Source organism: Lytechinus pictus, chromosome 5 (assembly GCF_037042905.1).
Source record: "Lytechinus pictus isolate F3 Inbred chromosome 5, Lp3.0, whole genome shotgun sequence".
Lineage (NCBI taxonomy): Eukaryota > Metazoa > Echinodermata > Echinoidea > Temnopleuroida > Toxopneustidae > Lytechinus > Lytechinus pictus.
The window spans coordinates 14,946,289-15,018,377 of record NC_087249.1 but is presented as its reverse complement, the minus strand read 5'-3'; the positions used below and the strand labels follow the sequence as shown (position 1 = coordinate 15,018,377).

General features: G+C 35.9%; 2 protein-coding genes across 2 annotated transcripts in view; both read left to right on the top strand.

Moving 5' to 3' along the window:
* The window catches only part of LOC129261756 (5-hydroxytryptamine receptor 2A-like), a 10,382-nt gene extending 3,409 nt beyond the window's left edge, over window positions 1–6,973 (top strand). The window contains exons 2-3 of the mRNA XM_054899798.2: window positions 5,344–5,479; window positions 6,012–6,973. Coding sequence (XP_054755773.2) covers window positions 5,344–5,479; window positions 6,012–6,652 — 777 coding nt within the window. The 3' untranslated portion in view covers window positions 6,653–6,973. The remainder of the gene's footprint in view (window positions 1–5,343; window positions 5,480–6,011) is intronic.
* Window positions 6,974–38,107: 31,134 nt separating this feature from the next.
* Window positions 38,108–71,345, top strand: LOC129261757 (arrestin domain-containing protein 4-like). The gene is made up of 7 exons (XM_054899799.2): window positions 38,108–38,234; window positions 56,824–56,943; window positions 64,529–64,752; window positions 65,501–65,683; window positions 66,420–66,614; window positions 67,839–67,980; window positions 68,484–71,345. Exons 1-7 carry the CDS (start codon window positions 38,108–38,110, stop codon window positions 69,164–69,166), a joined length of 1,674 nt encoding a protein of 557 aa, XP_054755774.2. The 3' UTR covers window positions 69,167–71,345.
* The last annotated feature ends 744 nt before the right edge of the window (window positions 71,346–72,089 follow it).

The window sequence follows — 72,089 nt, the reverse complement described above, 5'->3', positions numbered from 1 at the left end:
TTTGAACGGTGACTTAAGACTTGTCAACTACACCCATGTCCACATTTCATGCACTTTATCCATAAACTTTCAAAGTTATGATGGTAATTCAACAATTACCCCAACATGGCCTAAGTTCATTGACCCTAAATGACCTCTGACCTTGGTCATGTGACCTGAAACTCAGGCAGGATGTTCACTAATACTTGATTAACCTTATGTCCAAGTTTCATGAACTAGATTCATACATTTTCAAAGATATGATAGTAATTCAACAAATACCCCCAACTTGACCAGAGTTCATTGACCCTAAATGACCTCTAACCTTAGTCATGTGACCTGAAGCTCAAGCAGGATGTTCACTGATACTTTATTAACCTTATGCCCAAGTTTCATGAACTAGGTCCATATACTTTCTAAGTTATGATGTCATTTCAAAAACTTAACCTTCGGTTAAGATTTATAAAATAATTCTCCCAACATGGTCTAAGTTCATTGACCCTAAATGACCTTTGACTTTGGTCATGTGACTTGAAACTCAGGCAGGATGTTCAGTAATACTTGATTAACTTTATGTTCAAGTTTCATGAACTAGGTCTATATACTTTCTAAGTTATCATGTCATTTCAAAAACTTAACCTTAGGTTAAGATTTGATGTTGACGCCGCCGCCGCCGTCGCCGTCGGAAAAGCGGCGCCTATAGACAAAAATACCAAAATGGACAAGAGTAAAACATGTCTAAGATAATAACAGATCATGTAGTCATGGCATTGACATTAAACATGATTAAGAAACTAACAAAAACACTGTCATAAACATATAAAGACAAAGATTACAAATCGACAAGGAATAAATCACCATCAATACAGTAAATAATTGTGAATAATCAAAGGAAGAGTACAAGAGTGCAGCGGTCAAGTGAAAGCAGTATAAATAGACCAACAGTTCTTGCAGCGTAGAATACGACGTGACCGGCTGCTGCTAACTAGAAACACTGATGCAGGGGACAGGCTAGGGGTGAGGAGGGGCCGGGGGAGGTGGGAGTAATATCCGGTGCATAGCTAGCAAAGCGATCTATGTCTGGACCTATGTCTGGGCCTATGTTTGGACCTATGTCTGGACAACTGATGGTGCTCCGAATCAGTCCAAGTAGCGACGAGGGGCTAGCTCGAGGATCATAGAGAGCAGCGGACATGTAGACCCAAGGTCGCGAAAGTCCGTAGGCGAGTTGTAGTGAGGCCATGAAACTCCTGTAGTAGGACCCATCTTGAGGGTGGTGTGATGACAATCTCGGGCAGGTTCACTGCTACACGAAGTGGAGACATCGCGAACATGCTGAACATCAGGGGGTCGACCCATGGGAGACGAGATGTTGGTACCCATAAGAACTGTACCCAGGCTGGGGATCACATCAGAGGCGTTATCCTTCACAGGCTGGTAAGAGGAGTCATCATGTTGTCGGTGTGGAGGACACTGGAATTCCTCATCATGGACGGTGGTCGCTATGGCATCAACCACAAAAGAGTTAGCATGGGCAACACTTTGCTGGCAAATATGGACATCTGGGGGTGTCCTGGGGGGATCAGGGCATTCTCAAGCTGAAGACAATGTGGTCGATCCTGACGTAGTTCAGGGATGGTAATGGGCTCAAAGCAGTCCATGGTGAACTTACGATCAGCACCTGGATCAGTGGCTCGAGTTGCGTTAACTGGAGATGACTGACTGCTAGACGCTGGTTCGAGCATATACAGGTGAAGTTGACGTGATGTCATGTCAACGGAGGTACTGCTAGTTTGGCTGATAGCGAGATCGGGTAGTCTATCATTCAAACGTGCAAACCGAACAGAAGGATTGTTAGTTTGGCTGGTAGCGAGATCGAGGTCGGCTAGTCTGTCATGTTCGGGCGTGTGATGAGAGCACAGCGTATCAACCGAGGCTGAGCGCAAGAGCCTATCAGCTCCTTCAATGCAAGCAGAAGATGGCACAAACTAGAAACCAGGAGCACTGCCAGGGATAACTGCCAAGTCTTTAGACGTTTCGTCTCTCTCTGACGAACCAACATAGCGAACATTGCTATCAACATCAGCACAGAAATCTATCTGATCTTTACTCGCACCGAGTGTGCAAGTGCCTGATGACATATCAAGTGAAGGGGGATCACATCCCAGTCCAACAGTGAGTTCATGACCTTGGAAACAATCACGCTCCGATGAACAATCATCATCGGAAGGAATACCCGGATTACACATCACATCCTTGTGAGACCCATGATCATCACGACGAGCCACATGCACTGCCGACAACTCAGCAGCGCAACCATCAAGTGTAACAGACTGTGTAACAAGGTTGGTCAAATCTAAATCTCCGGATGATATAGATCTAGACCCATCTAACTCAATGCTAAACCTCGAAGCATTGCTAGCGAGAATAGGCCTACTCAAATCATCTACATCTGTCACTCCAATGTTACAACCATAATGAAACACGTCATGACTACTTCTTCCATCTTCTCGCAAAGCAGTGTCATCAACTTCACGACTGGAGATACCACCTTCGTCCGCATGTACAAAGCTAAACTCCTTGGCATTGTCTTTACGTTTATTTTCATCACTTCCTTCATCAGATCTCAACTCATCATTGACATTGTCTTCATGTTTATTTTCATCACTTCCTACATCACATCTCAACTCATTTTCATTGACATTGTCTTAATGTTTATTTACATCACTTCCTTCATCACATCTCAACTCATTATCATTGTCTTCGTGTTTATTTTCATCACATCCTTCAACGAATTTCAACTCATTATCATTGACATTGTCTTCGTGTTTATTTTCATCACGTCTCAACTCACTGACATTATTTTTCTCACGTCCTGCACCATGTCTCAATTCATTGTCATCCAACTCATCTTCACATCAATCAAGACTTTGAGTTTGACTGACATGATATTGATAATTGTCATTGGCTAGTATTTGTCTGTAGAAACCAAAATGTATGCAAACAAGATCCCATATGTCTGCAAGTGAAGTGGACTTCATTACAATAAAACCTCTGGCGATAAACGGGCAAGAAGCTGAAATTTGCCCCAGCACGAGTTCCAAAACCACAACTTTCTGAGCGGCTGTCTTACCGCCAGCAACGTCAAAGGGATCGTCAACAAAACCCCGTAAGGTATTTGCCTTCGACTCCCTTTGCTATGAAACACCCTCAGATAAAAAAGGCGAAAAATCAGTATATGAACACAAATTCATCAATAAACTACGATTCCACTCTAGAAGGTCACACGGGCCTAATTACAACTGGCAGTCAAAAAATATTCATTCGACCCAACCCATTCTAATTTTTTTAATTTGATATTGCTGATTGACAAAAATGAATGAATATGATTGACAATCTAACACTGAACTTCTTTTTTTCCAAATTGGAAAGATATATCACCACTATGGAACTAAATTTTTACGGGCGGAAGAATTAGGGCCATTTGACTCTCTCAAGTGATGAATTTGATCCCGTCAGGTGTAGTCTTCATAAATGCTGATTTATTTTTACAATGAGCCGGTCGAGGTACCCTTTTCTGGTCAGATATGGAATGTCAGACATTTATCCTATCCACTGATAGTAAACATTCAACCCTCGAATTTCCTCCTTATTTTTAAGGAATTATTTTTAGGTACCACTTTAACACACGAGTCTATGGGGATTGAATTAGGCCTCTGATACCTGTGTTTGAGCATGGACCTATTACGAAGGTCCATGGTTTGAGGAGGCGCGATAGCTCAGTCGGTAGAGCGGGGGATTCGTATTCTGGTGACCCGGGTTCGATTCACACTTGCTGCGCTAGTGCCCTTTGGTAAGGCATTAATCCTCATTACCAGGTCCTTCGGAGAGGACCTTAAGCCGTCGGTCCTCTGGTTGCTTGCTTACAAGCATTCATGCTTTCTTAGCAATCAGGTAAAAAAATCCCCACCAATCAATCAATCAATCAATACCAGAAAGGATTCGGGAGTCTCGTACTTACTCAACCTGCGCAACTGTGCGGGCGCTTCCGCTGACTGCGTCATCGTATCGTACTATACGTGAGGCTATCAAAGCGTTACCTGTGTGTCGGTATTCGCTGATGGAGCGATGAATCAGCCGATTCAAATTGCAAAAATAACTACAGCTACGTATTTAACTGTCGATGCATGCGTGACCCATTTTTGGACTAAAAATTCCTATGTGGCGGGAAACGATCCTAGCGCTGACACCACGACAATCTCAAGGAAGAAATAACCACATCAGATTTGAGATGCAAAATGAACACCTTTATTCAACAAGGCCTAGGCTGAACATGCCGGCTAATATTTATACAATCATATGGTAGCTTCAAACAAGCCAAACACAAACATTGGCGATAGATATATAATTGCGAGCGCGAAGCGCGGGCTAATTTTTGGAAATGTAATGTATTTTGTCCTGAAAATTGAACATTTTGAACAATATTTGTGATCCTGAACAAGATGCGTATGATAAATCCTGCGAGCGCGAGCAGTTATTTTTATGGCCAAATCGAAAATTAACCTGTTATGAGGACTGTTTTCAGTTACCCATGAAGTCGATACATATTTCAAAAATCGAATAATGCGAAGCGCGAGTTGAAAATTTTGACATTCCGACGTAAAAACTGGACATCCTAAGCACTTTTTTGTAATCATGAACAAAATAGATATATAACTATACAATTGATGCGAGCGCGAACGAAAACAAAATTTAGAGTTTAGACCTAAGAACGTGACATTCTAAGCACTTTACTAATCATGAACAGGATAGGTATATAACTATACAATTGATGCGACCGCGAAGCGCGAGCAGACACAAAATTGAGATTTCTGACCTAAATAAAAATGGGTATCTTCCTACATTAATAATGTTAGCGCGAAGCGCGAGCAGTAACATTTTGATATTCTGATCTGAAACATTGTGATTCAAGCACGTTTTTAATAAAATAAAAAAACAAGCTGCGTATCTGAATAAAAAGGCGTGTGCGTGTTTGGATTTAAACCAGGAATCTGGACATTCTAAATAAATATTTTTGTTATGAAAATCAATAATGCGAGCGAGAAGTGCGAGCTGAAATATATTTGGTATTCGGATCTGAAAATGAAATTTAAGCACTATTTCAAGCACCGTGTAGGAAAATTCGGAAGTGGGGAGGGGGTCCCTACAAAACGCCGTTCATTTTCATTACATTTCTGTCATACCTACCAAATTTCCAGGGGGTTGCCTATGGAAAATAACACTAACACATGCAACACCCCCGCTTCACAGGGCCATGCATTCAGTTGAATAATGTATGCCTATAATTTTGTCATAATTATACAGGTGGTTGTTCAGACGTCGTCGTTGACCTTAGCCGCCGTATCCATTGATCGCTATAAGCTCATCGTCAGACCACTCAAGAACTTACATGAAAGATCAGCGCTTAGTGTCACCCTTTCGCTTGTTGCAGTATGGATTGGTAAGAGAATTTTATTACTATCCCTTTCTATACATCTTTATGTAAAACTATATTCTTTTATCCTACTCTTTCCCTCTCCTTTCACTAAATCTTGCTCCGAATAAAAGTTACGTCTTCGATTTGTTACTATATTCTTTTGCATCAAATATTGTTCTTTCATCAGAATGAATTATGTTGGTTTAAAGACCCTGACGGGAGCCAAAAATGAAAATGACAAATGGAAAGTTTTTACAGTTTAGGGTTTACATATTTGTTTTTCATAATAAAAGACCATAAATAGTGGGAGGGGCATTTGATATTTTGTCCCCTACCTTCCAAATAGTAGGGGACGCCCCCCCCCCCCCTCCCCTCCGCGATTACCGATCATGCACGTCATCAGCTTCTGCTTGGATCCCACTGTGACCATTGATCTATATATGATTTTTTTTTCGCAAACTAAATTTAAAAAAATCAAGCTATCTCGGGGAACTTTGTATTTAAGTGTGTTTCCTAACCGCCTCATAACCCTCATTATATCAATCTTCATTCACAGTTTCGTTCGTTCTCCACATCCCGATTGCAGTCTTCACGGTCCAGACTGCTAGTTACTGCAAGACAGTATTGCCATGGGTCCATGGAAAACTGGTCTTTGGTGTCTACAGCAACGTCGTCCTTTTCTACTTGCCCACGAGCATCGTTCTCTTCTGCAATCTGTGTATCTTAGCCAAGATCCGGCGAAAAATGCCCGGCTTAAGATTCCGTCTTCCCGCCTCGAAACCAATGGAAACATCCACCACCAGCAACGAGTGCGTTGACGAAAACTCATCGAAGGACGCAACCAATTATCCTTCCGCCACCCAATCGTCCCCTCAATCGAAAACGAGGCAAGTTAGCCGCAGAGGACGCAGTGCGCGCATCGTCATGACAGTGATGTTCGCGTACATCGCATTCAACCTCCCGTTTTACGGCTTCTACACCGTTGCTCTCATTCCCGGTGCCATGTCTTGGAATGTTTATTTAAATGGTCACTTGTATTTGGCTGTGCTATTGCTAATCAATAGCGCCGTCAATCCATTCATCTATGCCTTGATGGGTTCCAAATATCGAAAGCATTTTCGACAGGTTGTGCGATATCTTTGCTGCTCATTTAAGATCTGCACCCCTTCTCCAGTCTCTGAAGTTCATAACGACTAAAGAGGATCGATTGTGACAAGAAGCAGGGGTGACCAGGGTCCCGTAACACAAAGGTTAGCGAGTAATCGTACGCCTGATTTTTACGATTGATTGTACATTATAGTTAATGCAATCAATCGTAAAAAAAATGTTCTACGTTCATTGCTAAGCTTTATGTAACGGGCCCCAGGGGTTGGCATACATGACACGCCAGGGGCCCTGTTACAGAAAGAGGTGTTATCAACCGAAACTCCCACAATCAATCGTAACTTGATTGTCAGTCAATGAAACGCGCAGGGGCGGCGGAACCGGAAGGCAGTGGTCACTTGCCCCTCCCCCCCCAAAAAAAATATATATTATATATAAATGAAAAAAAATCCCCTTAGGAAAAAATTCCCCTTTTTCAAAATGGAAAGTGCCCTTTTTCAAAATGAAATGTGCTCTTTTTCAAAATGAAATACCCTTTTTATAATAAAACATAGTACATTTTAGGATATAATATCGCAAAATTTTTGGCTCGCGCTTCACGCGCGCATCAATTAACTAAGGTACTAATTCTGTCTTTGGTTACACAAATGCTCAGGATGTCCAGTTTTCAGGTTGGAATATCACACATTTTCAGCTCGCGCTCGCATCGGTGTGATATGTATCGTATTCATCAGTCACTAAATGCAGTCCTTATCAGGTTCCTTTTCTGGTCAGTATATTAAAAAAATCAGCTCGCGCTTACGCCAATTCTTTAGTTAGAAACACATCTTTTTCATGATAACAAAAACTGCTCGGAATGTTTAATTTTCATGTCTTATTACATGAATGTCCTAAAGTGTGAATTCGCGATTCGCGCTTGTAAAATCTCGCAAGGATGTGCCTTTTCAACAGTTATTAGCGCCATTATTGACCAAAAATTGGCTTTATTTTTTTCCCCGAGCGAGCGAGCTGAAGTTTTGAAACTCAACTCGCTTTTTGGTCAATAATGGCGCTAATTGTTGGAAGGGCATATCCTTGCGAGATTTTTCGAGGGCGAATCTCGATCTCTCACTATTGGACATTGATAATATCAAAAATATTATCAATCATAATCACTTCAAAAAGGCTTCGTTCAGCTTGATAAAAACTAACCACTCAGCTACTTCACGCAGATGATAATCTCATGGTGAAATTATCCATTTGCACCAAAATGCCAATTTTAACATATAAGTGCCCTTCTAATCCCCCCAACGGAAACACGTTCCGCCGCCCCTGAAAACGTGTGTATTCAGGACTAATTGTTTTTTATTTTTTGGGGGGATGCGTTTTAACGCAACTCTCAATGTCTGCTACCATGGCTACGGGGCTGCTGGTCCGTTTCAGCCGACGTATTCTACGCCTTTCCAGACGTTTCTACTCTAATCCAATTTCTTGTTATCAAGAATTGCATTTTATGAATAACACAACTTATCAAGAATTCATATTCTTTAAATGCAGATTCATGTGTGTTCTAACTGAAGCTAATTCTTGATGTAAAAAAATTATTCTAAAAAGAAAAGTTTTCCTAAGATACGTAGTATCTTAGGCGTAATTTCCCCATACATAATTTTTCAAGAAAAACCGAATATACATTATAAAGATATTAAATCATGTAAATAATGACTTATTCAAATACCATTTAAAAATCGGGAGTATCAAGAGTACAAAAATATATTCCTTGCTTTTCTCTACAAAAATGAATTGCAGTTCTATTCTTATACGAAGGATGTTTCTGCTAGATGCGTCATTCTTTAAAGACATCATTCAATAATACGACGTAAAGTCAGGGAGAAATAAGAAGTAAGAGGAGTGGAGTTTGCTCAAAATGGGTTCATCAGAAACCCCAAACTTGATTAAAATTTTCGAGAAATATTGTAGTTATATGAAATTTAATTCCATGTCAATTATTAAACCAAGACATTTGATTAAGGAAACCTCGTTATTTATTGGATAATAGTCTTAAACAGGGTTTTTTACAGGTACATTGTTTAAGCCAAGGAATTACTCAATAAAATTTACTTTCCTACAAATATGGAGATAGTTTACTCTAATCCGCACAAATGATTGCAATTAACCATATTTCAGGATCAGAATAAAAAAAATTAAAAACATATTTGAATCGGCAAAAAGTGAAAATTAGTGACAATTTGAAGTGCAAATGTTACCGATTTAAATTGAGCATATGATAAGAGGCCTAATATGCCATATTGTTGGGGCATCGCGTCCGTGGCCTGGTGGTTACGACTTTCGTCTTTCAGTCAGAGGGACATAAGTTCGAATCCCAGCCATGGCGTGTTTTCCTACAGCAAAAAACTAATCCACATTGGGCATTCCCAGGTGATGTGAATGGGTACCCGGTAAGATTTATTTATTGATGCTTTTTAGCGCCGACATGTCGGCTCAGCTACGACTGGGGCATGACACCACTTAATAAAGCGGGTTATGATGTATACCTCGTATTAAAGCGCAGTTGAGTATTATGCACATGATAACATCACTATATAAATGGTTATATTATTATTATTCATATTGTGAATTAAATGATGCAATTTACATTCAAAGAGAATGAAACCCTTGGATCAATTTGGCCTGTATAAAGAAAAATATGGAAAATAAGATCAATGAAAGCTTGAGAAAAAAATACATTCTGTAGATCAAACTCTTTGTCCATGATTTATTTATAGAACCCCTATAACCACATAACATGTCCGCTTATTAATAAAAATACCTGATCAATGGACAAACCTCTTCTTCTTCTTCTTCCTCCTCCTCCCCTTCTTCCTTTTTATTTTTCTTCTTTTGGAAACAGTGAAGGCCACTTGATAAAATGCAGGCGATAAATGTAAAAATATAAATGGGAGTTGTCCATGATTTATTATTTTAACCCCGATAAGGAGATAACATGTCCTCCCATTAAATAACAATACCTGATCGATGGATACACAAAGTAAGTCCCCCGTTAATTCAACATCCATAATTTCTGAACCAGCAGGAGTTTTAATTTAAATGAGGATGAAGGTAATTCTATAAGCTACCCTCTGAGTGAATGTTACAGACGTATTTTATGTTATTGTCCAGTGAGCACCGCCAGAAGGCAAAATTATCACTTTAATAATTACAAGCGTAATAACATGAGTTTGAGTCCATTTTATCGGAACTAATTCCACATTCTCATCATGAAAAATATTCAGAAGACTTACAAAGGGTACTTTTTAAAATAAAATACATCTTCTTTTGTTTAATTTCATGGTTGAATAAACACAAGTCAAAAATTGCTTTAATTTGATTTTTTTTACACATTTCTCTGGATAAAAATGATATAATATGATCACATTTATTTTCTGGGAAGAGTATCTTCAACAATATTCATAATTTCACGGTTGAATTAACATTTAATAAAAACAAATATGCGATTTTCTTATATTCTAGGCAATTATTCTATCATTTTGGAACTGAAATTATCCCATCAAACTTTTGTTATGTTCATGATAACATGCTCCGATTATTCTAAGGCGTTTGGTTAAACATTTACACTTGAATGAACATGTGGAATGTGAATAGCTCTTTTTTTTTACGTTATTGGTAATATAATATTATAATATTATTGGTAATAATGCAATTGCTTACTATGGATATATGTCACAAACCTTCTTGCACAGTTCATTTGATTTGATTTTTATGAAAATCCCGATGGCTAATGCTTCGGTGAGCACACAATATTCGAAAATTATGCAAATGCGAAGAAAGTTGAAGGGCTTGGCCCCATTCTGTGCCGTATCAAATGATTATTTTCGTGTGCGCGCCCTTTGGATAGTGTCACTCTGAAGCCATGACAGGCGAAGTTTCATTAAAAAAAACTTGGCAGAAGTAACAAAATCGTCCATGAAAAAAAATACTCATTTCAGTTTTGTTAAAATTTTGATTACCCCTCTCATAGACATTGTGTACACTATGGGTGCATATGTTATAAGTAACCCCTTATTCGATATGGTGGAACTTTTTTCTTCAAAAATGTATCTAGCAATGTCATTTGGCGGTAATGTTTATCAACATATGGGCGGAATCCTCTGCAAAAATGAAATTGATTTGTTTATATTTTTAGTGAACACACATGAAAGGGGGAAATGGCGTTTTCAAGTCACAGACTCATTTTGAGTGGTTATAAAATGAATAATGGGGGCAAATTCTGTTTCACATATGACTTAATTGCAGTTTATGTTTTATAATGAATCATTTTATCACCACTCATACTTTCCGAACTTTTTACACTTTCATGGTTGGCTGAGTACACTTTCAGGAATGAATACTCTAATGCATTCTTTTTCTTAACAATTTCCCAGGATCAGTTGAATTTATGGGGAAAAAATCAGTGGCGGATCCACAATTTGAATGAGGAGGGGGACAGACATGACAGAGATATTGTGGAAGGGGAACCACTAACATTTTGCAATGTTAACGTGTGTTTATGAAAGTTATAGAGGGTACCACCAAAAACCCCTATGATGATACGTCACAAAAAAGTGTGCTCATTCAACCATGGATTTTACGTTATCAAAATGTTGTGTGGAGTGGTTAAATGATGGATAGTAAAACAGCATTTATAAGCACTATAAAATTCACATAAAACAACCTTTGCCCAACTCTGTACTTACACACTCTAAAAACGACTCTTGGGACTTTCAAAAATTGTCATTTTTAATTTGATATTTCATTACTCATGCATGACTCAAAGGATCGGTCAACTTTTTCCCCAAATTTTTCCGTTAGAAAATTATAGCATTTTGATTTAGGAGGGACTTTATTTTTTGTTGAGTATATATATATATATATACAAACACACACACACCCACAAATATGTGTATATATATGATGTTGTACATGTATAATTTCTCACTTTTGTATACTTTCTCCCATACGTGTACTGTATCTAAGCAATAGCTTTGATCCTGCTGAGGCATGGCGGCTTGTCATTGTTCAAAACCCACCTTCACCCGACAAAGGAAATTATAATTGGCTTAGTGTCGAAAATCTGTTTATCTGACGGTCAGTCTATTCGGGGTCGACCTTGCAACTAACTTGTCTCTGTGGTCTAGTGGTTAAGGCACCGGCGTTCCAAACGGAGGGCCCGGGTTCGATTCCTGGTAGAGAAATTTTTCCGGCATCACCAATTTTCCAAAGGGCAGACAGCTCTGGGAACCTTGTTCTCTTCATCCAATTCTTTCACAAAATATTTAACTAAAAGAGTTGCCAAGGCTGCCGTACATGTACAATTTCTCACATTTATATGCATGTATATGTCTAATTGAGGAGTTGTCCATGATCTATTTTATGGAACCCCAATAAAAAGAAAACATGTCCTACCATTGAAATTGAAGAAAAAAAACACCTGGGACCCGTTGCATAAGACTTTTTCCATACAAAATTCTATCAACTTTTTTTTGGCAAGAGTTTTTTTATGAGTAATTTTCAATGGCATAATTTTGTTTGTCAGAGTTTTTGTTCATTTGCCAAAAGTTTTATGCAACGGGTCCCTGATTGTTGAAGAGAGTTGAAGAGTTGAAGAGTGGTCTTTTATTACAAACCGTGTGAACTGACAATTATTCAATATCAAATTGATTGATGCATCAATGAATTTAATTTTCATGTTCATAAGTTCATAAATTTAAGTTAAAAAAATAAAGAAAAATAATTAGGGAGTTCCACAGCCGTGACATAACACATGTTGGTCAAATTGCCAATTATTGGAGGATGCCCACATCAGTGATGTCAACATTCACTTGCTCATAACTTTCTATTCATTTACTCATTTTTTCTCAAATTTTCATTAACTTGTTTGCTTGTTTTTTCTGTTTTCACACAAGATAGCTTGTTCCTAGTGTTTTATTCTCCTTTAATATACTCCATTCATAGACAAATTGCATTCGATCTATGAGGTAATTCTTGAACCACTTCGAGGCCCTAGCAAGAATTATATATAAATATGATTTAGAATAATTTTGATGTAAAATAATTTCATGGTCTTTTCTCTCGAAAGGAATTTAAGAGGTTCAAATATGTGTTAGAATTGTATATTGCCTGGGCAACTTTTAGCAACAAAAGCTACAAAAGCATGAATAGAGAACTTTCGTCAAAAAAAAAATTGAACATGATATATTTTTGCGCGTATGAATGAATGTGAATTTGAATTTAAATTATTTTTTAAATCTAAAATTCAGGCATAACTCGACAATTCGATTTTGTTATTATGGACGTAAAACACTCGAGCATAATCGATTTGCTCATGAAGTAGCCCTTTTATTTTTTGAAATAAAAGAGGAAACTTATTCTCTGTATCAAATATGATTTGTATGTTATTTCGCCATTAATGACTTCTACGAATGCGTAAATTGAATGGCTTTCTGTAATCATGGTTATTAAGAACAGCACTATCATACGTTCATTAAGTTCATGAATACATCTATTTTTGTTATTCATTTCTCCCTTTTGTATATAATTTACGCCATCTATACCATTTTTCTTTAATTGTGTAATCATCATTGTTTGGAAGATATGCAATTATAATCATTCAATGTATGATGATATTCTCTTCTCTCGTGATAGTATTGTATTCTTGCTATATAATGTATATTATACATGTATACAAATATTCTTATATTTCATATTATTATTATTATCATTATCATTATTATTATTTCTCTCCCGATGTCCTTTAGTATATCACCTTAAAACTAATGTACATACACTGACAAATCAACGGTATTAATTGTAAATGAATGTGAAGTAAAATTAGATAAACGTGATGTGTATCTGTAATTGGTTTTCTTGACATTATCTCGCAGTTTATCGTAACTATGGTGAGAGCGACGTCAAAAATGCCAACACTTTTGAAAGTAGTAAACGGATTAAAAATCGGATATCATTTCTGGTGAATAAACATTGATAGCGCATCGCACTGTAAACTTTGTATTATACACTTTCACATGTCATGGAATGCATATCAAGAATAAACAAATGCATAAAATCACTGCATTTTGACGTTACACCTTGTTTCATGAAGATGTTAGAAAATACGCACGAAGCTACGAAGGAATAGAACAGCGCAAACTACGTTTATTTCTCAAACATCAAGAAGTAGAGCAAAAGAGAGAAAAATCATTTGTATTCACCCCCCCCCCCTTTTTGACAAGAATGTCATGTTAAACAGTATCCCTAAAGAGCGTTGCTCTTCAGATTTTGCACATTAAAGTATGACCCCTCCCCCCCAAAAAAAAATCTAAACTTGTGAAATGTCAATGTTCCTTTCTTTGTTGCAGTGTCTCACAGCAAACCGAAAATTTATTTCACATCATTCCAGATCCTACGCAATTACACCTTTTCTTGTGTGCATTACAGGTGTATAACTCCTAATTATTTTGTTGCTGTTTCAACGAGCGACAGCGCTTCAGAGATGATCTTGGGAAGCTGCCCCTATTCCCTTTCAACAATACCATGCACTGTAAAACAAAATTTGTAAATTAGTAGTTAACACCTAATGTACATTAGTAGAATTTATTATTTGTAACCAGGCCAATAATACACTGACTTCAATGGGGCTTATTATGTATTCATGAGGTCATATCTAAGGCCCCCATGGCCCAATTCCCACCAAATTTTGATGGTGGGTTTTTTTCATCATGCTAAAATATGGTGTCAAAACGCTGAAATGTACTTCGGTACTTTATGTAGTAAGTACATTTTCATGGACATTTTTTTTTAAATCTAATCTTTTCACGTATTTTAGACAACTTGTTATTTACATATATATGAATATTAATAGAATACTATTTCATTGCCATCGTAGATTCGCCATCTAATACAAGAAAAATTTGGGGGGGGGGGGGTATCACTCTAAATTACAGGGATTTAAAATAAGTCCAGATGGACTGTAGCTAGGGACCAATCGATTTCTGAATTTAGTTTTAATCCTAACGACTTAAATTTAAATCTCAAATGATTTAAATTTAAATCTTTCGAGATTTAAAAATGAATCTTAAGGATTCAAACTAAATCCGGAATTCGATTGGTCCCTAACTACAGTCCATGTGGACTTGTTTTAAATCCCTGTAATTTAGAGTGTTAAGGAACTATTTAACTGGTGCGTGAGATAGGAGTATTAAACCGTTTCAGGTGATGAATGAGATCTCATCAGCCACGGTTCTTTGGAAGACTATTTTTTATTTATATATAATTTATGTATAGTCGTAAAGACTGTTTCACCCTAAGGCTCATCAGCGACGGTTCTTCGGAAGACTAATTTTTTATTTATATATTATTTATGTATATATATATATATGGCGGATCCAGGGGGTACCCTTTTTTCTGCTTGTCAAATTTACCTCTAGGGAAAATGTGCCCCCCTCCCCCTCGGAAAATCTTGAATCCGCCTCTGGTAAAAGCATTATTTTAGAGTATTTGACGAAATGAATGGAATAATGCATTATTCAATACATACAATGTACGCATATAGGGCCTACGTATATATTCATTTTGTCGTTGTCTATTTTCCTTGGGGTGTTTGGGGGCTTGAGCTTTTTTTATGCCAACAAATCGAAGCTATCACTATTGTGTCGAGCGGTAGGATGCCACTGTGAGGATTATTTTTTTTTTCTTTTCTTTTTTCTACTAGGCCCAAATGGGTAGGATTATCTAGTCATGAAAGCAAAAAAGCCAGCGTTGCCCTGGCAACGTTTTCGTCAAGGGTTTACACTACACGAAAAATTTCATTCTTTGTTTTGATGTACGCGCTCGTACCACCGGGGAATAAAGTGATCTTAATAAGAGGGTTATTCACTTTTTATCTGACCATGAGCCGCATAATGATTTAGAAATCAAGAAGAGGGGGTGGGAGGGTATCAACATACATAAGAAATTAAAAGGAAAAAACAATCATGTTAATTTTCCACACGTTCACTGAAAGATGGTTTGGTTGAATTAAGTCCCCACCCCTCGTTTCCACACCCTTTGCCGACAGCATGTTCAGTTGTAACCTCTTGGATGATAAACATTGATCGTGCACAAAATTCCTACCAAAATACTTATACTATTTTCATATAATTTCTGATTGTATGTAGGATAAAAGATCATGCCTGAGTGCACTTTTGTCTTAATTCCCGCCCCCAAAACAAATACCTCCATCCCTCCCCCCCAAAAAAAAAAAAATTGAAGGCTTACCCAGATCTGCCTATAGGATATAATACGTTACCCGAGTACATCGTGTTTTGTAATAAGATGCTATTATTAGTATTAAGTTTAATATTTAACAGGGACTCTTTTTACAAACTTTAAATACCTTGGGGCAATTTGAAATAAACGAGAGTTGACAGCGTTGGGCCTACTGATCGTGGTGGAAAATTGGATTTAATTTAATCTTAATGCAAAGGTAAACGTGGCAAAGATAGACATGATAGGCACATCAGGAACTGCTTGCTTTAGGAAGTGCCTTGATAAAGACATAGTGATCGTTCTGATGAAAAAACAGTCGTGACGAAATGGATATGTCATGTAGATCAAGGAATAGAATAATAATTAACAAGGAAGACATATAAAATCACTATTTCCCTCGCAAATAAGCAATTCATTGATGAAATCATGAAGCGGAGTCAACAAATTCTTAACGTACTTGGATAGCTATAATAGCCCTTCTATCATGTCTCGTGATGTTTATAAAAATATTTTTATTAACCTCCGTTTCTTATTCTCTTTTTAACGAATGGTGCAATTTCCTCTATTCCCCTATTCGATACACAGTTTTGGAGTGGTTAATGGATGGCTACTTGATTTTCACTGAATTTCGAACAAGAATTAAACCAAAAAAAAAGATTTCCAAAGAAAAACTACTCACAAATCATGGAAAATTTCACAATTTAAAAATTATTAAAGCTTCTAATGACAAAAGTTGAAAGGAGGGGACCTTTATAACTACTGTTCCCGTCTAAAAAGATTTTGAGAGGCCTACATCCTACACAATGCTAAAACATTCAACGACAAAATATACTCACACATGAAATGACTTAATGGAATATTTACATTCCCAGCAAAATTAAAGCCTCCTACTTTTTTACCCTTCCACATGGTTCCTTTATTATTGAAAATCAATATAATACATATTTTTCCACAGTACATAATATAATTATCAACACAATACATGTCACAAAATTTAAACATATATAATATTCCATGAAATGTTCATAATATAAATTGTAAGAAATAAAAAAAAACTTTCTTAGTAAAAAAAAATCCATGCAACTTAGAGATTTTTACAGAGAATTCTATATCTGAGAGACTTCATGTAGTAAAGTAAAAACTGACCACCTTTATGAATGTCTTTTTCTTCAGATTTGTTGTATATTATATATATTTATATATATATATATATGTGTGTATGGGTGTGTTTGTGTGTGTGTGTGTGAGTGTAAGTCAGTATATATGTATGGTTATATATATACTTCTCCATATCGTAATGAGGTTTCATTTTGACAAAACATTTGCATTTGGCAGCAAAAATTTCTTTTCTGACGATTATCAAAATACAGTTGAGGGCCCACTATTGTTTACATAGAATCCGAATAGTTTATTCTGGTTTGAAATGTTCATGTATAGTTTTTACCATATTTCATTGTACATGCATTTGACATTTATCATATTTCTTCAGTCTGTTTATAATCAATATGTATTTTCCCAACTTAAAAAAAAGATGTGGGTTTGAGATTTTTCGCTTAAACAATGTTATAATCGTTGAAAAACTGTGGAATGATTCTAAAAAAAAAAAAAATTAACTTGAAAAGTTGATCAATGTATTTTTGTCGAGTTCTTAACCAACTTCTGGTTGCACGCTGCCCATTAAACTTTGGAAAATTTAATGTCGAATAACCAGCATTTACCCATCTGTTGGATAGGGATTTCTATTCCGCTTGTCCAGTTGCATTTCAGTTTTAAAGCGTAAAATTACAGCGAATATTATTTTCCAACAATTTGAGCATAACCCTACACTCTGAAAAAATGGAATGGTGAAAGGAGTAGAACACAATTTAAAAACGCTGTCACTGCTCAAAAGCTATCTATCCTTTTTCACCTTTTGTGTTTTTAGAGTTTCTGTTTCTAGCTTTCTAGTATATTACTGCAATGTGATGTTCTAGAGCATAAATTCTGATAAAAAATAGTTTTCATTAATTATTTGATTATGAATCATTATGATTGACACTGAACAACTATGATTATATTGCTTTGATTTCGAACAGAATTGAATAAAACCCTATCTCAATCCATTACCTTTAACCATGTATGATTGTGCTTTCTTCACAGTTTGTCAAACCCTCCTTAATCCAAACGATAGTCATGCAAATAAAAACTGAATATTTCTATTTTTGACATTTGTGTAGAATGAATTGACTACTGATGGATAGTTCCATAAACTGACCAACCATTAAAAAAGGTCTGCCCAACATAGCGATTATCGTAAAGTTGCCATAATGGTAATTACCATGGAAACCATGAGTTTGATTGACTGCCGTGTACTGTGTTACCATGGTAGTATGGGAGTTACCATAATAGCAAATTTATTATAATCGTAAGCCCTTTATGACACGGACCTTTTCAGGCCATTTCAGAAGATGTTGCAATTAACTCTAACAAGGCCTGGCGGTTTTCGTTGATCGTGCAGTTGGGGACGGGGGAGGCCTGGGCTGAGAGACCTGAGAACCCCCTCCCCCCTCGATATCGGTATTCGAGTATAGACGAAATTGCACAGTTGATGTTTCAAATTTTGTAAATTCATGAATTATGCAAATAAAAGTTAAAAATATTATATTTTACAATGTAAAGTATGTGGTCTTGATAAAAAAAAAATCAAAATCCGAATTACGTTATTGTTTTATATTTTTTTTTCTCACATTTTTCTATACTTTTTGTCCTTTCTGTTTATTATTGTTTTTAATTGAAATTGTCAACGACACTTTCCCGATCATAAACAACCCAACATTTTTTAATCAGTAGAAGGGGAAAAGTAAAGATGGACCTTGACACAGATATTGTGATGAATTTGTACATGAAGATTTTGTTTAGCAATTTGGGGTTGCACCTGTAAATCGTTACGTAACTTTGGAAACACGTGCCCAGGCGTGAAAAAAAATTGTGTCAAAAATTGTGTGGCACTGAACAAAAGTCACGAAACGTCGTAAACAAAGATAATAAAAAGAAAGTTAGAAATTGGCGGTTTTGATTGGTTGAAAACTTCAAAAAGATTGTTTTTCCCACTTGCGCCCTTCCTGAGTTTCGGTTAGAGAATGACCAACAGTAGAGCTTCTCTTTGGTACTATTTAATTTAATATCTCTATAAATGTTTGGGCATACATTTAGTAAAATTGTCCTCGGGGCGCGATCGGAAGGGGGGGGGGCATTTTTCGTTCATCACATGTGTATAACCGGCGTGCTCGATGTTTTCTACTACAAACATTTTGTATGGCTTTACATGTAGTGACAACTAACTCCTGGTTAGTTGTCACTATATGTAAGATCGTCGATATACATCTGGTACATTTACAACCAACAGACCAAGAAGGGGGTTGACACTAAATTGCTAGACGTACTACGGATGCTTTATACATCCCACCGGGTACCCCTTTTAGGCCGTGGGCCGAATGATCAAAAGTGCTTTAGTTTTTAACTTTTGCTTCAGTTGACCTTGAGGTATTTTTACATATTGAAAAAAGAGAAAAAAAATACATTGATTGGGAAATGGCTTGTGCCCGCAGTCAACTCGCTGCAGTTAGCAAAATATGTAATTTGGAACTCTTGTTTCATCATGCTGTCGAATTATTGTACGAGCCGCACAATTAGCCAAACGCACTGCAATAGCACAGTGGGGAATAGACCAAAAGTTTTGAGTCTCTGTATTTTGGTTGTTCCACCACTCACCAATACATATAAGCATATCGATCTTTGTGTTTAGAACTGTGTCTGTGTGTAGTCAAAGAGAAAGAGAGAGGAGAGAGAGAAATAAGAGATTACACAGTGAAAATAGAAAGAGACTAAGAAAGAGAGAAAGATACATGTACATGCATAATTTCGGTAGGCTAAGTTGAATGGTAGATTCAGTTTTCCTAATAACATAATGATATTGTCCTTTCATTAATGCATTTTCTGGTTCTGCCTTTTGATCTTTGTGTTTCTGTGTCTGTGTGTATAGTTGAAGAGGGTGAGAGACATTGCGGAAAGCAAAATAGAGACAGAGAAAAACGGAAATTTTTCCAGGATGAAAGGACAGGGTCATAATATCTCAGTATACCAAAGGATGGTGAGCCAATTTTAATAAATCATGATTATCGTGATGATCATAATAATAATAGTGATAACATTTACAACAAGTGTTATTATTGTGATGATACTAAAATCTAAACGACTCTTAGTTCATATTAGCAATTAATCTTAGCTTTAGCTCAAATCTTGACAAACTTCCCACTGTCAATATCATACATGACTTGTGTATGAATAAAGGAATCGGGATCTCCGGATAGATTTTTTTAAGAACAAGCAAATGATTTTGCAACATGATAAGATAAGAAATTACCTCTTTCTTTGGATACCTATATAGTATTACATCAAAGGCTCATCTTTTCACGCAAAAAGGGGAGACCCCTATTAAGAATGCAAAATCAAATTCAAACAAAACAGCGCGGACAATTGTAATGACTGGAGCCTGGTCCCATGGCTGACGGACACAAAACGCATTCATAAAGGACACAGCGGACTCGCAAAATTTCGGGGTGGCTCCATCCGTTTTCACCCGCTCCAGAAATGGACAAAATTATCGCAAATTTTGCGAAAACATAACGGAAAAGAATGGACGTGGGGAGTATGTAGCGCGGATGTTAAACGGATATTCATCTGAAAGCTAGCAGATTAAAACGGATGGAAGTAGATGACAGTTCCGAAGGGGTTAACCGAAGGGTTTAAATACTTTATTAACGAGATGCATACGCTTACATCCTTTCTATTCTAATATGTCACGAATAAATAATTATTATATACGGCCTGAAAGAGTATTTTCTCTCAAATAATTTGATACCATATTTAAGTGGTATGTGTTAACGCTTGGATGACCAGGATGTATTCTTTACAGTGATACAAATTTTGATTTGCGCCAAAGTAAGGCATGACTGAAATGAATAAATGCAGATGTCAATTGATGTCATACTCCTACAAAGGTTCAAAATCCATTAACACTTTGTGTGGTCTCTCATTGCCTATGTGTTATGTATAACTAGTCTTAAAGATATACATTTTGATATAACCATCAATAGTACAGAGACTGAAATAGCTTATAATTGTATTCATACAGAGAAACTAAGCAAGGTTCAGAGGAAAGTACTTGTTTTGCTACTTGGTAACATAATTAGTGTGGTATGAATTTATTCAGTGGGGAATTGTTGTTTTAGCATTCAAACTAGGCTGAATTACAAGACTACACAGCTCAGCATGTTGCATTATGTTGGCCAGATATGAGTAGTTTAGAACTTGTGGTGGCGTATACTTACAAGGGCGGATCCAGCTTCCGCCAATAGGGGGGGGGGGCGAAATTTGTTTTCACCCATATTTTTCCCGATCGGTCGCTCAAAGTTGCAATGTTTGTGAACCTGAACAAGATGCGCATGTATAGATAATTACTAAGAGCGCGAAGCACGAGCAGAAATTTTTAATATGGGTTCTGGCTTGATCGAAAAGGGACCTGTTAAGGACGATATGCAGTTAGCCATTAAGACGATACATATTTCAACTTTTAGATAATACGAGCGCTATGCGCGAGCTGATTTCTTTTTGACATTCCGACCTAAAAAATTGACATTCTAAGCACTTTTTGAAATAAACGGTATAGGTATAAAACTTAACAATAGATGCAAGCGCGAAGCGCGAGCGAAAAAAAAGAGATTTCAGACCTAAAAATGGGACACTCTATTCATGTTTTGTAAACAGTACGACAGTAGGCCTACACCAGACGGTGGACTGTACTGTTTCCAGAAGAAGAAGAAGAAATCATGAAAAAGGATGGGTAATTTTGTATTTTCCTACATTACAGGGGCCGTGGAGCGGGGGGGGGGGGGGAGCTGGGCGTACAAAAACATAAAAAATTACCATATGATTGTGATTTTTTGCATGGTCAGCCCCCCCCCCCCCTTTAAAACAGTACTGTTCCGCAGCCCCTGCATTAGTAATGCGGCGCAAACTGGATAATTTTAGCACGTTTTGAACAACGAACGTATAGGGCAGCAACACACGGCAGTGTTTAGTGTTCCTGTATTAAACACTAGCAGTGTTGCTATTAGGAAGGTCCACTTCGCATCGGTTACGAAAGGCAATTCATGGCGTAAATCGTGAGTGGAAACTAAATATTAGCATCCGCAGCTACCTTAAGTGGCCGTGTGACCTAAATATTAACCTTGCAACGTGGATTCAGATTCACTCGTTAGTTTCTGTGCAAATCATTTCTGACATGCCTCAGTATTTGTTAGTTTGTAGTCTACCACGCGTGGACGATTTATCCTTTTCCGAAGTTGTGCCACATAATTGATACGTTACAAAGGGTATGTAGTATGAAAAAGTGACAATTCATATACTATACTCAAAGCACACACACACACAACAATAATAATTAAAGCTGCACGTCAGTCAAGTTGATAAGCTCCCTCTATAGTTCAAAGGGAGACAGGCATGGATAAAACATTGAGACTATTGGAGAAAAATTGTAACATTAAACAATTGAGTATATGAATATAAAAAAGGCCCAAGTCCATAGGACATGTAAGAGGTCATTTCGAGAAAATTGAAAGAAAAATGATATTATTTTAAATTTGGGCTATCAAATGTATTTGGCCAAAAAGACCTTTATAAAACATCATATAACAAATTTAAGTGAACATTAATACTCACGTTACTTGTGGGCGGGGCCTTTTGTCTGGTGGACTTGGGTCGTTCTTAGAGTCATATAGACTTGGTTCATTCTTACATTCATATACATGGTAGACTTCTGTAGTAAGTGGTAGAAGTAATGAGAGAAGGCGCTATGATATAAATGCAGGAAAAGCCCATGTCCTCGACTTGGGCTTTTTTACCCTCTTACCCGATTTTCCCCCTTTAGTTTAGGCATTTCTCAGATGATTTCAGATTTATCATTTATACACAAGATTAGTAATTGTATAATGAACAGTTTCCCATATTCAACTCAATTTCGCAAAAATTGGACCTTGGCCGTTTCTATAATTCAGATACTCGATTAAAAATTCAGATATCACGTACAGTTTGCTTTAAAATGTATTTTCATTCAGTAACGCTGGTCAGGAAACAACAGGCGTGTAATAAACAACCCTCCAAAATAGTAATTCATTGACAATAGACTCATCAGTACAGATCAAATGAATGAATAAAATCACCTGTAAATTAACTAATAATGGAAATTTCGGGGAGTATCAGGTTTATTCGTCTTCAATAAATGAAAACATTATATATATATATATATATATATATATATATATATATATCAATTATGAAAACATGAGGGAAAGGCAAAATGAATGAGTAATATGCAATAAAAATATGTAATAAATATTAAGTGATGTCATATCATTTAATGTTGCATTACCTTTCCTTTCAAAACATAATACCTGTAGGGCCTAGTAATGTGAGAGAGAGAGGGAGAGAAAAGAGAAGGAGTGGGGGGAGGAGAGAGAGAGAGACTGAACAGACAGGGGGAGGGTTCATGTTCTTCAGCCTGTCCACTTACTACCTCAGTGTTAGCAAATAAATATAGCATTTTAAGAGGCATGGACGATGGACTGTGAAAGATTATGATTTATAGAACAGAGTAAGATTGAGCAACCATTATCTCATTTTAATGAGCATAATACGCTCTGCAGATTGATAATTTGAAGTTAGCCTTCTGTTCAGCCTAAAAAAATGAATAAACATCGAGCAAATATTAATGCAACGTATAAAGCATAGGGATTGATCGTGAGGCTGATTATTATTTCTACGACTTACCATGCACACCAATCATTTTTTTCTGTCTTTTGTCTTTTGTATGTTTGTTTCTTTTTTTTGTCCCTCGCTCTTGCTCTATCTCTCCTTGATGTTATGGTGTTGTTGTTTTTTGGTCTATTTCTCCTGTTTGTTGTTGTTAGTGAGTTCGTTTGTTGAGCTTTTATGTCTGATTATATAAGAAGGGGGCTCATGGGAAGGGAGAATGCATATTAATACATTCATTCCTTCAGTTTGCTTAGCTGTTACGTTATGTTCGTTATTTTCTAATTGCTTTAGCTGCATACAGTAGTCGTTGAAAATGTTATTTTTGTATGATTTTTTATTATTTCTCTGTCCTGATACAATTTATCTGCTATTTTTACAATTGTCTATAAAGTCATTTGATTTATGTATTCACAGCTGCAATTAATTTGTTATATCATTTTGTATGATATTTTCTATTTCATGTATGTATGAATTTCATTTGAAGTGAATGAATAATAAAGATTCCGACAAACAAAAAAATAAATGCAATCAATCGTAGAAATCAGCATCATCAATACAGTGCGTATCAAAAAAAAAGTTTACACTTTGAAAAAGCCCTGGGAATTAAAAAATATACAACATGTAGGTGTTTTTTCACATATAATCTTCGGTTTGGGTCTCATCTATCTAATGAAAGTAAAAGTTTTGACAGAATGTTACACTTGAGTGAGCACTGTCCATTAATGAAAAGCTCGCAGAAATCTGTTTGCGCAGAAATGCTCGTTTTCACGCTGTGTCAAGTGGAAAGTGCGAAATCAAACTTACCCTGTGAAACATTTCTCATACATTTCCCTTGCACTTTTAGTCAATTGAAATAAAACGGATACATTCAAGCATTTTGTAACAATTTTGCCACCCAAATTGAAATTTCAACACATAGTAAGCACAATCTTTACCCTTTTTGTGCCAGCTGGATCTGAGGACATAACTGAATCTGAACAAAAGTTTATATCAGACATCTCCAGCATTTTTTTACTAAGTTTCCATCATTTAAAGTGGGTTTACATTTCATTTTTCATTTAATACTTGTTTCTCCACACTTTTTCCAAGCTTGACAATGATTAACAAAATGAAAATCAAGCCTAAGCCATTTCATGTAAATCACAGCTCAGTGTAAAGCAAAATATCGTCACGATAGCCTTGGTGTATGGGGGATTGGGTTGGGGCGCAATGCACTCTTCGAAGTGTTTTGGGCAAGGAAACAAGTTTAAAAAAGGTAAAAGATATATTCAAATCAATTTTTACGAGCTAAATTTCATGTGTTCTTCATGATTAAGGTCTACTTTTATTCGCATAGCTATTTTAAAGTTCCGCGCAAATCATTTTTCACTAACTTTTCAAAAGTTAGTGGTGCTCACTCAAAAGGAAATATTTTTCCACAATTATATCGTCATTTGCTTGAATGGATCTGTACCAATGTTAAAATGTGGAAAAATCTTTAGGATATTACAAATGTATAATTTTACAGGATTTTTTCTAAGTGTAAACTTTTTTTTGATACGCACTGTATAAAGGAGCCAAGCACATCAGAGGCAAATTATAGATTTTCCTATCAATCACGTTTTAAGGTAAGGACCACCCCCAACCCCCTCCCCCAAAAATAAATAAATTAACAAATAAAAAAATAAATAAATAAATAGATAAATAAAAGTTTGTTTGAATAAAAAAAACATCAAGCAAGCATAACGTTGTAAATTTCGGAATATAAAATACGAAAGTTATTTCATTTTAAAGATTTGCTTAATTACACAAAGAGTTATGCATACCTTTTTTTAGTACATACACATGAGGGGAGCAGATGACACCTTCCCGCACTGTTCATTTGTATTTTATTTGATATATGAAATATTCTAATTTTCTCCTTACGTGAAACAGAGTATGATTCCTCCCTGGACATGTGAAAGTGTCATTGTTGGAACCTATTGCGATTTCATGAAGATCCTCCTTATTACCAAATCAGCAAAAAATGATATTTTCTATATGTTATAAAATTTGAAAAAAGTACGAAAAAGAAGTGAGTTTTCTCAATTACTTTCTAATTTACATTCTACTGTTAAGTAGATATGAATATATATATATATATATATATATATATATATAGATATATATATATATATATATATATATACAGTGCGTATCAAAGAAAATTTACACTTAGAAAAAACCTGTAAAATTATACATTTGTAATATCCTGAAAATGTTTCCACATTTTAACATAGGTACAGATCCATTTTTAAGCAAATGACGATATAACTGTTGAAAAATATTTCTGCTTGAGTGAGCACCACTTACTTTTGAAAAGTTAGTGAAAAATTATTTGCGCAGAACTTTGAAATAGTTATGCGAATAAAGTAGAGCTTGATCATGAAGAACACATGGAATTTAGCTAGTAAACTGATTTGAAGATAGCTTTTACCTTGTTAAACTTTTTTCCTTTCCCAAAACATTTCAAAGAGTGCCATTGCGCCCCACCCCACTCCCCCTCACACCGAGGCCATCGTGACGATATTTGCAATACACTGAGCTGTGATTTACATGTAATGGCTTAGGCTTGATTTTCATTTCGTTAATCATTGTTAAGCTTGGGAAAGTGTGGAGAAACAAGTATTAAAAGAAAAATGAAATGTAAACCCACTTTAAATGTTCAAAACTTAGTACAAAATGCTGGAGATGTCTGATATAAGCTTTTGTTTAGATTCAGTTATGTCCTCGAATCCAGCTGGCACAAAAAGGGTAAAGGTTGTGCTTACTAAGTGTTGAAATTTCAATTTGGGTGGCAAAATTGTTACAAAATGCTTGAATGTATCCGTTTTATTTCAATTGACTAAAAGTGCAAGGGAAATGTATGAGAAATTGTTCGCAGGGTAGGTTTGATTTCGCCTTTTCCCCTTGACACAGCGTGAAAACGAGCATTTCTGCGCAAACAGATTTCTGCGCAAACAGGTTTTTTGCGAGCTTTGCAAAAGTGGACAGTGCTCACTCAAGTGTAACATTCTGTCAAAACTCCACTTTCATTGGATAGATGAGACCCAAACCCAAGTATACATGTGAAAAAATTACCCACATGTTGTATATTCTGTGTATATATATGTACATGTATATACACATAATTACATATATATATATATATATGTATATATATATATATATATATAAATATAAATATATATATATATATATGTATATATATATTTATATATATATATATATATATATTTATATATATATATACATACATATATATATATATATGTGTATATATATATATATATATATATATATATATATATATATATATATATATATATATATGTTTGTGTGTGTGTGTGGTTTGTGAAATGAAAAGCGCATTTAAAATTGTCATAATCTTTTTATATTTCATCCAATTTGATGAAAGTTTCAGCATGATGCTTATTTGATTTGAATATTTTAACAACTGTCTGCTTGGGTGGAATTTACCTATAAAGCCTCTTTAACGGTAAAATCCTGGGGGGCATCGAACCTTTTTGTTTAAAAAAACAAACTTATAAATACGAGTGGCTATCATCGCACATCTTTTCTCGCTTCCTTCACATCAAAATCATTTTCTTCGTCATTTTGTAAGCTAAAAAGCGCTACGCGCGAATGGCATCATAACCAAAAAAAAATCTAATTAACAAACTAAAGAATGTTAGCCTCGATTTTAGACTAACTACTGAGAAAAATTTTATCCGTATTAACGCTGTATACTTTGTGTTAGGGAAATTAATCGTAAAGTCTAGTTTGCACACCATTTTAGATCAATCGATAAAAGGAGTACTAATCTATTCTTACTTGTTCGACCAGTCTGCTATTCGATGCATTATTTCAGTGCACTGATCAATCACCTAATCGTACGGACTTTGGGCCTATATTTATAAAATTCATATAAATGTCCTAATTTTAATATAACTCCAACCTATATTAAGGGTTTAAGACATGATCACGATTTAAGATTCATGTTCACGATTTCGTAGCATTATTGCGCTATGCAAAATATATCATCTGAAATTATTTGAAGAATGGTGGAACTAAAACAAAGTAAAAACAAATTATATTGTATCATGAATTATTTATTTTCCTATAAGAAAATTCTATGCAAGTTCTTTGAATGTATTCAAGCGTCAATCCGTTTCCATATGTAACATAACGAATAATATATATTAACAATAGCACATTGCTTTAATATTAATAGCATCAACTGTTTATGGAACTAATTCTCAGAAAATATAGTGGTGTCAATCTCAAATGGCCAAAATCATTTGTAGTTTGTAAAAATTTAACTTGTACCCTGTGGTAAATATGCCGATATTATATCAGTGTTCTATAAGAGGGTCATGTCTTCTCTTCCATGTACCCGACCCCCCCCCCTCCCTCCCTCGCTACCAATACCAATGTCTTCTCTTCCATGTACCCGACCTCCCTCCCTCGCTACCAATATTAATGTCTCCTAATCCATGTACCCGACCCCCCCCCTCCCTCCCTCGCTACCAATATTAATGTCTCCTCTTCCACGTACCCGACCCCCCCCCTCCCTCCCTCGCTACCAATATTAATGTCTCCTCTTCCATGTACCCGACCCCCCCCCCCCCCTCCCTCCCTCGCTACCAATATTAAAACTATTTTTGGGCATAAAGATGTTAGTATCAAGCAAGCGCACACAGGGGGGGGGGGTGGGGATAGGCTGGCAAAACAATATACAGGAAAATGCTATTTTGCTTGCAATTCCCCTCTTAAGGGTGGCCCCACATTTGATAAATTCACCTCTAAGGTAGATATGAACATATCCACGTTTAAAATGAAATAGGATTTACCATGACGCCACTGCGATTTTGAATTTAGTTTGCTTTTTTGTAATACCCAGGACTCTTGCAATTGACTGGAAGATCTATTTTGATCAATATCACTGTTTGCATTCTAATTTTTATGATCTTACAGGTTGGAGTTATCATAGCTAATTTTCAAAATCCCATCGCAAACCCGGAATGGGGGGGTGTTAATTGTATTAGAAGGGTGAGACCCGGCCGCGAAATTATTTTTCCCACCGAGTTCTGGACCGACATATGAATATTCATGACTTGCGTCTTCGGATTGAGAGTACGCATGCGCGTGGACTTGGCCTCGACCAGTGCCGATCGTAAGCATTCACGTTGCTCAGAATGAATTAGCATCGTCAAATTACCGGTACCCTTACATAGTTACATAGGCCTTATAGGCTTAGATCTATATATACATCCAATTCTTAAACACTTATCAAACTAGCTGCCATTAATGGCAAGACATGTGCTAGGGTAGGGCTAGCTTAGGCTAGCGTATTAACTTTACCTCAAATCTGGACTTGTCTAATGCCTAATACTAATAGGAATAGCCGACTAATGCCATGGTTAACTTCGAACTTGTTAATTCCGAACTTTACGTTTGATTAGGTTTGGACCAATATTAGCTTATTTACCATGGTTTAATATGTCTAGTCCGTATACAGAACCAGTCCTAGATCTAAAATAAATATCTTAGTTCTAGTCTAGTCTCTAGATCTAGACTCTGATCTACGCGCTATCAGCATTGAACCACTAGTGTACCAAAGGGGGGGGGGGGGGGGCAGACTGCCCCCTGACGAGTCACAACTGATCCAGGGGACGTGCCCCCCCCCCTTGAGAAGCCAAATTAATAATTTGTAATGTCAAAATGCAACGAAAAAAGACGTATGTCCCCTTTTTTGAACGTGAAGATCTTTTTTTTTCTTGTCAAATTTTTTTCAGCTACGAAATCCTTAATTTTGGGTGAAGACGGGGATCAAGATCACTGACGTTAGAATACGTTCCATGCACGCACTGGTGTACCTAGGATTTTCCAAAAGGGGGGCAAATATTTTAGAGGATATTTCGTCCGCGAAAAAATGTGACAAGCCCCCCCCCCCCCCCGCAAAAAAAAAGGGTCTTCACCCCAAATTATGGATTTCTTAGATGAAAAAAAAATCAGTTGAGACTCGTCAGAGGGGCAGTCTCCCCCCCCCCCTTGGTACACTAGTGGTTCCATGCTGATACAGCGTAGATCAGAGTCTAGATATAGAGACTAGACTAGAACTAAGATAAAAAAAATTTTAGATCTAGTACTGGTTTTGTATACGGACTAGACATATCAAACCATGGCAAATAAGCTAATATTTGTTTAAACCTAATTAAACGTGAAGTTCGGAATTAACCAGTTTGAAGTTAACCATGGTATTAGTCGGCTATTCAGTGTTGTAGTCAAGGCTCAAACCTCCAAGGCCAAGGCTTTAATACCCAAGGCCAAGGCTTCAATACCAAAGGCCAAGGCATGGAAACCCAAGGCCAAGGCCTGAAAACCTCCAGGCCAAGGCATTTCAAACTTACGATATACAGAACAATGAACTAACAATACTCGGGCGGCAGACATTACACATGGTAAAATGTATGTGAGCGAGGGGACTAAGCGAGAAAAAAAATTAACCTTCGTACATTCAAAACAAAAATAATTTCATGATAGAGACATATTAAAATAATGATATAGTTACCTGTGTACACATAATCCATAATTTTTCTATAGGCGATTTACATTGCAATAATTATTATTACCACGGTCATCTGATCCTGGCATTCTCAACGTATGTTTTTCTCCACTCCCTGGGACAGGGGCAGCAGAAAATTATTATGGGGGGGGGGGGGGGTCAACGCCAAAAAGGCACCCATTTATCAAAATTTGTTTTTTTTTGTGCAAACAGATACATGTATTTTCAAAATGAGATTATGAACTGCGTGAAGTAATTGTGTGTTTTATAGAAATTAAGTTGAGCAAAGGCTTTCTAAAGTGATTTTCAATTATAAGATAAATATTTTGCTTTAGGTTTTACTTCTCAGCGAGAAAGCATAGCGAGCAAGCGGTTTTGAAAAAAAAAATCAATGCTGATGTTGTAAAACTTGATTTATGGTCAATTATGGGGCTAATCATTGTTGAAATTTCCTTGCGCGATGTTGCCAGCGCGAATCACCAGCTCAAACTTCTTGACATGTCGTGTAATAAGACATGGAAATTAGTATTCTGAGCTGGTTTTGTAATCATGAAAAAGATGTGTTTCTAACTAAAAAATAAACTTTGCGCTCGCTAATTCTTTTTATATACTGACCAGTAAAGGAAGCTGTTAATTAAGCAGTTAATTACTGCATTTTAAATAAGATACATAACTCACCAATAAAAAATAATGCGAGCGCAAAGCGCGAGCTCAAAAATTTGTGATATTCCAACCTGAAAACTGGACATTCTAAGCATTTTTTTGTGAACGGGAAGAGAACGAGTACAATAATTGATGCGAGTGCAGGAAGCGAGCCAAATATTTGTGATATTTCAACCATATAAAGCAGCATTCTATACATTTTTCTAACCATTAGCAGTACTGTACTAAACAATAATTGATGCAAGCGCGATTCAAAATCTGTGATTTTCGAACCTAAAATGTATTATGTTTTATTATTAAAGAAGGTACATGTATTTCTTTTTTTGAAAGGGCATATTTCATTTGAAAAAAAAAATCCTACAGGGATTTTTTTTTGGGGGGGGGGGGGCAAGAGAGCACAAAGCGCAAGCTAAAATTTTCAAATGCTTAAACTGAAAATTAGTCATTTTTAGGACTCTTGTCAGTTTTCATATTTTTTTCTGCTTACAACCACTTTTATTAAACAGTCAATTAATCATTAATTATTAATACTTATTGATAATATTAATAATTATTAATTATTAAATTATTTTTTATTAATTATTATTTCTTGAAACCATATTGACACAAAAACAAAAAAGTTGTTTATTTCCTTGAAACTGTAGAGAAATGAGATTCAATGTTGAACGATATACGATTAAAAAGAAGTAAACATTTTTTCCCCTTTGTTTTGTCAATCTGACCCAAAACAAATATAAAGTTTAGAAGAGAGATAGAGAGAAGAAGAAGTCCCACCACCAAGAATAAACTTAGACAAGGGGGGAAGGGAAAGGAAAAGATGGAGTAAATGTGATATTATTTTTTAAACAATCTATTGCAAAATTAGATTTTCTTATAGAAAGAGGGGGACAAATTTTGTTCACTCGCTCGCTTCAATCGCTTTCTTCTTTTTTTTTGACAGAAATGTTTCTCTATATATGCCATGCTTGGCCCCTCAAAGTTTCTGGCTCATCATGCCATTGACATAACCCATTTGGATATGACAAAATTGGAGACTGTGTTCAAGTTTACCAAATCTTTTCAGAATATCATTAAGACTTAAAACATTCCTGTTGGCCAAAGAAAATAATACAAGGAAAATCCTAATGGAATAGAAATCAACCTTGTTATCGTTCTTTAGAGTTAGCTATGTTTAAAGTATGAAAATTGTTGTCAAAATTGCAGTCAGATGTAAAAATTATTCTTGTCATCAAAGCACTATTATCTTGATCATGACCATTATTATTTACTGTCATTATCATCATATGATTACAACACATTACCAATACATAATGCTATTTTTCATAACTGATGTATTCTTTGTTTGAATTTCTTGATATGGTGACAATTACAATTGATGACACTGCTAGTACACTTACTACTGCTGCTGCTACTATTACTGGTGATTGGTAGTATCGACCATTAGTGTTATTAAATATATATATAAAAAACAATTGAAACATTTATAATTACTTATTTAAAACAAATGAAAGTACAAAATACAAAATGCCTTGAAAAAGCCTTGAAAATGCCTTGAAAATGCCTTGAAAATGCCTTAAAATTTCAAGGCTCAAAATCCTCAAGGCCAAGGCTTTGAATAAGTAGCTAGGCATTAAGGCGCCTTAAGGCCAAGGCCGAGCATCAAGGCACTACAGCACTGATTAGTACTATATAGGCATTAATTAGACAGGTCCAGATTTGAGGTAAAGTTAATGCGCTAGCCTAAGCTAGCCCTACCCTAGCACATGTCTTGCCATTAATGGCAGCTAGTTTATTAAGTGTTTAAGAATTGGATATATATATATATATATCTAAGCCTATAAGACCTATGTAACTATGTAAGGGTACCGGTAATTTGACGATGCTAATTCATTCTGAGCAACGTGAATGCTTACGATCGGCACTGGTCGAGGCCAAGTCCACTGCGCATGCGTACTCTCAATCCGAAGACGCAAGTCATGAATATTCATATGTTGGTCCAGAACTCGGTGGGAAAAATAATTTCGCGACCCGGCCATGCTCGTACACGGACTTCAACTAAGCCCCGACCCCCCGCTCAGAGTACTCTAATTTTTGTTCATGTTTTTCCCCACCCTAAATAATTCCTTGAATATTATATTTTCATGACAGGACGATATGTAATTATCCCTTTTCACGTATCCAGGCTTGATAGTATATCCCTTTCCCCTGATTTTTGAAATTGTGATACCCTGTTCGTACTACATCGCCCGGCTAAATCGAAAACAGGATTGTAGAAGAAAACGATTATCCTTAATACGCCTCTTCGAAAAAAAATGAAGTCATCGGGTGCAAGACAGTATTCGACTATACTGTACATCAATGCTACATTTCCTGTCTGTACAATAAAGCCACCTGTTCGGCGTTCTGCATCACGCATGCCACACTTCAATTAAAGGGGAAGGTCACACTTGCGTCAAACTGGTTCTAAAGAAGAATGAAATGCTTGGAACATGTTGGCTTGTATGAAAACAGAAAAAGAATCATAGGATAAAATCAATGAAGGTTTGAGAAAAATTGAACAAACCATGAAATAGTTGTGACCGTTTTGCATGTCGAAATCAGTAATAATGTGGAGAACCTCATATTGGCAATGTGACCGGTGGCGTAATTAACCAAATATTTTGAGAGGCCTGGGGGCAGTTTCACAAAACTGTTCGTAAGTTAAGAGTGGCTTTATTAAGAGTAATCCTTTCTTGTGTTAAATCAATGTTGATTGGTGATCATTAAGCGCGTAATGAAGGTTCACCAGTCGTTTTTAAAGTCGCTCTTATCGATCAGCTTTATGAAACACCAACCAGGCATGTCGTTTTGCGGCAAATTTTTTAGAAAGTTGAGATAGAGCGAAGCGAGAGAGCAAAACTATTGACATTCTTAATACGACAATCTAATTTTGTGATAGTTATTGACATCTTTTTCAGAAAACAATATCATGTTTTATACTTCTTCTTCCCTTTTCTTCATTTTTCTTTATCGGGAAAATGTTTGGCGTCCAGCCCCCCCCCCCCCCCCTCCCCGTCCCTCATTTGTTATAGTGCGCCAGTGAATGTGATAATGATTTGTGTTGACACACGAGTACTATTGTCCCCTGTGTACACTGAAAATATACCCCAAATGTATGCATTGAAATGATACACCCAAAAATTACATTTTGGCTGATTCTAATAGTACAAACTCTTTGTCCATTATGTTTAATAAAGGTTTAATGATATTTCCTTCCACGAGAAAAAAACAACCCGCCTGATCATTGATTGGATAGACTTTATGAAGGTGACAACATAAATATAAAAAAAAAACATGTACAAAAAATAAAGAATTTGTGAGTTTGCCAACTGATGATGCCCAAACCATTTGTGATCACAACAATCAAATTCTGATAAGTCTCTTATTATTATTCTCAGATATTCATTTATTTTTGTCTTTGATTTTTCCGTATACACAAGCTCACAAACTTGATTCAGGGCTTGTATTGAATCAATAAGATTAACAGTATGAAAATTTGCCACAAATCCATCAAAAGAGCATCATTATTTCTAATGGTTTTTTTTTTTGCAACACCGGATGCGAGCAGCCTCTCCATCTGTCTTGTAATTTCATTAAGAGACATAAAGTAAGTTGACAGGATATATATCTTTACGTTCAATCTTCATGTACATCTCTCATCAGACATGAAAAGCTTCTGGGAAACAATAATCATTTGTAGTCATCATTGACAATTTCTGAATGTCAAAACATGAAATTCATGTTGTATAAAGAATTAAGGAGATGCGTGCAAGTGACATCACAAAGACCTTATTTATTTATTTATTTATTTATTTTGTTTTATTTATTTTATACTGCAGGGTAGGCCTGTTCAGTTCTTAAAACTGCTTTACAAAGGCGCCCTGCAGTTTAAAATACATGTCAAGATAACTATGAACAACAACAACAAACAACATCAAAAATACAAAATACAAAATATCTAACATCAGAAACAATTAACACCAAAATATAGAGTGGGAAGTGACAATTTAAACATACATAGCATTGTAAATCAATGGAATATCATTTCGCTCTTTATCAATTCGTATGAAAGGCTTTGCATAATTTTTTAAAAACTAACAAGGAGGTACAAACTTGTAAATTTGAAGGAAGTGCATTAAATAATTTGGGTCCGACATATGCGAAAGATTTTCTTTTATGTTCAATTCTAGCTTTGGGAAGCTGAAGGGGGCATCGTAAAGAATACCGTGTCCTGTATTTCACGGGCCGTTTACATACTAAAGGTTTTAAATAATTTGGAACTAAATCATTCATTATTTTATATACAAGAACACAATACTGATATTTTATACGCTGATCTACTGATTGCCACTTCAGTGACTGCAACAAAGAAATTTGTGATGTATTATAATCTTTTTTCAAAAGCATTCTGGCATATTTATTTTGAAGCTTTTGTATCTTATCTAAATGTATTTTTGCACTGCTTCCCCAAGATGTAATACAGTAATCAATGTAAGGTAAAATCATAGAAAAGTACAGCTTCTTCATAATATCAAAGGACAGTAAGTGCTTAATCCGCCTTACACAACCTATTGCCCGAGATATTTTACAAACGATATTAGTAATATGTTCGCACCAAGTCAAGCCCGGATCGAGCATGACACCTAAGTATTTAATCTTTTTTACATTTTCTAATTGTATGTTCCTGAATTTCACTGACAAATGAGCACCCCTCAACTTTTTCTTTTGACCAAATACCATGGCTTTTGTTTTTTGCGGGTGTAAATGCATATTATTTAAGTCTAGCCATTTACTTATTGAATCAAAATCATCTTGCAAATACTTTTGTACCTCCTTAATTGATTCACCGTGATTAAAAATGGCGGTATCATCAGCATAAAGAGACATTTTAGAATGTACATGCAATTTCAAATTACACATGTCATTAATAAAAATACAAAATATCAATGGACCCAGTATAGATCCTTGTGGGACACCTGATTTTATCTTCAAAAATTCACTGCGACAACTGTTAATCATTACAAATTGCCTTCTGTCTGTTAAATACGATTCCATCCAGTTGTATTCATTGCCAGTAATACCATAGTACTTAAGTTTTGCAAGTATAAAATTGTGAGGAATAACATCAAAAGCTTTGCGTAAGTCCAAGAAAATACCACCAGTAACATGTTTTCGGTCCATTTTATCATACAAAAAGTCTGTAATCTCAGTTAGACAAGTGGCAGTAGAATAAGACGGTCTGAAGCCAGACTGACAATTTGCAAGTAGATCATTCACATTTAAGTACTTATACAATTGATCATGTATTGCTCTCTCTAGTATTTTGGACAGGACTGGAAGCACAGAAATTGGTCTATAATTGTCAATATCAAATGATCCTCCCTTATGTACAGGAGTAATTCTTGCTGTTTTAAAATCTTCTGGAATAACACTAGTTTGTAAAGTTGCATTAAATAAATGGGTTAAAGGGCCATCTATACTCTCTGCTGCCAGCTTAAGAAACTTAGGGTGAATGCCATCTACTCCGACCGCTTTCGAACAATCAATATGTAATAGTTCTTTCAAAACATACTCCTTTTTGATTGCATAAAATTTAAATTCACAATCTGGAATAAACAGAGTTTGTAAATTGTTTAATAAATCTTTCGAGAAATTACCCGAAGCGGCTTGCAACCTTGAGCCGACTTCATTAAAGGCTTTGTTTAGAACGTGAGCTATTTCATTGTTAGGTATTTGATCATTATCAATTGTTAATTTAACATCATGACTCGTGGTTTTATTTTTCTTAGGTATAAGCTTCGATAAAATGTTCCAGTTCTTTTTTATGTCATTTTCGCAGTCCTATACTTGATATACGTTTTACCATTTTCATGAGGGTTTTTTTGTACCACGCAGAGTGTTGTTTACTTTACATTTTAAAAGGAGCGTAGCTCTCAAAGATAAAGCCACACTCTTCTTCAGTGCCCATGATGACCGTTTCTAAAAGAGTCGTGAAAAACACGTCTGTTCATGGACTATATTTCAGAAAAAGGATTTTGAATTATCTTTTCATGTCAAATCATGGGCACAGACTGACGAAGTGTGTGACTTTACCTTCCATTTTTGAGAGCTACGATCCTCTTAAAATCTACAATTTTATTTCTACGGCATTTTACGAAACCATTTAAGATTATTTTATTCCTTATATGCCAAAGCAGACTATTTCTAATAATATATATGTATATATATATATATATATATATATACATATATATTATTCGAAATAGTCTGCTTCGGCATATACCATTGTTCTCTTCATCCATTTCCTTACAATATTTAAATAAAAGAGTTGCCAAAGCTGTTGTACTTGTATAACTTCACACATTTGTATACTTTCTTCCATACGTGTACTGTATCAAAGCAATAGCTTTGATCCAGCTGAAGCATGGCGGCTTGACATTGTTCAAAACCCACCTTCACCCGACAAAGGACATTATAATTGGTATAGTGTCGAAAATCTGTCTATCTGACGGTCAATCGGATCGGGGTCGCCCTAACAACTAACCCTCTCTGTGGTCTAGTGGTTAAGGCACCGGCGTTCAAAGCTGGGGCCCGGGTTCGATTCCCGGCAGAGACATTTTTTCGGCATCACCAATTTTTCCAAAGGGTAGATAGCTCTGGGGAACCTTGATTTAAGCTACGCCTACCATTGTTCTCTTCATCCATTTCTTTACAATATTTCAATAAAAGAGTTGCCAAAGTTGTTGTACATGTATAACTTCACACATTTATATATATATATGTAAAAAGTGCAATAAATGATATTCTTAGGGTGCCCCTATTTATCTTTTGTGGTCACGGAACGATTTATGGTTCCGCGGCCCTCGATTGTGCTGTCTTTGAAAAAGCATGAACTATTATAAAACGCCTTTGGTTTAGACTAACACCTGCGGAGCTCGCACGATTTTTACAAATGCAACACACACGCGCGCACGCCCTCATCAGCGACTTCGCTTCAGCCCGCTACCAATATCCCCTGAGGGAACACAAACGGGTTCTCTCTATTCCTCCCTCTCTCTCTCTCATTCTCCCACTTCGACTCTTCCAACCATGACACCGACTTCCCACGACCACCACCACTCACTTCCACAATGAGCAGCAAACTGGAAGTGTTCGACATCGTCTTCGAGAACAATGACGTCGATATATTCAAGCCCGGCGATGTCATTCAGGGATTCGTACTCGTCGTTCTTTCGGCGGAGAAAAAGCACATCAGAGGTGAGTTCATTATCCCCCCTCCCCATCTCATTTTTCTCTCTCTTTGAAATAACCATCATTGGGGTATTGGCTGATTAACCCATTCTCTACGTGTGGTTACATGGATGCACTCTCTCCAACGGTAATATCTAGAGTAAATATAACCTCTCCGGCCGAACACACACCCGTCGATATAATTGGATGGTTCTTCCTAGACGTGATGGAATTATCAACTCCACCATCATCCATCTCCATCCGTGGAATGCATCACTTTTTGGATGTTAGGCGGAAGGCCTAGAAAACCCATCTCCGATTTAAAGGGAAAGGTTGGCTGTTAATCACTTACTATACTGATAGTAAGAGTAGAGTTTTCAATGAAATCATTTTCGTGGTTTTGGCACTGAAATTATTTTTGAAAGAATGTAAGAAGAAGAAAAAACACATCCCAATCTATGGCAAATAACAACAAAGTAATATGTATTAGTATTTTTAAGTAGAATAATATCATTCTAATGTCTTATATATTAAACTGACAAATATCATATCTATTTCTTTTTTTTTAAATCCCTGCCTTACGCCATAGACGGTTACGCCATAAAAGGTATAACACCTGTCGAAAGGTTCATTTTCTGGCACGTAATTTATGATTTTCGCAAACGATACTTGGTGGTAGTACATTGATATCGTTATTATTACGACTAAACTTTACATCATTGATTAGTTCATTTTATTGTCATCATTATTACAATTATCGTTTTTGGAAAACATTATCATTATTTTCGTTATTTTGTCATTATTAGCTATTAGTATTATAATCATTATAATTATCACTATTATTATTCTTGTTGTTATTAATGTTTTATCATAATGACATCCCCATCATCATGCCCATTACTAATAATAGAATCATCGATATTGCTATTGAAAACATTTATAAAATGACCGCCATTTTCATTTTATGACATCGTACCGATATATACCTCATGGCAATCAGTAGGTGAAAAAGACGTTAACCTGTCAACCATAGATCTTGAACACTGTACGTACCTATATCAAATTGAATCTCTTTATCGTCACTTTTATGCGCGCGGGAAGCTTTGAGGCTATTTTTATTATGGAGTCTACCTGTTATGTCCATTTTTAATTGATTTGACCAGCGTTATGAAAGCAATTAAAATTTCACGCATCAGTGCACGGAGGTCTCTTTCGACTCTGTTTATACGCCGCACTTGTCAAGTGATTGGTTGCCTTATTTGCAGAAGACAAGTTTTCAAATTGGAATTATACAAATAGTGCGAATTCAAGGTCTTTCAAAAATTCCTGTGTCAAGAGAAATCATTCGTTTTGATGTACAGATCAATTCTGTGAAATTTATTTGTTACCCATATAAAAATATATATCTTGACCGACCACGCTTGTGTATTCTTATCCATAATGCTATGCGTATGCGATATAAATGCGCGGGCAATACACAATTCGTATTTCATTTATCAATTTCTGCATCTTTAAAATCACAGGTCTTCTCGTTCAAAAATATAATTATGGTCTTTATCACTGTATAAGCAGTATGTTGAAATTGGGGGAAATATATATATATATATATATATATATATATATATATATATATATATATATATATATATATATATATATATATATATATATATATATCCTTAGATGTGTAGATGCCGATGATTGTGCAAAGTGCTCAACGCTATATAAAGCAGAGCATATATTCATACCTATTGAACGTCTGCTACCGGCGGTTTCACGCCCGGACTTGAGGCGATCTTCAGGCAGACTGACGTTATTGACTATTATGTGTGGTGCGGCGGGTCAATTTGATGTTTCGGTGGTTTCCGGTTTGGTCTCGTCCGGTGTCTGCACTTTGAAATCAGTTCCGACCTTTTGTTTAGTGAGTTTCTGTTTGTTATTATGAACACTTTTTCCTCCAGGCAAAGATTGCACAAGCCACTTTTTCTTTGGTTTAAGTTTGACTTTTTTTCGATGTCCCAAGTTAGCGTAGATTCAATGTTCAGACGTTCAATAGGTATGTATATATATGTATATATATATATGTATATATATATTTATATTTATATATAAATATACATTTAGACCTTTTCAAAGAAATGTTGATAAATTTATTTTCCTAAAACTATTAGGATAAAAAATGAATAGATTCTATTGTTTTAGATGTCAAGGAAAAAATATGACAATATTTCCTTTTATAAAAAGTCTATATCATCAATTAATTTAATCTGTGCATGTAATCGGAGTTTTATCGAGTGACCATCACAGCATGAGGTCTTGCAATAATTCCATGAATTTATATAAATACATAGTAGGACAAGGAATAGCATATCATTAAAAAGTTATATTTTACTATGAAACTCTAATTATCTCATTATTTCAAACACTTCAAAGGGAATTTAATATTTCCGTTCTTGCTTTCATTTCATTAGCCCCTAAATATCGCTCTATATCCGCAGAAAAAAATGACTATACATAAATATAATAGCTCTCTGGTTGTCTAATCTGGTGGGTGTTTCATAAAGCTATTCGTAAGATACAAATGACTGGTATACGCACGACTGGTAATCCTTTCTTGTGCTATGTCATATCCCTTGAATTGTGACCTAAGAACATGTTCCATTCGTGCGAAAAGTCGTGCGTAACTTTACAAACAGCTTAAGGAAACACCCACCAGGTATTTACCTATATACTGTATCAAGCACAGCATTACACCTACAGATATAACGACATAAAACATTAATGAATAATCTTAAACTTAGTAATAATAATAAAAATAACAATAATGATAATAATAATATTAATAATGATGATGATAGTAATAATAATATAGCGCTTCATACTTTGTGTTTCTAAGTGCTTTTCAAATAATTATTATACCTCCGATCACCAGCGTACCTACGGGGGGGGGCAGAGGGGCAGTCTTCCCCCCCCCCTGACGAGCCACCACCCATGCAAAGCCACCACCCATGCATGTATACCTGCCCCCCTGACGAACTTGAAAGACCTTTTTGCCCCCCCCCCCCTGACGAAAATCCTGGAAAATCCTAGGTACGCCAGTGCCTCCGATCATTAATTTTTGATCCATCACTATTCCATACATTAAGTGTTCCTTCTCCACTCCCTGGGGAGCAGTCAGATTAAATTAATGAATGTGTTTAAGCTGTTTTAAAGCAGGCATTCGACCTTTACCTCATATATGTCACGCATCATATTCCCTATATCCATTCGTCATGTAGTGGTATTCGTCTATCATTTTTCTTTCTAAGCAATCAGTCATAACAGTTACCACCCAGTCAAGTTCAATATTTATAGGAATATTTTAATTGCCTCCTTAATTAATTCCTTTTAGAATATGTTTCAAGTATATTCTTGGCATGAGACGACTTTTTATCTACAAGAGTAGGCGCGATGTCACGCTTTGTTCGAACAATCGACATCCTGGTTTGGAGCCCAGTCTGTGCGTTACGAGTGCCATTGAGAGGGGCTTTCCCTAATTGTCCCTAAGTCATCGGTCCCTTGGTTTATTACTAACTCTGCCTCTATGCTTTGTCACAGCAGTTATGTAAAATAATTATTTGTGAAATTGACGCAGTCATTTACCGTCCTAATAATATTTATTGTTATCATTTTGTTCAAGAGAGCGTTGGAAGAAACTTAAAATCAATTACAAGTATATTTTGGGTCCTAAAATCAATCAGAATTCATCATTAATTGCCGGTACCTCTCTGCAACATTGAGAACATTCTTTATTGTAGTGAAAATTGGCACGTGTAATTTGCAATTAATTGCAAATAGGCTTCTAGTAATAACAGCCCCAGGTCATTAATTTAATGGTTGTTATCGACACAAAGGCGGTGTATTAACGACACACACGTCACCCATTTGGTGTAGTCATTGTTGCTATCTAAGCTTCGCACGAAGTGAATTATTGTCTATCGTCTCGCACAAGCGATCGATAGCTTCGAATTGAATAATAATCAATGTGTATTGTTAGAAGATGCAGTAGACAGTAGTTGCTCTTAATGTGGTTTTAATTATTTAGCAAGATATTAATATCATGAAATATTGAATTGGGCCGATCAAGCATTTTCGTTTCACATTTTAATGAAACAGTCAATTGCAAGACGGTGTCGGTATAGACGTCCATGAGCAAATTACCACACACAATCAACATTCTGAAAACATTGTTATATGGTATTTTTGTATAATTATGGCATTTGTGATATATTTTACTTATTGTCGATTTCATATGACGAAATCTTTCTATTCTTAGGAAGTTATGATTATTACATGCTGCATGAGGACTGAAACCATGTTTGAAATTCTATGGAAATATCACATGCTTATATCTCTTGTGATATGTATTTCAAACGGTGATAGGGAGTGCATGACACAATCTCCGAATCCATTTGCATACCATAATAAATAATATTGTGTGTATCACTGTTTTATTAGTAATAATAATGATGATGATGTTAATAGTGAAAATGAAGATGATGATAATGAATAACAATAATGATAATACTTATAATTTTTATTTACCGAGGGTAATCATTTCAGCTATCTTCTGCTTCAGATGATTTTCAAGAGGGTTATGCATGGCATAATATTATTATCATACTCATACCGATATGTTGAGCGCCTGACAAGAAGGCAGAAGTTCTAATGTTTTAAAAGTCGTTTGAATGACTCGGCAGAGGATCGAACCCACGACGTCTTGTTCGAGAGGCAGGCGTCTGACCACTGAGCCACTATCGATCCGACTTCGATGAAACTTTCAGTGCAATATGACCCCTAATATACGTCATCTTTTTTTTTTAGTTGAACTTTATGGTGGCTACTTGGCCTCCGATAACTCAAAACGTAGGCCCACTTATTCATTTAAAACGGGTAAAACTTACATTTAGGCGTACTTGCTACTTTTAAACTCGCACAATAAATACTCATTTAAAACGGGTGAAATATACATTACTAAACTATTCTTAGACTCTCGTAAAATGAATTGATCGTAATTAACAATGTGTTGGCAATATGACTGTCCGACCGATAAAAATGATTAAAATCAACCAATGTATTTGGTAAGAAGCTACCGGTATTTTGGTTTATACTGACAATTTTTATCGGTCGGAGTCATATTGACCAATCATTGACCAAATTGGTTACTTTGACCAATCTGTTTTAAGAGGGTAGCTTGATATTCTTATCAGAGTCTGAACGTGAAGACTAATTTTTTTAAAATGTGATCAACTACGATGTATACGCATTTCTTATTTTAACAGATTTCCATACACGATGTGTAGTACACAACTTCACACGACGTTTCTCATTAGGGTTCTTACGTCCATGGTAGATGTAAACTTAATCCAATTTTCATATCAAGTCAAAGTTTTACCTCAATGTTCGATCTGACACCAATCTCTATTTTCTAATTACGAAGACTTTCTAAATTGACCGCATTTTCTTGTCACATTTCGAAATCATTTTAAGAGTTTACATTTACGAAAGTCGGGCTAAGGCAACATGGGCGGCGCTGCATGGGGATTTTCTTTTTCAGTAATGCAAGAATAGTTGAGCGTGACGTCATGTTTTTAGTGTAATACAAAAACAGTGGCATGTTCTTATAGCAGCACGTCCTCTTTTCTTCTATTATTTCCCTTTTCTCCCTCTTAAAAAAAACCCATTTCCTTTTATTATGCACTTGGAACATAGGAGGTGGTTGGTCTTATATTTTTCCCCTCCCCTTTAGAACTATTATTTAGCTATACTTAATAATCTGCATAATTTACATGAATGTAAATGTATATCTTTAAAGTCATTCCAAGCACACTATAACCGATGCGGTATTGCCATTATTCTAAAATTTATAATAATCGTAATGAATTAGGGTTTTTTCTCGTTATTGTTGTTGATTCAATTATTTAATCTTTGATAACCATTAGATATGTTCACTGTCATTGTCCTCTCTCCCAAGTCTAGTTTAATGATGGAATACGAAAACACCCTAGAGATCATGCGAAGGAACTGACCCTCCCAAACATAAATGAATAAATAATAATAGTGATAATAATAATAAAATGAATGAATGAATAAATAAATGAAAATATAATAATAATAATGCAATACGAGTAAATGAAATAAAATAAATGAAAAATAATGATGAATAAATAAATAAATAAATGAATAAATAAGAATCTAAATAATAATTTATTGATATAACCCCTCAAATCCACTCTGAAGAAGAAGAAGAAGAAGAATAAAGAGGAAGATGATTAAGATGAAGAAGTATTGCAATCAGTACACGAAAGAAGCAAGGCCACTTTAATAAGAAATAACAAGATGCACTTTCGTGACACCTTATTTGCGATACCATCTTATAAACCCGCTCCTTCCCTTGAAAGCCCAACAGCCTACTGCAGCCCATCCACGCATCCATTGCAAATAGCCCGAACAATTTTTTGAAGCCGTAACAAAATGTATCTCCGTGAAGGAGAGAGCAAAATCAATTGCTCAATACAATTCATCTCCGCAACGAGAAAAATTGATATCTATAAAGGTATATTGGATTGCATCTTCCGCACGTGACCTTTTAGTCTTTATCCACCGTAATAGGAATGGATATGTTCGGATTTACTGATGTAGACACAACCTCTATGCCGTATACATTTTACTCTCTGGGAATGTAGATATTTTTTTCTTTTTATTTCACGTGCTTACAATGAAAAAAATATCCTAATTTTTTGCGTTGGTTAAAAGAGACTACTACATTCACTTTGTTCAGTTGTTTTGTACATCATATGGATTGCTGTTCACTTACTGTTCTCTCTCTCGCATTTTGTTCACTTTTATTTCAAAATTTTCGATTGGAGTGTACTTGGGTAGTCGACCTCTGTTCCTTTACTTTTCATAACTTTTTTTATTTATATTTTGTTATGTTACCCACGATTTTATTTTCATCTTCTGAAGGGATATTTTTTTCTTTAAAACACACACACACTTTGGACATGAAGAAAAATATTTTACGTACGGGGAGGGGGAGGTAAGTAAAAGAGAATAGTAGAAGTTGAGAGGTAGCTGTCTGAAAAGCGAGATCACGAAGAATATTGTGACAATCTATTTAACAAATCAGGACAACTCTCGAAATTTGTAGGACACGTAACAAACGAGAATTCGCGATTTTTTTATCTAATGTACCATTCGGTGATTAAGATGTGATATAGAAATACTCTCACATATATCCTCATACTACCACCATCACCATCATCATCACCACCACCACCGCTACCATTATTACTACTACTGCTACTACTACTACTACTACTACTACTACTACTACTACTACTACTACTACTACTACTACTACTACTACTGCTACTGCTGCTGCTGCTATTGCTGCTGCTACTGCTGCTGCTGCTGCTGCTACTGCTGCTACTTCTACTTCTACTACACTGTAAAAATGAAGTGATAATTTAGCACTTACAGTGCTTGTATAGTGATTGCACTACGAGTGCTGATTTTCTAGTTCATATTTAAACTAGAAAATCAGCACTCGTAGTGCTAAATTAGCACTCCATTTTTTACACTATACTACTACTACTACTACTACTACTACTACTACTACTACTACTACTACTACTGCTACTGCTGCTGCTGCTGTTGCTGCTGCTACTGCTGCTGCTGCTGCTGTTACTTATATTACTACGAGTAGTACTACTACTACACTGTAAAAAATGAAGTGCTAATTTAGCACTCACAGTGCTTTTATAGTGACTGCACTATGAGTGCTGATTTTCTAGTTTAAATTTGAACTAGAAAATCAGCACTCGTAGTGCAGTCACTATACAAGCACCGTAAGTGCTTAATTAGCACTTCATTTTTTACAGTGTACTACTCCTCCGATTTGTATTTCTTCTACTACTACTACTACTACTAGTAGTAGTAGTAATACTACTACTTCTATTAGTACTATTAGTACTACTACTACTACTTCAACTTCTATTTCTATTTCTACTACTATACTATACTACTACTACTTCTAGTACTACTACTACTACTACTACTACTACTACTACTACTACTACTACTACTACTACTACTACTACTACAACTACCTCTACTGCTTCTACTACTAGTACTACTACAACAACAACAACTACTACTACTACTACTACTACTACTACTACTAATTACAACAATAATAAGAATAATACTGCTGCCGCTGCTGCTACTATATACATGTATACTAATCTGAACTCATAACCTCGAAAAATATAGATGTATGCCTAGTTTGGCATTCCTATTTAAATTAACCCACTGAAACGTCTTCGATTGGAATAAGAAAAGCAAATAGCCAATTAGCATGGATTCCCAATCAGATATTTACTTAGGTTTATGATAAGTATAAAATGGATTACTCAGTAGATAGCCCCGACTCGAAGGGGTATATTAAATTCAATGATCGCAGCACTGCATCAATATACGTGTCGCCATGTAATTCAATAAAGGAGTCACTTTTTTCGGACTTGCATGAAGTAGGGTGAGAGTAAATAGCCTTTGCCATTGCTGGGGGACTTCCTTAAGAAAGTAACTATCGAGGATTAAAAGAAGGAGGCGATGTTCTGAGATCTGATGACGGAAACAGATGCAAGCTAATTACCTAATGAATGAATTATTGAAATGTATAGGCCGGTATACAGAGACTAGTGCGTTGTTTGTGTATGATAACTTGTCATGCACAGTAAAAAAAAATTATACAACGCTGTTTACTATATGAACCATACAGTAATTGTTTAAACAGTTTAAACAAGTGTTTAAATCTTAAGCAACAAAGTTTGATTTTTAATATCTAATCTTCAATAAATTAAACATGATTGTTTAAACGGTTAAACAAATACTGTAAGGTTCATATAGTAAACAGCGTTGTATAAAATCTTAAACAGCGTTTTTACTGTGTGTGTAATTTATTTTCCCCGGCCTCCATATCATATCCACGGTTTTATCTCAGGTCGAGAGTTAAAGTTTAATATAAAAATTATAGATTTAGTATAATATCGAAATGGAAAATTTGATGTAAATGTTATTGCGTATTTGTAGTTCATACGCAGATAGATAGATAAATAGATAGATGGATATATATATAGATACATAGATAGATATAAGATATGTAGGTAGGTATTAGTTAGTTAGTTAGTTAGTTAGTTAATTAGTTAGTTAATTAGTTAGATAATTAGTTAGTTAGCTAGTTAATAGTTAGTTATTTAGTCAGTCAGTCAGTCATTCAGTCAGTTAGCTAGTTAGTTAGTTAGTTCGATGGATTGGTCAATCGATAGATCGATAGATAGACAGATAGATAGATAGATAGATAGAAAATTGCATCGACAGATAGATAGGTAAGTGGATACCTACGAAGGTGAATACATGTCATGCATGTAGAGTGAACGATCATAATAAATATATTGATTGATGTATTATAGTGCATGTACACATACACTGTTTATCCATATTGCTTTGTTTGGATTTCAACATATTTGATTACACAAATTATTACTTATAATGTAATTTTCAATTTGTCAATACGTTAATATAAACATGACTCATTAGTAAGGGTTTGTATATCTTTAGAATACCCCATCCGCATCGTGCGTACTCGTACGCACTCTTACATAAAAAATATAAATAAAACCGAGGCTTAGACATAGTACGATATGACAAGTTGACCGTTAAAGGATGTGAATTTAAATATCAAGGAATATATATATAGGGGTGTGTGTGTGCGTATGTGATGGTGTGAGTGTGTGTATACTATGAGCATTAATAGTTTATAAATACATGAATATTTCCCTAAATCATGCCGAAAATAATTAATTTACTTTCCATTTATTCCTCGGACCCGTCATCAGCAATAAGCCATGATGATTTCCATAGAAACATTTAATCTTTTTATGAGAGGGGCGAGGATCATGGCTCTGTCCTACCAATAAATAATCTATATATAAGGTCTACTCTTATGAGGATGATACTTTAAACACTGTCAAATATTTAAACAGTACCTCTGTCGTGTGGAAGGTATTAAGAGGTGTTTGAAATGGCTTACGGGTGCGCGGGCCTTATTTTGTCAGCTTTCTCTCGCTTATCCCTCACTTCCAAAATTGAGGAGACTCCGCATCACGACAAATGAAAAGGGATTTTTCTTTATACACTAGATCGAGGGTATAAAGCAAAGACAATTTATACCAGTTTCCTGTATTATCATTATCAGTTGCTGCAATGATTTATATCACTCTCCGATTGAAATAACAATTTCCTGAAATCTTTTGCAATGCTTTTATAGTCGGGGTTCTGGGGTTGGAGGCATAGGCAGGGGTGTTATCATTTATCAAGACGGAATGAAGAGCGAGAAAATGGAATAAGGAATAATGAAGCATGTAAAAATAGAGGTTTGGCTGGCCAAACTCTATAAAAACCCTTTACTCTAATGACACAAGAATTGACGTAAATTTTGGTAATCTCGCCCTACCCCCCCCCCCCACCCCACCCCCCCCCCCCCTCTTCCCACCTTCGCCATCGAAGTATCCTGGTGCCAGCCCTGATGTAGGGAATGAGTAGAAAAGGTAAAATGAGGACACACAAATAAATTCTCATTTTTTTCTAGATAGGAGTGTAGTGTGGACAAAACTGGATACCACACAACACTGAGTGTGTATGAGAGAGAGAGAGAGAAAAAAAAAAGACGAAAAGACAGATAGGCATATCAGAAATTGAAAAAAAATCTTTCATTAAATTATAAATTAAAAGAAGAAAAATAAAGGTCATCCGGTTATTCAGTTTGTATTCACGAAACACTGAGAAATATTTACCAGCGGGCATGACATAAGTGGTCCGGTCCAAGTATTCCAATGAAATATCTTTTTCCTTTCAAGTAGTTGTCAATTTAGATCTCCACTATCAGCCCCTACTGAGAAGCTACTTAGTCCAGGATGTGGCGTTTTGGTTTACAAACTCCCGGCAGGACCGCAGAGCATCATCGCGCCAGAAGGCCGTTGGTTTAGTACTAAGGCAAGCGTTAAAGTCTTTCTGTCTATATCCGTTGATGTACTTGAGTTCTTCTCCTAAAGTGACCTAAGAATTTTTGAGGCAACATATTCCGTTGGTTCACCTTAAACAATTCAGGTTGTTGATTTTCGAGTTTATACGTTTTGGAGTTTTAAGAGGATACTTGTCAGGATTTTGGACCCAAGGCACAGGTTTTGATTGTTCTCTGTTTTAAAGAACGCCGCCACACCACTGGTTCATTACCAGTCCTGTCTGTGTGTTATTCTGAAACTTTGCTGTGTTACTGATGGTTTATCTGATGATAAAGACAATACTGATGATATGTAACACCGATAAAATATTTTTTTAATCAAATTTATAATCAGTTTGGAGGTATTTGCGCGAGGTTAGCATCAAACACGGAGTAAACATTTACGCAAAGCAACTCTTTTAAATTCTTCCCTAACAACCATGCTAGTGTGTAAAGAAAAAAAATCATTAAACGATTTGCTTTACTATATCGGCAGAGTATGTACCGCCCTTTTACACGGAAAAAAATCGTAATTTGGATGATGATTCCAGCGAAAAATAAGGCTAATGGCGATTTTTTTTTAGCACGTCGTGTGAAACCAAACTAGAACATGATTAGCATCACGACCGCTAATCATAATCACGAATTCCAATTCTACTCCGAAGGTGAATTCCGGTAAAGTTTCACTCAAATTACAATACGAATTTTACGTGTGAAAGGTTTGACCTCCAAAACATCTTTTTGGGGGTGGAGCTTACGTGACTTTCAAGCGCTTTCATGCACTCATCGTAGTTTGTATTTGCGATACAGTGGTAATTCGAATTCAAATAACAGTTTTCGAGTGAGCGTGGGAAAGATCTGATGATTCTAAAGACGAATTTCTATCATCATTATTATGATGATTCAAGATTCACGTGTGAAAAGGCCCTTAGTATCAGCCGGTTAAAACAATATTAAAGTATTTCGAATTGATACTGAAATGAAAAGTGCACAATAAAAATTGAAATTCAGGTACAGAGTGAGCTGCAATGGTGAGTGAACTGTAGTACGCTAATATGAGATTATTTTGTTGTCACTATTTTCTATTTCAACGTGCACTGACCTGCAGAATTGCTGGAAGGATGGATGGATTATTAAGGATTAAATAGAACGTAAGAAAAGGGAACAACTCCTGGGGCCAAGCACGATATAAGCTAATCTTTGAGATAGCTCATTATACGCAATCGTCATCGAGAAGAAAGAGAAAGTGGGGGGGGGGCAGAGGGTGTGGAGGAGAAAGAAAATAAACAATAAACAGATGAAATAATGTACAAGAAGTGAAGCAGCTATATTGATGACTATCTAAAAAAATGTTTTGTATACATTTTAACTTCATTTTTAATTTGCTTTTTTTTGCAACGACCAGTCGTTTTTTTTTAAATAAACTAATAAACCGCTGAAAATCTAATCAAAATGTCATTCCAATGTTTGAATGCCCATGATACTTTTTTTTTGTTTTTTTTAGATAAGAAATTAGAAAGTGCATTTGTCTTTAAATGCGTTTCATGAAAGGATGTGGATGTTTTATCCGCCAAAGCACGTTTCTCCATCAGTTACCTTTGTAAAAGTAAGACACAATTATGCATCTATGATCAAATCATTATCAAGGGAAGTTGGCAGATCTGACAACTTGTAAGACGGTAATGATGATGAAACGCTCTGTCACCTCCTGTCAAAATCATCTTGTCATAAAACTTCCGAATTTACCATTTCAAAACCTTTATTTTGGAAAATTTGGAACGGAAAAAATATACCGATATTTTCGTCAGTTTTAAAGGGACAATTCATTGTATATAATGTACTGTACTTTTACTGGCATTAGTTTTATGGCAAATAAGCGATTGCCTCGCCACGCTTCAGAAGTGAATAAACATATTTTTTATGGTTACACTTCGTAATTCCGAAGGTTCGTAATTCCGAAGGTTCTTTATTCCGAAGGTTCGTAATTCCGAAACACGTAAATTGCCTATACCTCGATGTTCGTTAATCCGAAAACGTAAAAGGGTTCGTTAATCCGAACATTTGTGGCTTTATTCCGAAGGTTCGTTATTCCGAAGGTTCGATAATCCGAAAACGAAATAAGGTTTGTTGTTCCGAAGGTTCGTTAGTCCGAAAACGAAATAAGGTTCGTTAATCATTTCGTTTTCGGACTGACGAACCTTCGGAATTTCGAACCTCATTTCGTTTTCGGATTAACGAACCTTCGGAATTACGAACCTCACTTCGTTTTCGGACTAACGAACCTTCAGAATTACGAACCTTCGGAAATATGAACCTTCGGAATAACGAACCTTCGGAATATCCGAACCTTCGGAATAACGAAGCTTCGGAATTACGAATGTATGCGATTTTTTATATTCATAGCTTTTTCCAGTGTTGTTGTTGTCCTTTTTTTCTTTTATACAAATTTCGGGTAGGCAAATTATTATCCACACACCCCACAATTTTCTGGTCATCAAGGAAATTATAATTTTATTATAAAGAAAAAGAAAATCATGTAAGCAATGCATCTCATTATGGGTGGCATGGAGCGTTGTGCATGAGAGGAAGGTGAGAAGTTCATCTAGTCCCGCCGTGGAGAAATAATTACAAGACTCGACATTCTCATTTACGGGACTACATCATCATCAATCATCTCACATAGGTTCATGCACATACAAACTCTGATATAAATAGAAAAATGGGGACGTTTGCTTCTCCAGGTAGACACGCCACGGTAGATGATGCTTGCTTCAACGACGCTGACGTTTTTCAATTGACTATCAATGTATAATTAACATTCTACACTGCGAAAACGCCGGTGTCAATTTAACACCAACCTGGTATCTATATCGGTCCACACCGGAGAAGCGTTGAAACAACTCCAGCTAAGAATCAAACCGATATTGGTTAGCACTAATCGGTGTTCCTTAAATGCCACATTGGTATCTTAGCCTAACGACTAACCGGTTGTTTCAACACCTCTCTGGTGTGGACCGATATAGATACCAGGCTGGTTTTGAATTAACACCGGTGTTTTGCAATGTACATAATATTCGATACGTGCAGTCATGTACAATGTATTCATAACAATAACGCTACGGCCTTTGATCGGTCTGGAGTCGGTTTGCCTGCGGTGTGACTGTGTAGCATTAAGAATTTTGGTGTTCCTTAATCGACTATCAGTGACCATTCTAATGTACAGTAACACTAACGAAACCGGCTCCGAACCGACCGATGAAATGAATTTAGAAATACTGGAACAGCTTTGGTCGGTCTTGAGTAGGTTTCACCAGTGTGACCACAGCATACATGTAATGTCATATTAACACCAACAAAACCGACTGAACATACGTATAACAAATAAGTAAATAAACTCCTCAAAAAAAGTTTGGAAATCTGACTTTGATCGATAATCCCTCCTCGGTTTTAGTGAATACCAATGTGTGATTGATACCATTAAATAGATAATTTTTTTCAAAATGATACCCTACATGATATGATTATGGTTCACATGGAGGTGCAGTGCCTTGAAATGTGGGCATAGGTCAAAATTCAAAAGTTGCAAAATGACACAATATTGAAAGTCACTGTTCTTTTTTCCGTGGTGATGAGTGAGTTTCTCAGCGGTTTCTTTTTTTTTTTTCATGCATCTTAACATCAACATGGAATCAAACACACCTCTGCACAAGTAAACACATAACAAACGAACATGCATGGGTATTTCAAGCCACGGCTCAAACCATGTTATCTCACAAAACAATCACCACATAAACCACAACAAAACATCAAAAATGAAGAAGCAGGGGCTTGATTTGAATGGATTTTCAACTCTATTGACACAGAATAAAGAATCATGTTCTTTTTTTACCCTTCAATCATCCATGACTATTTCTGCTCGTTTTGCAGCTTTCAATTCAGACCTCATCCAACACTTTTGAATCCTACTCTTTTCATGATGGCATGATCATAACAAGCATGGTATCATTTTAAAGAGAATTAAATGATCTTTAGAACGATATCAAATATATATTGTGCAAAATTGGAAATTGGGAAAAATCAATGGCCAAACTCAGATTTCCAAACCTTTTTGAGGGGTTTAAATAAATAAATAAATATATATATATAAATATCTACATATATATGTATATATATATACATGTGTATATATACATATACATATATATATATATATATATATATATATATATATATATATATATATATATATATATATATATATACACATATGTGTGTGTGTGTGTGTGTGTAAATAAATAAATGAATGAATAGATACATCAATACATACAATATATAATAAAACAAAATAAAAAATGAATATATAAATAAATAAATGAACGAATGAATGAATGAAAAAATAAATAGATGAATAAATAGATAGATAAATAAATAACATAATGCTTGGAGCGTTGTGGCCCAGTGGAGTAGTCTACAGACTTTGAAACAGGGGGTCGTGGGTTCGAATCCCAGCCATGGCGTAATTTCCTTCGGCAAGAAATGTATCCACATTGTGCTGCACTCGACCCAGGTGAGATAAATGGGTACCTGGCAGAAATTTATTCCTTGAAATGCCACCACGCTGTAAAAGGCTGCGGGGCTAAAGCCAGGGTAATAATATCCAATTAAGCACATAGGGACGCATTTGGCAGTGATATACGCTATGCATGTAAGCATATTGGTATTATTATGCTTCATAGTCACAGTAACAAAACCAACTCCCAGCCAACTGCGGGAGGTTTATATAACGAACTGGAGTCGGGTTATTATGTTGTTGTTGCTGTTGTTTTTTGTTTGTTTGATTTTGCTTTAAAGGACAAGTCCACCCCATCAAAAAATTGATTTGATTAAAAGAGAAAAATCCAACGAGCATAACACTGAAAATTTCATCAAAATCGGATGTAAAATAAGAAAGTTATGACATTTTAAAGTTTCACTTAATTTCACAAAACAGTTATATGCACATCCTGGTTGTTATGCAAATAAGGCAACTGATGACGTCATCCACTCACTATTTCTTTTGTATTTTATTATATGAAATATGAAATATTCTAATTTTCTCCTCAATGTCAAGTGAAACAGTGATCAATTCCTCCCTGAACATGTGATATTAGCATTGCTTAATACTATGTGATTCAGTCAAGTCGGTCCCTATGGTCATATCTGTAAAAAATGAAATATTGTATAATTCAACAATAAAAAAACAAAAGAAATAGTGAGTGATGGACATCATCGACTGACTCATTTGCATGTCACTGAGTTGTGCATATCACCGTTTTGTGAAAAATAAGCAAAATTTTAAAATGCCATAACTTTCTTATTTTACATCCGATTTTGATGACATTTTCAGTGTTATGCTAGTTTGATTTTTCTCTTTTTATTCAAATCAACATTTTGCTGGGGTGGACTTGACCTTTAAGTGCGAATGTCTCTTTACAAAGGATTTGAGTGGAGATCATTATTCCCCCCCCCCCCGTATTGGTATAATCGTACCTTCTCCTTTCTTCTGCTTTTCTGACAAGGCTAGTACCGTAACGGTGCCAAAGGGAAAATGGAGAAAGCAGAGACGGCCCCTCCATTGATTTTTTTTCCGACTTGACAATAAATCAGAAGAGGAGAAAAATCGTTTTGATAAAAGATAAATCTGAAATCGAAACCATTTTAAAAGTTTTAAAACACTGCAAATGCATGTTTTGAGAATAGGAGAGTGATGAGATATTTCTGTAGGTTTTGTAATAATGTTTTATCAAGATTAAACAAAGATGTCGTCAGCGCCTTCGATTGAATTATTATATTTCGATATAAAGAATGAATATGTAAACCTGATAAAAAAACGTAGCCTACTAAAGCATGTTTGTATCCAAAATAATAATCCCAATGTTGAGGCTCGTAGAGTATATTCGATCAAATCCCGTATTTATTAAAATGAATGCAATTGCAAGGATTTGCTCTACAACCAAACCATAATTGAGGCTTTGTCAAATATGATTGTTCAATTTGTTGCCCGTGAATTGCCGATTGATTGATTTCTGTGGATGCGGTCGATTGACAAATTCATATATCCATGGTCGTCCAGTGAAATTGAATTTATTCCCACCACATCCGATGATCATGAGCTTATTGGTGTGGTATATACCAGCGAACGTGCAATGGTCCGGAAAAGCTATTTAATGATTTTATTATGTTTATCGTACACTTTCATGTTTTACCAACATTTTTTTTTTATTTTGAAAACATCAAGCGCGGACCTTTTTAGAAGGCATTAATTTCTATTTAAATTATTATGGAAAACAGGACATTCATATATTCAATCTGACATTTTAAACATATCATAATGCAATAAACATGACTAGATCATTCAACCTGTAAGATTAGATATAATATATAGTTTACCACGTTTTTTATTTTCACAAAGGCATTTTCTCAAGTTTATTGTTTTGTTATCTATCATATGTTTTTCTTCTTCTTTTCTCACTATTTTGTAATAATATGGAAGGAACTTCCTCGCAGCATTTTCAATATTTTTATTCAATGTATTATCGGTTCAATAGCTAACAGCTGGACTTGCCATCTCCAGATTACGGTAACCAATACGAATGACATAATTCTGAACAAAGATTTGGACTTTGGAAATAAACGTTGAATTGAATTGGTGCAACCAGTGGACAGAGGGGGGCGGCCCGCATGATTTTTCATGTAGAAGCAGTGGATGTAGAATGATGTAGAAGTAGAAAAAAGTGGGAGAGGAACAAAATGAAAGAAAGAATGATAATAATATGGAATACAGTGATCTGGGTCGTGAAATTATGTAATGTCCCTTTTATCAAATCGACTGAAAAAAAAGCTTCATTCGGTTGTGTGAATTTAACATCCAATCTATCAAAATATCTTGGCGACACACCTGTGTGCAGACGATGAAACAATAAAAGGAAACATATATTCTATAATGAAGAAATTATTGCGTTTGTAGGATTCTTTCCTTGTTCGAAGGTTTGACCTTGCCAAAATAGAATATATGCTATTAAGCCCAAAATGACATGAACATATAAAACTATATAACATTCAAGTGTTTTTACGATCCCACATTTACCATGATTTTTTTCTTCTTATTATTTTCGTTCTGGGTTCCGCTACATAAAGGTTTTCAATCTGTCCCTAAAACGCATTGGCCAATAAAAGACATTGTTGCACGCGCACTCTATTCAAATCACTGACCACGAACCAATCAGAATCGCGCATTCATAATCCCCGACCCATCGCGAATCTTTGCGTTATGGGGGTGCACTGACTAGCTTTGATTTACTCAATAGATGATTCGTTATGTAATGATGGGGGGTGGTTCGTTTTTTTAAGGTGATGAATAACGCTTAATCTAACAGAATAACATTAGTTTTGTCTAAAGTAGATCTATATTGGTGTCTTGCAAATTTTCATATTATTATTTTCTATAACCCCCTTCCCCTTTGTTTCCTTCACCAGGTATTCGAGTGAAATTCAAGGGAAAGACGAAGACGGAATGGAGAAACTTCCACGATGATGGAGAAGACTTCTTATGGAAAGAAGTATTGTTCAAACATACTGCCCTCGTCTTTGGTGAAGGTAATTTCTAAAACCTTATGGGGAGCATTTCATAAACCAAACAGTCAATGATACATACATGATTACTGGTATATTGAATTGAATTAAAAATTGAATTATTGTTGTGATCAGCTACTGTACATGCTTTAATCTGATTGGCTTAGAGCAAATAAGCCATTGAAAAATTACCTTTTTTCATGTAACGCCAAACTGCACGTCCCAGCCGAAACACAACGCTTATAGCCAACAACCCTTTCAACAAACGAAGTCTAAATGATTTTGTTTTCTACGCTTTATCTTAAATGTTTGCTAGATTGTGCTTCATCTTTGCTTTACTTTCTGTCACTTACTGAGACCACGTATGAATTATTTAATTCAAACTATTATCGACGTTATTCTAATATATAGCATTGACTATTTTTTATGTTTCATTTTGGGGTAGAACATTAATACATTTGTATTGAATGCCAGTTGCCCCCCCCCCCCCTTCACCATGCACACATTATTATAATTCTGCAATTAAAAGTGTTACCCCAAAATGCTTTGCTACATATATAAAATGAGGAATTAATTGATAGAGACAATTATGCTATTTAGTACATTATTTTTTCAGGAATATTGATTGTTATGGAAATCGAACACTTGTATTCCATGAAAAATATCTACTAAATTTCTTCATTAGTCTGGAGTGGATCCGAGGTGTAATTACTGTGATTAATACCACTTTCCGTTTTCAAATATCAAATTTTACTATACTTGAAGAAAAAAACTTGGGGAACGCACGCAAAATATATTTAAGCCAATTCTTGTCCCTCTAAAGTCTGCTGTTCGATATTCACATAATAGAACACTCGCCGTATTTCATAGAAACCGGGCCGAATTTTATTCTGTATTTTCTGTTCATACCCTTTAATTTAATCAAGCTAATTCTTCATCTCACTGACTGATCGTATTAACACGTGCACAGCCATCGCTCGTGAAGAAGTTAGCCTGATTGATTCAGCCCACTTTTCAAGATAATAACAGTATGAAATTATATCATAAGATGTATAACTCTCTATCATCCTTGGAATAAAGGAAATAAAATAGATTTGAACTTATTTATTATTTCGAAATTGTATGTTTTGAATGCAAACAGATAATATATCGACATTTTACCCTTCTTTCACTAATGCTGTCTGAAATGAGAGACCACATTACTTCAACACTTGCTGTATGGGACACTCATCGACAAGGTGGTTGTAACCTACGCTCAGACTTTATCAGATTTTATCTAGGTTTTCGCTGTTCAATATTTGCATCCAACATCAACATGACCAACGTTCTTTTTTCTCTCCATGAAATAACTTTGAATGAAAAGGGGATACTGCTTACCTCTATGTTAACTTATTTTATCCTACACAAATAAAAACAATATTGATGTGTTTAATCATAATAAACCTGGATGTAGACTAGCCCGATTAATAGTCTGGTTGATATATCAGCATGGCTGTTTACTCCATTCTTTACTCAGTTCTCAAGCCTCTCCAGGAATGAAATTGCAAATATATTAGACCGACTCCACCGTGGATCATAACGACTCATTATGTCATTTTTTTCTTGCATTTGATATTTCGATTTCTCAGAACTCCCAACTACGTACGGGAATACATTTCAAAATGATGTGTGCATTATACAGGAGAAGATGGAAATACAACGGAATATAATAGAGATAAAAATGCAATAGGTTCTAGGCGATGAAAGTGATTTTATAAGTTGCTTATCTGTCTACACTCTCGGATTTTGTACGACAGTTTGAAATGTTTGATGTACGAAGAGAACGCGATGATGGAGGGAAAGCAGTTACAAGCCACTGAAATCCTTGCATCCGATTGGCTGAAAGCAATTTAGCCAGTTGAAATTACTGACAAGATTCTTGCTGAAGCACTGTCATTAGTCATGTAATTTAACGTCTTAAGTAGATATGAAAATATATATGTCTTTTATTTCTTTTGAAAACCCCAACATTTTCAATAAATTTTTATCACTTTTTTCACGCTTGGCATGCTGGACTAAAGAGCGTAGATATAGACTGCAATGATATGCCTACACACTATACAAATGATAAAGTGCTAGAATGGTCATTTTCAGGAGCTCGTATGTTATGATCACTGAACTGCATTTGTTGATTTCCATCAATTTGGATGCTAAAGAGAGCATTCGTTGCATTGACCATAAGAGGTGCTGCGTTTAGCACTTAAAGTGCCAAAAATCAACAACTGAAGTTAAGTTACTTTTATTTAAAAGCTACTTTAATTGCTGAATTTTATATGCTTTCTATTGGAGTGTGCGTCTAAAGTAGATGTGAACGTACAAGTTCATGAATTGCACACATATATACAAATGCACACATATATATATATATATATATATATATATATATATACATAATTATATAAATGTGTGATATTATACATGTACAACAGCTTTGGCAACTCTTTTATTTAAATATTTTGTGAAAGAAATGGATGACGAGAACAATGGTAGGCGTAGCTTAAATCAAGGTTCCCCAGAGCTATCTGCCCTTTGGAAAAATTGGTAATGCCGAAGAAATTTCTTTGCCGGGAATCGAACCCGGGCCCCCATATATATATATATTGTTTTATGTAATTGGCATGCAAATAGCAGCTGCATTGCAAATGCTTTTTTACAATAATACAATACATAGTACTAAATTGAGCAATATTACAAACTAGGATATAATGCACTTCGGGAGATGCTCCACTTCAAGTGCTTAAAACAGCATGTGATGTACTATATTGGTGCGGCGTTTAGCACCCCAAGCTGAAAATAAACAACGGAAGTGAAGTTACTATATACAAGCTACTTAAAGTGTTATAATAGGACACTTTGTGTGTAGTCTAAAGAAGATGTGAACGCACTTGTATACTAGTAATATTTGTAAAAAATCATGTTCTTTCAAAAACAAAAATCATTATTTTTTCATATTGATTTATATCAATGACATATAAAGGGCATAACAAAATGCTTTTCTAATGATACACTTAAAAATAAGTGCTATGTTCATAACTTTTCGAGCTATTTTTAACACTGTTAGGATATATGCTTGTTGTTACTGCCCTACAGGTGCTGACTGCCTTCACTTCAGGTGCTGAAAACAGCATTTGATGTGTTATATAAAGCACTCAAAGTGCTGCGTTTGGCCCCTAAAGCTGAAAATCAACAACTGAAGTGAGGTTTTTATACAAGCTCCTATAGACGTGCTGAATTTAGCACTTTATGTCTTAGCATATATACATGTACGTCTGAAGTAGATGTGAACTCACTTGTATATGATTTCTAACAAAGCGTGTTTTTTTTTTCACTATGGACTTATACCATTAGTATGTAAATAGCATAGGCCTATAAAATGCTCTCGTGATGATTACACTTTTTGCAAAGCGATCAGAGACATCAAATCAACGCTTCGCCATTATGACGAGAGGAGGAGTTCGGAAAAAAATATATAAATCACTTGAAATCGATGGTGATTGAATGTATTTGAACAAGGGTGATTTGTACTTGATGTAGTGCTATTATATACTGATGATGTATGGTTCACAGCATGTGCTTTGGAATGATTTTAACTAAAAGGTGCTCGATCAAAAGTTATTTTGAAAATGTTGATGAAGTGCTATCAACTTTACAACATGGCACTTCAAAGAAGGCAATAGGGGACACCGGTCCATGTGGTTTCTCAAGAAGTTAAATAATAACGGGGAAAACGGAAAAAGGGATAAAGAACATGTAAGAGAGGAAAATATAAGGGCATGAAAAATGAATGAGAGATATCTAGTCATGTGATATTAAATTGTAATTCAAATTAATTGAGAAACAGTAGGTCTTCTTGCCCACCCACCCCTCCTTACAGTACCAGTCCGCCCCCAAAAAAGTTGATTTGAATAGAGATATAAAGAAAATAACACTTCAAATATGGGCGGGATGTAAATAAAGTCATCACACTATATTATAAGCCATCATTGTCATTATCTTTTATTTGGTGCAGACCCTTATGTTATCATATTATGATATTTAATTGTAATATTTCTTTTTTCGTATTATTGAAGAAAAAAAATAGTAACACAATCACCACCATCATCATTACCATCATTATCATCATCATCATCATCATCATCACCATCATCATCATCATCACCATCATCATCATCATCATCATCACCATCATCATCATCGTCATCATCACCATCATTATCATCACCATCATCATCACCATCATTATCATCATCATCATCACCATCACCATCATCATCATCATCATCATCATCATCACCATCATCGTCATCATCATCACCATCATTATCATCATCATCACCATCATCATCACCATCATTATCATCATCATCATCATCACCATCACCATCAACATCATCATCATCACCAAAATCATCATCATCATCATCATCTTTAATGAAAATTGGGTCTTATGATCACCATAACGAGCATCAGCACCATAATAACCATCAATATAAAACAAATAGCATCGATAAATATGAATCTAAAACCACGATGGCATCAACTATTTATCATATCACCCCTGTGTAGCATTGTTTTCTTCAAAACTGTTGATCATTAAAAATGCGTGTTTATTCATTTTCAATTACATCATTTGGTTAAATGATTGTTTGTCGTGTATATTATGCTTGATTCATTTTAGAAGTCACACGCCCACATGGCGCCCCCACCCCACCCCAACGGAACATCAGACATGAATCGATTTGCCCTCCGAAACACACGATGTCCGGCTAACCCGTTTGCTCTGAACACCCGAATAGCCATTTCCATCAATAAATGCATAATTGTTTTTCCCGCTTCATTGGGGTCCAAAAGTCACGAATAAATAGTCCCGAATAACAAAAAGAAAGGGTGGGCATTAGAACTGAGAAACGTCATCAGGCATTTTCCATTCCATTTGATTTAAAGGGGTTATTTAAAACTTCGTACTTTTTAACAAAAATATGAACGTATTCGGCATATCCACATGAGCAAGTGTTAATACAAAATATTTTAGTAATTGGAATAAGAAACATTCTTAATGTTAAACAAATAAAGGAAATTATTTTAATCATTAACTACATGCATAGACTGAAATTCCGTATGCGCTTACAGGAAAACATTTCAGGCATATCATTTTTATCTTTTTTTTTTATTCTTATTTCATAACCAATTCTCCTTGTGCTGTAGTTATCTCAACTGCTCCTTCACTGTCATAACTGAATTCATTATGAAAAATGTATTTTGAAAATATGATCGTAGAGTTTGATTCTACGATTGATCTCACACAAATGATAAACAAAATCCATCATGTAAACGATTCTTGTGATCAATTACTTACACGTTACTAAACACTTTACAATCGGAACCCTACCACTGATTCCTTTTCTTCCTATTTCCAGGAGTTTTCAAAGATTATTCAAAGGTTACAAAGGATATTTTATGGATTCCATTAATGGAGTAAACAAATGAAAATATATGAAAATTTAAAAAATATATAAACCCCTCAAAAAAAGTTTGGAAATCTGTGTTTGGCCATTAATTTCTCCCAACTCCTAATTTTACACAATGCATATTTACATCATTCAAAAGGTCATTAAATTTTCTTTAAAATGATACCATGCTTGTTATGATCATGCCATCACGAAAAGAGTAGAATTCAAAAGAGTTGGATGAGGTCTGAATTGGAAAGCTGCAAAACGAGCAAAAAGAAGTTTGAAAATCTGACTTTGGCCATTAATTTCTCCCAAGTTCCAGTTTTACACAATGCATATTTTACATCATTTAAAAGATCATTTAATTTTCTTTAAAATGATACCATGCTTGTTAAGATCATGCCATCACGAAAAGAGCAGGATTTAAAAGTGTTGGATTAGGTCTGAACTGAAAAAGCTGCAAAACGAGCGAAATAGTCATGAATGGTCAATACAGAACTTGATTAATTTGCCTGTGAAAATCCATTCAAATCAAGCCCAGCTGCTTCTGTAGTGAAGGTTCTGTGAGATAACATGGTTTGAGTCGTGGTTTGAAATACCCATTCATGTTTGTATGTTTGTTTGTTTGTTTGTTGTTATGTGCTTGTTGTGCAGAGGTATGTTTGATTCCATGTTAATGTTGATGTTAAGGTGCATGAGAATAATTAAAAGAAACCGCTGAGAAACTCACTCATCACCACGGAAAAAAAGAACAGTGGCATTCAATATTGTGTCATTTTGCAACTTTTGAATTTTGACCTTGCCCCACATTTCAGGGCACTGCACCTCCATGTGAATGATAATTACATCATGTAGGTTATCATTTTAAATAAAATTAAATAATCTGTTCATTGACATTAATTACACATTGATATTTATCGATCAAAGTCAAATGAAACCGCTGAGACTCTCACTCATCACCACGGAAAAAAGAACAGTGACTTTCAATATTGTGTCATTTTGCAAGTTTTGAATTTTGACCTTGCCCCACATTTCAGGGCACTGCACCTCCATGTGAATGATAATTACATCATGTAGGTTATCATTTTAAATAAAATTAAATAATCTGTTCATTGACATTAATTACACATTGATATTTATCGATCAAAGTCAAATGAAACCGCTGAGACTCTCACTCATCACCACGGAAAAAAGAACAGTGACTTTCAATATTGTGTCATTTTGCAAGTTTTGAATTTTGACCTTGCCCCACATTTCAAGGCACTGCACCTCCATGTGAACCATAATCATATCATGGATGGTATCATTCTAAAGAGAATTAAATGATCTATCGTTTGATATTAATTACACATTGATATTTTCTAAAACCGAGGAGGTATTATCGATCAAAGTCAGATTTCTAAACTTTTTTTGAGGAGTTTATATATTTTTAAAATCAAGAAGATGTACGGATAATATTCGCTAACTCGCTCGAATTTTCCCTAATATTTCAATACAGAAGGAAGGAAATGCATGGACATTCGTAGTAGCCATGGCCCTAAGAAGCCAAGGTGCTATGCGTGCTGAAGCCTAATATTTTCGTTGTGGTGCTGTGTGCAATATTCTCCATACGCAGCACCCTCTGTAATTCTGTAAGGTGTGCAAAAATGGAGAAATATAACCAAAATGACCTTCATATTGTGTATAGTCAAACTTTTTTTTCCATTTTTTTTGCTTGTTCAAATTTCTCGGGACCACAATGACCTTCATTTTGTAGTAGAGCCCCTTTTTTTCTTTCCAAACTTAAATCAGCACCCCTGGAAACAAAAATCGTTCCCATGGCCCTTTATATAGCCCATTCGACATATTTGACTATTACTACATGAATATTAAGGTTTTTTTTTCAGGATCACACCTGAATTGTAAAAGCACTGCGTTTGGGCTGAAAGATAATTTGTTTTTTCTTTCTTTTAAGATGACGGCGCTAGCATAGCACATTGAGGTTTTTATTTCAGTATAACACAATTTGAAGAGTGGAAACATTGATTTAGACTTCAGAGTTTGTTTGTGTTTATTTTAAGACAATACAACTTGATGAATAAAATCACTGAATAGGACCCTAATATTTTTTGTTTCTTCAGATGATACATGTGATCGGAGTCACATCCTTCCAGCCGGTGAACACAAGTTCCCGTTTCGCTACCGCCTACCTCTCGGCCTACCTCCAGAGCTCTACTGCAAGTTTGCCCAGGTCTCCTACATGGTCAAAGCTGTCATCGACCGCCCCCGGAAGTACGACCATTCGGCAAAGAGGGCTTTCAAGATCAAACCCTTGGTCGACCTCAATATCATCCCCGAAGTGCTGGTGAGTAGCCCAGGCGACCGTAAGCCTTAATAGTAGGAAGTTTTCGCAATAACTACGCAGACACTATCTATAACGCAGAGATTCGTTTGTCAAAAGCCCTTCAATAACAAAGAAATATCTGTCAAAAATATGGGAATCAAAACAGCAGTGTCGTCATGGATTCTGGACAAACGAATCTTCGACGAAACCTCTCAGCTGTCAATTGTGTTTTCACTTGCGTCTTCAAAGGTGCGTTGTAGAAAACGTCTGTGTAGTTGTTGCGTTTTTTTTTTTTTTTTGGGGGGGGGACTCTATCACCCCGACCCAACTAATCATCATCATGCGCGTAAAAATATATTACACGAAAGTAGTTTCATGAGTCAGGAAAAAACCCATACATTTCCACGCACTTTGTGATCTGTATCTTGCGTTTTTTAGTCTGAAATTTATATCAAAGGGTCGACAGAACACATCTTGCACCCTTGGTAGGTGGTTTTTTTTTATCGCGAAATATAAAAGGAAGATTTTAAATATTTTTAGGGGTAGCAATACCCTAAGCTAGGGCTATGCAATACATCGTAATATTCTTTTGTTTTGATATATATATTCCAGGGCCCCAAAATTGCGCATGAACGTGTCTTTTGGAAAAGAAAAGAAACAAACCGCCGTTTTAACACGCTTCTAATTTATTGAAACTTTACGTGTGATTGCTTCTCTTTCTGCAACAGACATGTCTTATTTATTTTGTACATATATTTTTTCTCGTAAGGTTCCGATAGGAGATCAGAAGACAGTTAATGAGGGCTGCCTGTGTTGTGAGACTGGTCCAATCACACTAGACGTCAATGTTAATAAACGAGGCTATGTGGTAGGAGAGTCTATGTGGGTCTCAGGGTGTCTTGATAACCAGAGCAACAACGACGTGTCTTACATCTCCTGTACCTTGACGCAGGTATGCCCGACATAGCGTTTTAGTTGTGTTTCTTTTATTATTATTATTGTTCTCACATGCATTTGTCGTTGGTACAAATAATATTAAGGCGGCACAAATTAAGTTACGACCTCGTGGGAAGGTGTTAACTTTCTCAAAACCTTTGTGCTTGTCGACAAAACGGTCGACCATAGAGGATTCGTCGAGATCATGTACCTCCTCAAATATCCTACAGGCCTGTAAATAGATGGAAGACTAATTTTGATGACCCCCAAGGTGTTACGACCCGACTATAATGCCTATAGCACAAATGTTTTCGGTAAAACGGTTTGCTCAGTGGCATAAATGCCATGTCGGGATTGCGCCTCGAGCTTTCTTGATTGTGTCTAACCAGGCGCTTTACCTAAAAACATGATACAGTTATGAGAGAAGTGGGCGAACAATCTAAATTCCTATCAATTCCACTTAGACTTTAACGCATTCTATGTTTATATTCATCATTTGCAATATTGTCGAGCGAGAGGCAAAATAAAAAATAAAAACCGCAATTTTAATAGTATTTCTTTCGTAATCTATTGGTACATGAAACCTCTGTAAGACTAAAGGCTCACAGAAAACCATTTGAATGAAAACGTGGTCTGGAGGGACTTATTGGTAGTGCCGTTACTATTCAAGGTGTAGGGGACCAGTTTCATAAAAAATTACAGCTATTGTAACATTGTCCTTTTGAAATGAAATCTTTATTCATACGATCCAGACACTGACCTTCTTCTCCAAGTCTGGCTGGCGGACGGACGACAAGAGAATCCGAGACGACATCGTCGAGATTGAACTGGAAGGATGTCCGTCGTACCAGAAAAAAGCGATCGAACCCACCGCTTTCAGAGTCCCTCCTGTCGTCCCCTGCGCCTTCGAGACCTGCCCGAATATCTTCCTCGAGTATTCGCTTCAGGTCAGTCATGCCCTTATTGCTACGCCTAGGGCCCTGTTGTAGATTAATGCTACAGTCACACTTACGATCAAACTTACTGATAGTACGTCATTAGAAATAACGTAATACCTTTGGTCGGTCTGGGCCTCGTCTTACAAAGAGTTACGATTGATCCGATCAACCTCAAGTAATATGGATATCCATCATTGTAATAATTTTTTATTTAGAAAAATTTGCACAATGTCCCTTGAAAACAAAAAGAGGCACACTGACTTTTTAAAGAAAACTATGAATTCATTAATATTCATTACATTTATCGAATATTTTGAACAAACGAGGTTTTTTATGTTGACGTTGCTGGCTTTCCATAGTTGTGGTTGATTGAATCAATTGTAACTCTTTGTAAGACGGGACCCTGGAGACGGTTTTACCGGTGCGACCGATCATTACCAACTGTATCCCGACAGACTATGCTAAAAACATGAACAAAGAGAAAATGAAAGAAAAGTCCGGGGGAAGGTATTAGGAAAGAGGGTGTGTGACCCCCAAATCTGAAACCATACCGTTAAGAACGAAAGTTGCGTATTGAATGAGGAGCTAAAAAACTCTCACGTTAGATGGCCCTCTGCAAATTGGGGTGCTTGGAAAATCGAATTAAACATTTAATGGGAGTCAGGAGAACTGACTGAAATGAGGGGCTTAGGAACGAGGAAAATGAGTTGATCTATGCAACAAGGTTGACAAATATATGCTTGGGAACAACTGGCAAGACATAACAAATTCGGTCTTCACACATACCCACATTGCCATTATCCGTGCGTGACCCAGCTCCCCCCCCCCCCTCCTCCAGAGCATAATAAGAAGAAAAGGACAGAGAGTGAAACGAAAATAGTGTCACCTAAACATAGCCGTCACCGTTAAGTCGTGTTGTCTCTTCCCTTTCAAAGTTATCATGAGCTTTCCCGTTCTTATCCTATCAAAATCGAGGAAAATTGTGTCAAACGATCAATATTAATTGAAAGCTTTCCCAATAATTTTGCAGACCGATAATTCAAATTCACTTCAAACTACTGTATTCAAATTATAGAAAGCTATCGTTCTCGTTGGCGCTGTATTTATTATCATAATACAGCTTGAAGGCATTTGATTGTCTACTCTAATTCAATGACATCCGAGCAAGAAGAGATTGGTTAGTAACACGATTTTTTTTTTCTATATTTTTTTTCACATCCATGTGACAAATAGATATCAGCAGTTGTAGGGTTCGAGACTCCGGCGTGTACTTTGAAGTTGCCTATATCCATCGGGACCATTGCTGCAATCAATACCTATCGAAGGCCATCAGTCAACATGGCCGTCACCCACCAGTCAGAAGTCAAACGAATGGGTACGTGCACACACAAAAAAAGAGGGTCGCATTTCTATCGTTCAATTAGCAACATTTTGTACTCATTTAGGGGTGTACCCTTGGGGGAAGGTGCACAAAGTAATGCACCTATTAAACAGGGGCCGCGGAACGGTTTTCACAGTGGGGGGCTGACCATGCCAAAAAATCACATTCATACGGTCAATTTTTACGTTTTTGTACACGGTTTTGGAAAAAGGTGGGGGCTGAAGCCCCCCGCTTCTGCGGCCCCTTTTAAAGAAGCTGCACAAGTGCAAGAGAAGAGAATGTGCAAATGAACTAGTTTAAGCTATTGATTAAAACTTAAGAACACATATGCATATTAGCAGCTAAGAATATTAGATAGAAATGTTTATAGATAGATTTGACAGGTACATTGAAAGATGATTAAGATGGACTGGTATATACAGATATCTGCAGATAGATTAATAGATAGGGGAAAGAACAAATCTATTGATTGACTTATCTTTTTTATCTATCGTCAGTGCCACCACCTCCATCCTACGATATTGCAGTATCCGGTTTTCGGGAGGTTGAACCTATTCAAAGCAGTTCTCCAGTTACAAGGACAAATCCTAGTAGACTATTTGAAGATTTACCTATAATATCCAACTATAGCGCATCAGACAATAACGTCCTCCCTGTACCCTGCAGTCCGCGGTCGCCGCCAGGAAAGGGAAAACACAGCACGTCACCAACTTCAGAGAAAAACAGGCAGCGTTCAACGTCGCCGACATCAAGGAACTTTTCTACGTTGTCAAGAAGCAATATACCGACCTCACACAGCTCAGCGTCACCGACGGCTCGAGTGAAGTATGATACTCTTCCTTCAGCTAATGACAGGCGAAGCGGTAAAACTGCCGCGGTAATGGCCAACCCGGTTACAACATCACCGGCTCGCATCATACTGCCCTTAGGTAGTCCACGGTCTTCGGCACCGCGGTTGAGGTATGATTCGACACCAACTTCGGAACGCGGCGAAAGTGCGTCGCTTCTGACGAATAGAATGACGTCTCCTGACGCAAGCACATATTACGATTCTTCATTAGGTTATGGACAAACGCCACTTGCTGATCCTTGGCGGACGCAGAACCAATATATTCGAGACGAACCTCAAGATCAAAATATGGGTCGGACTCGGGGAAGAATTGCCGAAGCATTCGTGTGATTTTTGTTTGTTTGTTTTTATGTAGATTTGTTTATATTTAGGTTTATTGTAAAATAAAAAGTCACTTGCCTCATAGTTTTGAGATTCAAGTTCCAACCAACTGCTCTAAGGTCCTTAGGCAAGGCATTTTCATGAGTTTTGAGTAACCACCTGGCAGCAGAGTGCATATCACTTTGATATACGTTAACACGAATGATAAGGACCTTGGTATACGAAACAAAATGTGGTAGGCATATTTATAGTTAAGAAATCTCAGGAAAATAATATTTCATTTTTGTATGCGTTTGATGATATCCTACCAATGTAGCAAAGCATAGGGCTACCATTGGAAGTGCAAGCTTAAATTGTTCCTACTACTTGTCATGTGTGTCTCAGTCTAATTTTGAATTTGAGATAGTCTTAGGGATAAAAAAAAACACCTGAAAAAATAAAATTTTAAATCTAATACTTCGAAATATATTCCGCAACCATGGCAACGTCTCAACAGGATACAAACATCACAGTCAACGTTGTTGTAAGTTCGAATACCAGCTCTCTCGTTACTGTCAGTGGTATACTTTCCTCAACAACTTGGCATATTTGGTGAAAATTACGTGGATTTTTAATAAAGCACATCATTATTGCTTGTTTATTCTCTTAATGTAGATTTCAACCTTTTAAGGTTTAGTTTCGGTGATCTTTTCATCGTATTTTTTTTTCAAATATGAAGTACACAAATTAAGAGGTATAATTCTGACCTTAACTTGATTTTTTTTACATGGGTTATGACATTTCAATTCCGTGAGTTCTAAGAGGAGCACCATTATTTTTTTTACTGTGTCATGCTGTCTGACGGCACAGCTATACAGGCCAAACCGACCAAAGTTTAAACGTTAATTCCAATGAGCATATAATCGGTCGACTTAGATTTGGTTTCGTTATGGTCCATTTTAGTTAATTTTAAGTCCAAAAGAGAGAAAAAAACGTAGGCTAACATCCATTTTCTTTTTGCATTTGTGGCCTAAATCATGTACATAGGCACCAAAGCATAACTGTGAAAAGTTTGATTAACTGGCATGGACTTCATTAGTTTTCATTTTACTGTTAAAGCCTATCTACGAGACAGATCTTTCGGAATAATTTTGTTCGCATAAATGAGATAAGGGAAACATGGATATGCTGCTTTCTACATATTATAGAGTTATTCCTCTGATCCAAAACAATTTTCCCTTGAGATTTGTATTCCATATTCCTAAAAAAAAGACACTCTTAAAGTAAAATGGGACGCTTGAAACCAATTGAACTTTGTTTAAAGGCAAGATATGTATTACAAGTATCAAAACATGGATTAACTTTGTCTTATCATAAAAATGGGGTAAATGTTAAGTGTCCAAAAGCGGAGAATTGTTTCACTTGAGACATCACACACCTTTCTCACATTTCCGATGGGAGGATCTCCTTTTATAGCATAATATATCATAGCGTTATCAATATTCAAGTGCTCATAACTTTCGTATTGCTTGTCAGATTTCACTGAAACATCTTATTCTTCAAATTTGCTGCTTGAACACGAGCCAGTGTGTTCCAATGGCTTTATTCCCTTTTAAAAAGATACCTAGTTATATTGACCCATAAACCATTGGGGGCAGCTCTCCATGTCTAAAGTGATGGCACAGTGACAGCCGGATCTGAACCAGAAAACAATCACATCGGATCGTATTACATTCCTTTTTTTTTTTTTTACTCGGGAAGAGGAGTGGCCCAACCTGACTGATTTCCGGTTCAAATCTGAACTAAAATTCTATTAGTGTATGACAAGCAAAAAATAAAGAAATAAAATAATAACAACATTAATAATAAGAGTAATAATAATGATGATGATGATAATGATGATAATAACAAAAATAATAAGACGTTGGCAGATAACTTGTCGATGCATGTGCTGTGATTTCAAGAGATTTTTGTATCATTTTAGACAGAGCGAGACGACCCTCTCCCCAATCTTGCAGACAATAGGACCTATAAAATTCTTAATTCGTGGATGAAACATTCACAATGTATCACAGGATACATTGGAGAGCTTAGCATCGATTTATATGTAGTCTATGCAGTTTTCATTACATGTATGAGATTGCTACTTAGCAAGAAGTATGTGAGATGTAACAAAAAAGATAGTAAAATAAATAGTCTGCAAAATTGGAACAAATAAACTTCCGAAATACCGCTTTGTTTTTTGTACCAATGTGTTTACATGTGTGTGTGATGTATAGTAATGCCCTTTTTATATTCATATCATTGATTGTTTTACTCTTACACATATGCAAGGGGTGTCCCCAGGATGTTTTGATGGGGGGCAATGGAACAATTAAAGGACGTAATATTTCCTCATATGAATTTATAAGGGCATTGTACTAGTAGTTTTCCGGTCAGACTTCTCTATTTTATATTTTCTTTCTTCTAACTTACTTTCTCCTACTTCTCTCCCCTTTTCTCCATTTTAGTCCTATCATTTTATTTCGTGAATAACAATAGAGTCGATTACCCCTATCCCCGTTGTGGGGCTGTCCTATAATGAGAACTGAGGGTGTCGGCAGTGGCAGATAGTGCATTTCGTAAGGGGGAGAGTGGTAGAGCAGAAAAACAAAGTAGGTGAAGTAAAATTCGAGGGGGAGCCCCATAAAATATTTTAGTCAAAAACAAGAGAAAACCCTAGCTATGTAACGGGCCTGGTGGACATTTACTTCGTAAAACATCCCACAATTCGATTCTATTCAAAGTCTATGTGAATCACGACATTCAAAATCATCATCGAAACAACCCATCAATTTAACACTAACAGAAAATAATGATAACAAGACAAAAAGAAATCGTAAATTTTAATTTTCACAAATGCAATAAGAAAATCAACGCTGGAACCAGATTACTCTCTGTTCCCACAATGTGG

Bases quoted from the DNA above. Each gene is read 5' to 3' on its own strand.
- LOC129261757 (XM_054899799.2), top strand. From the start codon at position 38,108: ATGAGCAGCAAACTGGAAGTGTTCGACATCGTCTTCGAGAACAATGAC. The intron at 64,753-65,500 runs GTGAGTAGCCCA...TTTTCTCGTAAG, and splicing joins ATATCATCCCCGAAGTGCTG to GTTCCGATAGGAGATCAGAA. The intron at 66,615-67,838 runs GTCAGTCATGCC...TGTGACAAATAG, and splicing joins TCCTCGAGTATTCGCTTCAG to ATATCAGCAGTTGTAGGGTT.